This window comes from Gigantopelta aegis, chromosome 10 (genome assembly GCF_016097555.1).
Source record: "Gigantopelta aegis isolate Gae_Host chromosome 10, Gae_host_genome, whole genome shotgun sequence".
NCBI classification, from domain to species: Eukaryota; Metazoa; Mollusca; class Gastropoda; order Neomphalida; family Peltospiridae; genus Gigantopelta; species Gigantopelta aegis.
In genome coordinates this window covers 62,191,226-62,252,173 of record NC_054708.1, presented here as the reverse complement: position 1 = coordinate 62,252,173, position 60,948 = coordinate 62,191,226, and the positions used below count along the sequence as shown (strand labels likewise).

Sequence of the window (60,948 nt, the reverse complement as noted above, 5' to 3'; positions counted from 1 at the left end):
GAGAGATATTGCTCCCCCTAGATATCAAGGTCTGAGGATGGCTATATTTTATTATTGCTATTTTTTGTTGCCTGCATTCAACCGGTAAGGAAGGGCAACATCATGTGATAATTTTGCAATCTGTAAAAACAAAAGCATTTCATTATTTCAAGAAACTGTATTTTGTTTTAAGAATAAAAGAATGTATTCAGTGGAACATTATACTATTGCCAATACATCTATATAATAAGATATGACAATAATACTATTGTAATTTTGAAGTTGTAAAGTAACAACTTTGCCATTGTTTAATTATTACATATTATTTGGAAATATAAAAAACTTAATCATGCATACAAATTTTATTATAAATACTAATTATATATTTTGTAGCCCACATCATAATTATTATATTAATAATTATCTTATCATTTCAAAACTGTTAAAATTTATAATTAACATTACCTGAAAATTGCATCAACAAAAATTATATTCTGCCCAACCTGCACTGTCCCCTCGACATTCAAAGTACACGGAAACACATCGGTACTAAATATAGATTATACTAATTCAGATTCCCGTTGTTCGTTTCTCTTATATGGCAACCCAAGCTGTTATAATACACACAAGACGTATTGCAACTATGTGTTTGCTACAGAAAATAAATGACAATATGTAAGGCATGTAAAAAGTTAATATGATAACTTTATTCTATGTAAACCACTAAAGCTTTGCTTCACCCCCAAAGACCCGTATGATCGGTAACTAGGCCGTGTGACGTACTGAACCCGACGTACTTATTTCCCCTGACATAATCTTTTGATCAAAAGGTAATAATAAAATTGATAGCGACTTCCGGAATTCTTTTGCCGTTTGTGTTTTCCCGTATTTTGCAGTCTGTTTTTGAATTATGCAGTAGACAAAATGAAATCTACGACGTCTGAAAATGATGGTAAGTTGAGTTCATATCTATTATGTTATTTCACTGAAAATGTCAAATAAAATGCGTGTATTAAAAAAAAATATAGATAGTCTTTAGTGTGAGTTTTAACAGTGTTGACTTGATCACAAGTAATCATGATGAAGTATGGCGATCTCGCCCCGTGTCGATCTCGCCCCGTGTCGATCTCGCCCTGGCGAAGTCGCCCCGGGCGAGTTCGCCAGGACTTATTTTTATCGTTAGGCGAAGTTATCATACATATTAGACTTGCTAGAAGACATATATTACAACATATATTATAGTATATATCTACTGTCATTATCAGCATTTTTTTGTGCCAAAACTACAGGGTTATACCTCGTATACTACTAGTTTTGTTTTGGGACACGCTGTGGCGAGATCGCCATATTTACTTCCGTGTTGCATGTCTGTTTAGCGAAGTCGCCAGTACATTATAACTCAACAATATTCAAGTTACAAGCTGTTTTATGTTTACTTCATTAAGTAAATACATGTGCAGTAGTCATGTTTTGATTTCACTTGCAAGCCGGGGCGAGATCGCCAGGATTTTCCAACGGAGCCTGGCGATCTTGCCCCGTGTCGATCTTGTTTTTTCTTGTTTAAGTTTACAGTTTACAGTTTATTATAATAAATACACGTAAAGTACACATTTATGGTTTGTTTCATCATGTAATGTAACATTTTTTAAGTTTACATTTCTTATTATTTCACTTTTTCAGGCTGTGGCGAGATCGCCAGGATTTTCTCAGTGTAGCATTTTTATGTTGGTGAAGTTGTCACACGTTACTACGCAACTATTTGTCATAAGTGCACACTTTAACGATTATTTGATATATACTAAATACTAAAGTATGCACTGAAACGACCAGGTACATTTATGAAACATTATACCGGAGACACCAAGCGGGAGCAAGCACGGAGAAGTCTGGCTGCACTTCTCTCACCACGTTCGTACTCCTCCCAATACTTGAATGTCTTAGCCTGCATGTCGCGGTACTTCTTCTTCTGCATCCGCTTTAACTTTCCTTCTGACACCAGTCGAACCTAGTTGCTGATGTGGATGGCTTCTTTGTGCAGCAGGGACACAAGCAGGTAGAGCTGGACTTGGGGACGACCTCGGTTGTTAAGTCTGAAATGCCATGCTTCAATGTCGTTGTTGGTGCGTATACTCTGAAAGTATACGCTCCAGCTGTCTGGTGTCCATGTTGCATCCAGGATCCAGGTCGCTTCCAGGTATTCGACTAAAGTTGTCAGCTGGTCAGTTGATGCTTCTGCCTTCAACCCATCAAACACAGCTGGAATGTGTTGATGTGGAAGAAAAGGCAATGACATCAATTTCCTCAGATATCTGTGAGTGTCGTTGTCACTACGGTAGGCTTCACGAAGACCAAGGTCTTGAATCTGTAAAATATTAATGTTCTTTGGTTATAGATAGCATAATGATTATTTCAAAAATTAAACAAATTTTAAATTCAACAATCTGACCATCAATTTACACACACACACACACACACACACACACACACACACACACACACACACACACACAATATATATATACAATATATATACAATAATAATGATGATATATTTACCTTGCCCCGGCTTGCAAGTGAAATCGTCAGAAATGTAAACTACGAATGTATTACATTTTACAACAAGAAAATCAAAACATGACTACTGCACATGTATTTACTTGAAGTAAACATAAAACAGCTTGTAACTTGAATATTATCGAGTTATAATGTACTGGCGACTTCGCTAAACAGACATGCAACACGGAAGTAAATATGGCGATCTCGCCACAGCGTGTCCCAACACAAAACTAGTTGTATAAGTGGTATAACCCTGTAGTTTTGGCACAAAAACATGCTGATAATGACAGTAGATATATACTATAATATATGTTGTAATATATGTCTTCTAGCAAGTCTAATATGTATGATAACTTCGCCTAACGATGAAAATAAGTCCTGGCGAAGTCGCCCCGGGCGAGTTCGCCAGGGCGAGATCGACACGGGGCGAGATCGCCAGGCTCCATCATGATCATCATGATCAATCATCAGGCTGTCATTTAAAGGTTGTTTTGTTTAACGACACCACTAGAGCACATTGATTAATTAATCATCGGCTGTTGGATGTCAAACAGGCATGATTTTGACCCGTACCCCCTTTCTGTGGGAGCGGTACGTACTCCAGGACCAGTGGTACAGTGTTCGCTCGATGCGCGGTCGGTGTGGGATCGATCCCCGCCGGTCTATTTCTCATTCCAGCCAGTGCACCACGACTGGTATATCAAAGGCCATGGTATGTACTACCTTGTCTGTAGGATAGTGCATATAACAGATCCTTTGCTGCTAATCGGAAGGAGTAGCCCATGAAGTGGCGACGCTGGATTTCCTCTCTCAATATCTGTGTGGTCCTTAACCATATGTCTGACACCATATTACCATTAATAAAATGTACTGAGTGTGTCGTTAAATAAAACATGTGTTTCTTTCCCTTTCATGGGTTAGGGTTAGTTTTTAGAACCTTTGATATAGAGGGGTACGGGTCGAATTCTTTCCATATACCAGTCGTGATGCACTGGCTGGAACGAGAACAGGGGCCAGTGGAGTGGGCCCACAGACAGGGATCAATCCCAGACTGATGATGCAAAACAGAAAAGGTACATAAACTTGTACTCCTGAAACAAGTCAGCAAATTTGAACCCAATTTCACTAATTTTCATTGAAAATGGACAAAACGATCTTTCTCACAATTTTCTGAGGCCTAAACTAGCCTGGTCTGCTATATAAACATGAACACTACCATGTATTTGGCATTTAAGGTACCCACTTCATTCTGTTTAGTGTTATTACTGTTAAACTATATGTTACTTGTTAGGCCAAACAAAATAAATTTCTGGTTTCTTGTCAGCACGTTTGTCAATTTTGACACTCGTGTATCAATTTATTTTTTCTTAATATCCCGCAGTATGACGTTTATTTTTGCAAGACTTTTCTTGCTAGGACATAAACAGCATTTGGAGCCAAAATTCTCTCTATGCTGGCTTGGAACATTCACTTTCTTTAATTTCTCTCTAAAACGAGTCCTGTTCTGATGAGTAACATGGCTTGTTTAAAAACAAATTGCAGTCAAAGTAATAAAAATTGCCTTGGCTATATGGAAAAATTATGGAAAGGAAAATATTTAAGGTACCAAGGCAAGGGAGGGGGCACCATGGCCATTGAGGATGGACCATGGCAGATGAGTATGATGTAAAAAAACAACCCTAAATATACCAATCTTTTTTGTGCTGTCCATTGAAAAAAAAAAAAGCTGCATCGCGGCATCAATTCTGGAACTTTGGTCTGACCAGAGACCAACATTTCTTTTGTTTGTGCCTTAGAATTTTAATTATTATTGCTAAACTAAATGTTAGTTAATAATTTTAATTTGGCAGTTACATGTAATAACCGGTATTTGAAAACTGTTAAGTACTGTCAGCTGTTACTTTTACATTTTTGTAGCATTGTATTTGTAACTGTGTTTAGTGGCCTTAAAGCAGATTTGCATGTACACAATAAAAAGAAAAAAAATTGATCATAATTCTGATTGTTATATCATGTGACATGCAGTATTCTCTATTGTCAGATAAATCCAGTCAGATGTATGCTGGTCTTGGGATTGGCCTGATCTGTGTGATAGTCGGTGTTCCACTCTGGTGGAAGACGACAGAGGTCTACCGGGTTCAGCTTCCTTACTCGGACATCAACAGTCTGTCAGACACTCCAGTGAGTATTGAAGTTTGTTTTGTTTAATGACACCACTAGAGCACATTGAGTATTAGTAATCGGCTATTGGATGTCAAACATTTGGTAATTTTGACAAATTGTCTTAGACAGGAAACCCGCTATATTTTTTCCATTAGTAATAAGGTATCTTTTATATACACCATCCCACAGACAGGATAGCACATACCACTGCCTTTGATATACCAGTCAGGGTCTCGAATGAGAGTGAGTATTGAACGAAGACTCAATAAAAAGATATACATGTGTGGTTCCAGTCACCCGACCAACCTAAATTAATAGTTTTCCATTACAACTGACACTAAACTTTTTTATCACCTACTCGGGCTACTAAACAGTGAGAAGATGCAGCATTTTTTTTACATGTTACTTTATTGGTCTTTGTGAAGACCTGTTTGACCTGTTAGATGCAATACATATCTTCTTGTATTAATTATTAACTGTGTATTTTAACAGAAAATGTAACGTTTCATTATGTACTGTAATAGTATGTGTTTAAAGCTCCGAATAAAATACTGAAATAAAAACAAATCATAAAAAAGAAGACCTGTTTGACCAATTGTAGGAATTTAAAAAAAAGAGAGAAAAAGTCATAACCTACCTACATTGTACCTACACTAAAAAAAAATCCAGATGGAACCAGAACCACACATTTTTTTTCTTTGGTTTAGTCATGTGGTTTACAGTATCAATGGGTTCAGGACAAAGTTGTTACATTTAGTCAGGGTTTGACAAATCCACTAGTTCTCAGTCCTGGCCCATTCCTACTCGAGACAGCGCAGAATGCGGTTGTGTTTAGCAAACATCGAGGTTTCTCTCCCCCCTCACCCTTGGGGCTGTGCTGCACGAGCTTGGCCGCTTGGCCAAGTATCGTGTTGAACACAATGGGAGCACGGCTATTGTCACATTGTATTATGGTGACAATAAACAGAAGAGATCGGTAAGTAGGAGGAGACGTCGTCCCACGGCAACTCAGGGGGGACCAAACCGGGCGGCTCAACCGCCAGGGGCGGTCCCTCCTGCTTCACAGAAGAAGACGAGACCGGCAGGGGCGGTTCAGGGGGAGCCAAAACCGGCAGCTCAACTGCCGGCGGCGGCCCCTTCTGCGTCGCCGTCCCCCACTACTCGGAAGCAGCAGACGCCAGGAGCGGCAAAGGGGGAGCCAAATCTGTTGGCTAAACCGGCAGTGGTGGCCCCTCACCCTGCAGCACCAATGCCGATGGAAACAGAAAAAGTGTCGTCCGCACCAACCAATCCACCGGCGTCTCCACGAGTTGTTGCGACAGCGGTTGCAGAGCGTGAAGCCAAGAAGAGGAAGGTGTCGGTCCAGGACTTGTCCGACACACAGCCCACGACTTGGCAGATCGCACGCAACAAGCTTCCTGGACGGTACTGCAACTATGTGAAGGGGGAGTTCACTGCGACATCTCAGCTGCCAGGCCCCTTCATCACCAAGAGCTGGAGACCAACACCAACTGGTCAAGGGCGGTACCAGTTCCAGTACGTCGAGGGAAGTCGTACCTACTACCTGACGTCGGAGCGGAACGGGATGTACCGGCAAGGCTTACTGAAATCAGACATGGATAATCCAATCGTCCATCGGATTATCAAGCTGTTACTTCCGGAAGACTACTCAGCAATACTCACTTCTTCCCGAAGTTCCGAGCCGATCATCCCATCAACTCGCCATGAGTTCCGCTGCGTACCCTCTCCTAGGACAATTACTTCCTTTTTTAGGGCTCAGTTGGACTTTAAAAACATTTTTGGCCGCAGTTAAACATTTTATGTTTTTTTTCTTTTTTTCTTTGTAAACAGTCCGACGCAGTTTATTTTGGCAACCCGTCTAAATTGCTCAAATCACCTTAAAACCTTTTCGGTCGAGCACTCTAATTTTATTGTTTGGACTTAAATTTTTGTAGCACATTTTGGTCTTCGGTCTTTGACCTAACTACTAAATTCGTATTCCAAATTCCGCCCACCTCAAAATTACCCCCACCGGCCCGGACCATATAGATCGGACTTTAAACTTTTAGACCTTCGTTCAAAATTTTATGTCAAAAATATTATTAAATAGTCCGATCCTCTCTTCTTTCTCTTATTTATTTTTGGACTTTCCTTCTAAAATGCTCCAAATTATATAAATATACGGCCGACCAGTCAATTCCCACTATTTAATTTTTAGATGTAAATTTCAAAATTATCCCCTTAATTTTGTTCTGTCCCGGAGCAAGTCACTGGCTATCCAGAGACAGGCCCCGGTGGTATATGAGCATGTTAAAATTATTCGCACTCGCACTTACAGACCTGTCAACCTTTAGTCAAGAGAAAGCAGGAGGTGTGTGTTGAAAAAGCAGGAGATTTTGTCAAAAAGCAGGAGATTTTTTAAATTTAACCCAAAATCGCAAGATTTAAAAAAAGACATTATTACAATAAGTTATATGAATACTTTATAATGTCATATATACTTCCTAACCTTAGATCTTGGCTTTTTTTTTCTTTTTTTTAAGTTTAAATATTATGATTTAAAACATATTTTAAAAAAATTATTTTTTTATCCAAAAATGTTAAGAACATGAACAAGAAAAGAAAAAAATTATTAGTACATTTACGGTATTACACTTACAGCCTTACAGGTTGCGTTACATGGCCTCAGATTACAGTTATCTTCCCATTTGGTTGTCCAAAATCCGGAAGTTTCACCGCGCAAGTAGTCTGCTGTTTGACTGATTATTTCATGGCAGACAGCTATGAAGTGGCAACTGTTTGACTGAAGTGACAGGGGATAGCATGTAGTTTGTAAACATGTGTAACTTGTTGACATTGAAGACTTGTTTGTGGTAATTCCGGCCCATGCAAAAGTAGTGCTTTTTGTGTAAAATGGGTGTACTCCGGCCTGGTTTAGAGGGTGTGTCTGTTTAAACCAATATGCTGGGAGAAAGAGCTGGACAACAGGGGTTGTCCTTTTCAGGGTATGTGTCCCCCATGCAGGCAAAGGTACATACAAAACTTCACGGGCCTGCTGATATTAATAAAAATGTTATAGCCACTAAGGCTATATAGAAACATATAGCGAAATTAATTGTGGTCTGAGGCCTGATATAGTTCACACATTACACCGGTTAAATGCTTGATTCTGATGAAAGTATTATAACCAGAGAGGTGAAATTACACAGACTGATTGTGCATACCACAAGGAATATGAAAACTAATTTATTTATTTTCTAAATATTTTATTAAATTAAAAAACTTTTTTTTTGAATTTATTAAAAATTAAAATTAAAATTTTCAACTTTTAAATTTCAGTATCCTCCAAAATAGCATAAGATGACCTCTGATGTTACTACAGGTTGTTGCAATATTTTTTTACAGTTTTGAGCTAATAATTTGGTAAAAAAGAGCAAAAGTTGGATTTTGTTAGTCAATATTGAGATTTTAATTTTTTTTACATATTGAATTTTAATGAGTTTCTCAATTATTGCAATTGGACAGAAGATCTAAATATAATGAATATATCACTACTAAATGTAATTAAACACTTTAAATAAATAGTATACAGTTTTTAACAAGATTAAGTACTCTAATAATACATTTCACCTACATTTATGTAAATTACACACTTCAGTCATTTTTCAAAAATGGTCTTTTATCCTTAGAAAATCTAATAGGCTAATATTCTATGCTGTCTGAATGTATTTATTGTGTTCAGTAATCAGATGCTGGTATACTTGTCAAGTTTATTGCAGAAAATGTGCCAAAAAGGTTAACATTTGGCTTGTAATACATATGGCAGAATAATCCATAATGCATATTCAGTGCTCATTACTACAAACATCCTTCCAATCAAGAAATACTACACTGAGGTATCCCAGACACTGGCACATGACTACACTTGTTAACAGTTATCACTGGAAACTGAAAAATATGGTGCAAGTACCTCTTGGTAGGATTTATATCAGCATTTTGTGACAAAATCTTCATTTTCAAAGTTGTCGTCAACAAAAAAAATATTATGGTGTATACCTAAGTAATATCTGTAGGGCATATTCATATTAATATGCATTTATATGGACTGTTTTGCCTTTTACAAAGTGGCTACATGTCTAATACAGTAAATGAAGTAGATTAAGTAAATACAGCAGGTCAAAATTGAATATGAGGCCTATCATGTCTAATTTTCCCTGAAATTAGTGTGTAAACATTTGTTGCAAATGGCCCCAATTTTGTGACTTTCACCATCCCTCTGACACATTTCTAATAATGTATCATGAATTCAGTCACCATATCTTTACTAAGCCTCCACTTATCATATCTAAAATGCAAAATTTTACAGTTTTAGATTTTTTTGTTTCTCAAAAATTTAAATTTAAGTTTAATATTTAATTAAAAATGAAGTAAAATCTAATGATTGATTTTTTTTCCTATAAATATTTCAAAATCTTTCCAAGACAACACTGTGCAGATAGAACATATGTAGAAGAAAAAATAGCTGCTCATTGTATGAAGAAATTCCTAAATTTGATAAAGTTATTACATTTTGAAGTTGGTGTCCCTCAAGTTTCCATTGCTAAAATTGGCCATGGCAAGGCACTGTGGTAGGTGTTTTAACACAGCCTCTGTATACTCTCAGTTTAAAGGTGACATACCGATACTTACCGAGCATTGCTTTAATATGTATATCATTGGAATGCATTAGTGTGGGCCAGTTTTTAGGGGGAAAAATGGACTGATAGGCCTCAGATTACAGTTATCTTCCCATTTGGTTGTCCAAAATCCGGAAGTTTCACCGCGCAAGTAGTCTGCTGTTTGACTGTGATTATTTCATGGCAGACAGCTATGAAGTGGCAACTGTTTGACTGAAGTGACAGGGGATAGCATGTAGTTTGTAAACATGTGTAACTTGTTGACATTGAAGACTTGTTTGTGGTAATTCCGGCCCATGCAAAAGTAGTGCTTTTTGTGTAAAATGGGTGTACTCCGGCCTGGTTTAGAGGGTGTGTCTGTTTAAACCAATATGCTGGGAGAAAGAGCTGGACAACAGGGGTTGTCCTTTTCAGGGTATGTGTCCCCCATGCAGGCAAAGGTACATACAAAACTTCACGGGCCTGCTGATATTAATAAAAATGTTATAGCCACTAAGGCTATATAGAAACATATAGCGAAATTAATTGTGGTCTGAGGCCTGATATAGTTCACACATTACACCGGTTAAATGCTTGATTCTGATGAAAGTATTATAACCAGAGAGGTGAAATTACACAGACTGATTGTGCATACCACAAGGAATATGAAAACTAATTTATTTATTTTCTAAATATTTTATTAAATTAAAAAACTTTTTTTTTGAATTTATTAAAAATTAAAATTAAAATTTTCAACTTTTAAATTTCAGTATCCTCCAAAATAGCATAAGATGACCTCTGATGTTACTACAGGTTGTTGCAATATTTTTTTACAGTTTTGAGCTAATAATTTGGTAAAAAAGAGCAAAAGTTGGATTTTGTTAGTCAATATTGAGATTTTAATTTTTTTTTACATATTGAATTTTAATGAGTTTCTCAATTATTGCAATTGGACAGAAGATCTAAATATAATGAATATATCACTACTAAATGTAATTAAACACTTTAAATAAATAGTATACAGTTTTTAACAAGATTAAGTACTCTAATAATACATTTCACCTACATTTATGTAAATTACACACTTCAGTCATTTTTCAAAAATGGTCTTTTATCCTTAGAAAATCTAATAGGCTAATATTCTATGCTGTCTGAATGTATTTATTGTGTTCAGTAATCAGATGCTGGTATACTTGTCAAGTTTATTGCAGAAAATGTGCCAAAAAGGTTAACATTTGGCTTGTAATACATATGGCAGAATAATCCATAATGCATATTCAGTGCTCATTACTACAAACATCCTTCCAATCAAGAAATACTACACTGAGGTATCCCAGACACTGGCACATGACTACACTTGTTAACAGTTATCACTGGAAACTGAAAAATATGGTGCAAGTACCTCTTGGTAGGATTTATATCAGCATTTTGTGACAAAATCTTCATTTTCAAAGTTGTCGTCAACAAAAAAAATATTATGGTGTATACCTAAGTAATATCTGTAGGGCATATTCATATTAATATGCATTTATATGGACTGTTTTGCCTTTTACAAAGTGGCTACATGTCTAATACAGTAAATGAAGTAGATTAAGTAAATACAGCAGGTCAAAATTGAATATGAGGCCTATCATGTCTAATTTTCCCTGAAATTAGTGTGTAAACATTTGTTGCAAATGGCCCCAATTTTGTGACTTTCACCATCCCTCTGACACATTTCTAATAATGTATCATGAATTCAGTCACCATATCTTTACTAAGCCTCCACTTATCATATCTAAAATGCAAAATTTTACAGTTTTAGATTTTTTTGTTTCTCAAAAATTTAAATTTAAGTTTAATATTTAATTAAAAATGAAGTAAAATCTAATGATTGATTTTTTTTCCTATAAATATTTCAAAATCTTTCCAAGACAACACTGTGCAGATAGAACATATGTAGAAGAAAAAATAGCTGCTCATTGTATGAAGAAATTCCTAAATTTGATAAAGTTATTACATTTTGAAGTTGGTGTCCCTCAAGTTTCCATTGCTAAAATTGGCCATGGCAAGGCACTGTGGTAGGTGTTTTAACACAGCCTCTGTATACTCTCAGTTTAAAGGTGACATACCGATACTTACCGAGCATTGCTTTAATATGTATATCATTGGAATGCATTAGTGTGGGCCAGTTTTTAGGGGGAAAAATGGACTGATAGGCCTCAGATTACAGTTATCTTCCCATTTGGTTGTCCAAAATCCGGAAGTTTCACCGCGCAAGTAGTCTGCTGTTTGACTGTGATTATTTCATGGCAGACAGCTATGAAGTGGCAACTGTTTGACTGAAGTGACAGGGGATAGCATGTAGTTTGTAAACATGTGTAACTTGTTGACATTGAAGACTTGTTTGTGGTAATTCCGGCCCATGCAAAAGTAGTGCTTTTTGTGTAAAAATGGGTGTACTCCGGCCTGGTTTAGAGGGTGTGTCTGTTTAAACCAATATGCTGGGAGAAAGAGCTGGACAACAGGGGTTGTCCTTTTCAGGGTATGTGTCCCCCATGCAGGCAAAGGTACATACAAAACTTCACGGGCCTGCTGATATTAATAAAAATGTTATAGCCACTAAGGCTATATAGAAACATATAGCGAAATTAATTGTGGTCTGAGGCCTGATATTATCATTTGTGGTTAGTGTACCTAAGTACCAAAAACAAATTTATATAAATCTTATAAATTAATATTCAGTTTTTACTATAATTAGGAACGGTGGCGTGGTACTTATTTAAAATCATTATAATGATGCAATAAACATTGTATTTTCATTAATCATAAGTAAAACCTCATTACGGACATCGTGTGAAATATACCGGAATTATACCCATTTCCGTGAGTAACTTTATGTCAATGTCAAACACAACATTTTTTAATTGTACAAAATAATTTCTTGAAGTGTATCCTTATAACCAACATTTTACCGCACAAACATACAAAATTAACTGACACAAGTATGTTTATACAGCTAATTGGTCTTTTCGTTGTCTTGCTGCATGTGATTTTAACATGCATCGTGTGTATCGCTGTCAACTCGGGAGTCTGGCAGTTCAGATTCGTCATAGTTGCATTATGTAATCCATTGGGAAGACATTTTACAATTCAGAGGTGTTATTAGAACAAAATTGGATATTTTTTTTTTTTTTTTATATGGCAACACTGAATGTCAATACACAGCCTGTTGAATTAGCGGCAACACGCTTCGTAGCCATTACGATGACAACAAACATTATAATAACACGTCATTTTATAAACTCCATGTGCTTTTTTAACAGTATAAATAGGCTATCCCACAATTCTCACTTCGGCAAAGGTTAAACAGTCGGGACAATTCGGCCTGTTACATTCTCGGAAACCGAAAGTAGTCGACATTTTCCGAATGAGAAAAAAAAGGCAGAGTTACTTCCCTTCTGTTATTTTGACAAAAGAGGATCGATTTTTTTTTATGCTTACAAAAATGTCATTTAACAGGAGAAACTGTCTCCCGCACAGGTGAAAGGAGATTTTATCAAATACCGGGAGACTCCCGCGGAATCCGGGAGGGTTGACAGGTATGCCTCTGACCATTCAGGAGTTATACTGGAAATATGTGATTTCAGTGATCCATCAATTTGATTGGTGTTAGGTTTGCTTAATGTTTGCTATTTTCAGAACAGAATGTGACATATAATAGAAAATCACAACTAAAGTTAGGACATGGACATGAATCACTGGATTAAAAAAAATAATTGTACCATGAAGGTTCAGGACTTAGAGGGAGATAGAGCTTAACAACCCTTAGATTGGGGGTGGAAATAAGGGACAGGATATTTATATTTACAAACTAAGACTTAAATGCAGCATTTGACAAGTTTTTTTCACTAGCCATTGGGCTAGTTATAGTATTCATTTACAAGCCCAACACTGAATATCACTAGTCATGGGGATGGGGCTACCATAATCTAGAAGCCCTGAGCTTTTAATCACTTCTGTGTCAGAACGACATTAAAAAAAACCTTTGATGGGTTTGTTCTTCTTTTTTTTGTTTTGGGGGGTTATTTTTTTAAAACATCAGTAATGTGACTATGAAAAGACTAAACTTTGTGGCAGCCTTGCAAAAAAATTGCCAGTTGGACTGACAAGACCTACATATTTGTAAAACGTGTCATATATCATATTACAGTTTTTGCATTCTTGAGGCTTACTCAGGGTGATAGATATGAAATCAAACTAAACATTACTTTGTAAATGGTATATATCAAAGACCATCATATTTAACTGTTTATGTTTAACGGATACTTTAGGCATATACTGCATGCTTGTATCTTAATTGGATATTTTGTAATAAGTGAAAGTTAACTTACTATTTAATTAGATTTTGTTTTCAGCAATCAGTGAATATGCATGTATGTGTCTTTTTACTTATAAATGTTTGTCTAGCTGTATCTGCTGTTGAATTATTATTTTTTAATCCTTCCTATATATTTTTTCTCCATTTTTCAGATTGAGTATTTGGCGACTGTTGAAGTTGTTTGTCTTGACAGTTCTCTGTCTTCTAAACTGATTGACATATCAACTGGGCTACAGAGAAGTTTAGGTACTGGTACATGTAACTGTGTGTTAACTGGGGGAACATACATGTAGGTCCTGGGTTAATGTCTAACCACAAAACTAACATACCAATAGGTGGCATAATGTATTGTGCATTTATCAGGACATGTCTGTCGATATTTAAATATCATTAATATCTTATTTCATGGAAGGTTAAATTATCACTACAAGTATGTCAACAAATCTGATTGGATTTCTCTGCTAAAATTACAGGTGAACTTCGTCATAACAGAAGCAAAGAAAGGGGTGGTTTTTGTAATAACATGAGATAAAGAACTAAATTTACAACAATAAACCCACTGATATATATCGGTAAATAGAAAAAATACAGTATGGTTATCACCTACTTTAACAAATACAGTAAAACCCCTCAAAACCAGACCCTCTATAAACAGAAATGTCTTCAAAACTGCTATGGTCTCTTTTCAAATACATGTACCACTTCAGAATATAACCTTTCTAAACCATTTCATAGTTATTCATTCTGTGCATAATTATTCTATTTTCAGGCAGCACTGAGAAGAAATCTCTTCAATCTAAGTACCGAGTTGCAACCCGAGATGCTACTACAGAAGAATTAAGCCTATATCGGTCCGCTAAAAACATCGAAGGTAGAAGTTGTACCTCTTTTTTTTCTCTCTCTCTTTTTTTCTGGCTTTAAAAATACATTTCTCAGACCTGTTGAAGCTAATTTTGAACTGGGATGGGATATGGAGAATAGATGTAAAGATTATTTACAGTAATAACAAAAGGTTAAACATGACTTTAGAATTCAGGGTGGGTTGGGGTGCATGCTCACCTCTTGTCACAAGCCAATGGTGATGTTAGGTGTGAGACTGTATGAAGTAATTGCTGTGGAATAGTATGCTTGAACTATACAGATTATACTTCAGTTTTCACTTCTATGCTCTTATGACTTGCAGTGGTCATAATTATTATGGATTTCAGTTATATCAAAATGAGCTGATCATTTTAAAATACTTATTTCACGTTAGTATGTTTAAAGTACGTAAATATGCATGGTGTCTTTTAATGTATTTTATTTTAATGTTGGTGTTATTTTGCAGATTTTGATAAGACACTCAGTCGTCGGTTCGGTGCAGGGTTTAACTTGTATTATGTTGTACTTCTTCCTGAATCGAAGGGAACGGTTAAACTTGATAAAGCCTTTGTTGGGAAACATCGCAGTGTGTACATGCCCATCAAACAGAGCAGTAAGAATTTTTTGTTATAAATAGTTATTATATTAAACTTAAAACGTTATTTAGGATATTATGTTGATTCAGCATATATTTGTTTATTTTCTAAGTGTTTTCTGCTTTGAGAAGTGAGAGAACTAATGGATAAAATGTTGACTGTGTTAGGGAGAAATGCCAGATTTTAATATAATGATGAAATTTATTATAAAACTTGTGAATCCAAAGATGATTTTCTATGGAATTATTCACTTTTAAAAACAAATGTCTTGCTTACATATACCTTATTCTTTGTAATATATTTAATATTTTAATACTTTTTAAAACATATTTAAAAGGTAGTTAAATATTTTAGACTGATTATGCAGTAAATTAATTATACCAAATTTTAGCAATTAATTGGGGTGTGTGAGTGTTTTTTATGTTGTTTATATTTAAAAGTGTTTTACCTGGTCCCTTAAGTTTTAACACTTCTCTTTTTTTAATTCCCAGATATTTCTGAAACTGTGTCCTCCATTTCATCTCTGGTCACAGATGTTGTGGTGCGACAGTGGGCAGTCAGTAAAAGCCTGATGGGTGTGAAGGGCTCACGCTCATTAAAGGTATGTGTGTGGTAGAAACACTATCATAGTTTAATTAGTACTGCATAGTGAGTTTGTAGGTGAATTTTGGATCCAAAAAAAATAAATTATTATTTAAATTTGTTTGTCTACATATGACAAGCCTAGCATATAAGCCATTGGTCAGTGTCAAAATTATGAACACAAAATATCAGTAATTTGCATATTGTTTGTAACTTTCGCTAGTTGTCTTATTCAGGATTAGGTAATATACATGTAACAATAACAGAAAATAGGAATTGATATGTTACTATTAAGTTTGTTTTGATACAGTATATAATATTAAGCAATTAGCATTTATTTTAATGTTTTCCTAAGCAGCTGCCAAAGTACATGTAGGCTTTTACATCAGAGATTTATTCAGAATTTCAGATTTTTAATAATTTATACAGTGTTTCAGGGTTTTCTGCTGTTTGTCCAAAATTTTCCTCATTTTCCATCTAAAACGTTTGGGCTGATACTTTCCATACTCTCTGAATGGCAATCACCATTTTAGACAATTGTCCTACCCTAACCCTAGGTGTAATCTCAGTACCCCACCACCAATATAAAATTTTCCACATTTGATTTTGAAACCCACTTTCACATCTGTTACATGAATATGATTTGTTATATAAATGTTTTTGGATAGCAACACCATTTGATTAATTAATATTCAAGGTAAATAATTTGGGTTGGGTCCAGAATTTTGTAAAGGAAGGTCACAATATTCTAAAAAGAGCAATTTAAAATTATAGAAGATTAAGAACCGAGCTTCTTTTTGGAATGAGTTCTGTAGGGATGGGTTCCAGGGGATTGCCCCCTGGAATGGGGCAGAATTTAGCTCAGTCAGTTGAGTGCTCGCTTGAGGTGCTTGCATCACAGGATCGAACCACCTCGGTGGATCTATTTCAGCTCATTGGGGGTTTTCTCATTCCAACCAGTGTGCCACAACTGGACAAAGGCCTTAGTATGTGCTTTCCTGTCTGTCGGAAAGTGCATATAAAAGATCCCTTGCTGCATTATGAAAAATGTAGTGGGTTTTCTCTGATGACTATGAGTCAGAATGACCAAATGTTTGACATCCAATAGCCCATCCAATAATTAATCAATGTGCTCCAGTGGTGTCGTTAATCAAAAACAAACTTCAAACTTTGCTCCCTAAAAATATTTAAAATTACGATTCCCCGAGACACATTTTCATGGCATTTGAGTGTTTTATGTTGTAAATGATGACTACTGTACCCCTATGACCCCTCCCCCCCGAATCCGCCAGTGAGACTACTATTTTGGTGTTGTTGTTTTCCTCAGCTGGACAAGGAGAGTATGAGGTGTCTGAGATCGAGTCCTGGCTATGATATCACTTTCACTCTGGCCAGTCCACAGCCAGAGATCATCGACATACAATGGGACATAAAGCACGGCATCCAAGGTTAGTGACAGTTATCTCCAGTGTTTTGGTTTGTTTTTTGAAAATGGCTATGTTGGCTTTTTAATGATATATTGGTTTCCTTTTTTTCTCTCCCCCCACCCACCCATAGTTTAAGCTGTCATTCACCAAATAAGTACAATCATGGCTATTTTTGTTTTAGTTTGTGACATTGTTTGGTGATGAAAACTATTTGAATTTGTCTGGTCAAAACTGTGTATATATATGTCTCTATTGTAACTTTAAATAAAATATAATTTTGATATTAAAATGTAATACAACAGTGTCAATCAGTGCTTTATAAAAATAAAAATTATGTTTTTGTCCCGACCTGTGCTCCATAGTATGGTATGTGCTGTCCTGCCTACATACAGGTTTCCTCTCTCACTTTTGACCTAGTGTCACTATTATTGTTTGTTAGACAGCTAATAATTGTTTTTAAAAGTGTTACGGTGTATCATATAACAAATAAATATTATATATCTTTCCTGTGTTTTTGTTCCTGTGTTACATAAAACATTTTATTATATTTTTCTTGGTATCTTTCAGATTATTTAAAACCATTTTTGAGCAAACTGGACAAATATGCTAACATCTCTGTGACTTCTCAGGTAGGTTATGTGTGGAATAATAACTAAACTAATATAAGTTTTGTTCTATAATCATACTCTATTCATACAAGGCGGGATTTAGCTCAGTCGGTTGAGTGCCCGTTTGAGGCAGGATCATTGAATGAATGAATGAATGTTTAACGACACCCCAGCACGAAAAATACATCAGCTATTGGGCGTCAAACTATGGTAATGCAAACAAATAAAGTGATGTTCAACATCAATATAAGAATTCAAGATTTAAATAAAAACAGTGTAAAGAACTGTGCAAAAATACAAATATCACAGACAGATACTGAGTTTTACTCAAAATTTCAATGTGTGCTGTATTGGCCATTCTCAAAGAGAATGTTACACCCCTGCACCACAGTGAGGTTACAGCACGCGCAGGGGTCGCAGGATGAAACCACCTTGCTGGATCCATTCAACTGATTGGATTTTTTCTCGTTCCACAACTGGACAAAGGCTGTGGTATGTGCTTTTCTGTCTGTGGGAAAGTGCATTTAAAAAAAAAACCTTGCTGCATTAGGGAAAATGTAGCAGGTTTCCTCTGATGACTGCTTGTCAGAATTACCAAATGTTTGATATCCAATAGCCAATGATTAATTAATCAGTTGAACTCCAGCGGTGTCGTTCAATAAAACAAACTTAAACTATTCATACAAAACAAATTTTGGACTCATTCATATTTAAACATACATTTAATCAGACCACATAATTTCCCATAATAATGCAACTTCCAATGCAGCCAATCTACAAATTGTAAAAAAAAAAAAAAAGGTCTTATTTTTGAAGCTATGGATTTTCAAAAGTTCATGCCAGTCCATTTGGTAGAGAACTACTCATAAAGATGAATTTGTATTAGTGAGTGAAAAGCATGACTTCCATAGCTGCAACAGATTTATTCTCATATGCTTTACATGTGTGTCCCAAGTACTGTATATATTATCTGATATTAGTACTCACTGTACTGATTGTAACATTATGTCATTGTGTTGCAGGTGTTGTTTTTCACTGGACTAGTAGTGCGTCCACAGAAAGATGCTAAGACTGGAGAGTTTTTCTACACGGAACAAGATTTGCCTCACATGATAACACCATTAGAATCTAAACTTGGTGAGATTTGTTTTTTCTTTCACAGGTCGTATTATGGTATGAAATTGTCCATCCATGGTGCGGGACATAGGCCAGTTCTGCTTGATGCACGGTCGGTCTGGGATCGATTCCCGTCGGTGGGCCTATTGGGCTATTTCTCACACCAGCCAGTGCACTACGACTGGTATATCAAAGGCCATTGTATGTGTTATCCTGTCTGTGGGATGGTGCATATAAAAGATCTCTTGCTGCTAATCGAAAATAGTAGCCCATGAAGTGGCAACAGCGGATTTCTTATCTCAATATCTGTGTGGTCCTTAACCATATGTCCGACGCCTTATAACCGTAAATAAAATGTGTTGAGTGTGTCGTTATATAAAACATTTCCTTTGTTAGTTCATTGTTTGTCCATAAACTTTTCGTTTCCAGGCCATATGGTTCTTATCAATTCAAATAGGATCATCAAACCTTGCTTGCATGTACTCCTTGGGATGACAGTGTTGAGGTGTCATGAAGCAAATATTCCTTTCCTCTCTTAGAACTGCTGACTAAGCATCTTAAGTGGTGTTCTCATGATGCGATTAGTCACACCAACTTGTCGCATACGATTTGTCATAGCGACTCGAATCATGTGTGTGGGAAGACAAAGCTCATCAGTTTAAAAAATATTTTGCGGGAAATGTAAGTGCCTAAAATTTTCACTGAAATAAAGAATAAACATGAATGTAGACATTTTCCTGATGGCATTATGTAACAAAACAATTATTAACCACGTGGACAATAATAGGTTTTATGGACCCATGAAATCTAGACATTTTAACATGCTTATAAGTGACGAAACTAAACAGGTGTACTTTAATGTGATTTGATTGGCTGAGAGCTTATGATTTGTCGTAAGAAATAGAACATGTTCTAATCGGTACGATTTGTCATATAAGACTAAAGTCGTTCCGATTTGGGTGTTCTCACGGTACGATTCCATTGCATGCAACAAGTCGGCATCATGAGAATGCCCTGTTAATGAGGTATTACTAGTCCCTTACCGGTCCAACTGGAGGGGACTATAGCTTTCATCACCATCCTTGTCTGTCTTTCTGTCCCACTTACAGTTTTGAGGACTTTCTTTTCACAATGCCTCAAGATATTGAGCTGATTTTTTTTAGATAACTTTATGATGTATTGTTACAGATCAGGTTTGACTTTTATGGTGAGTTACCCATTTGTTTACAGAGTTATGGCCCTTGAACTTAGGAGATAAGAAAATATTATGTATTGCTTTAGCAGTACTCTCAGAATGCTTGTTCAACTAAATATTTTGTACTTAAGTTAAGTTATAAAATATTTTATTTTTATTTTGTACACTTTAGGCTCCCATGCTTCAAGTAATCCTGCTCTCAACTTTGTTGTCTATGTTCCAACCAGAGACCAGAGTCCTCTATACCTTAGAGATGCTGCAGGTTAGTTCACAAAGACTTACCATACGGAGTGTCGGTCTCAATCTGAACCAGTAATATTGCAGGGTTTCTAGAATTTTGTAAAAATCTACTAACCATGGGATCAGTGATTTTAAAAATGTATGATTAAAAATTCACTAGCCCTACTTTAAATAAATACAATTTTACTAATAGTAATAATCAGATATGTCACCTAAAGAGGGATATAGAGCTAAAAATCCTTAGATTGGGGGTGGAAAAATAGGGCAGAATATTCATATTTACAAAATATGTAACTAGCATTTGACAAGGGTTTTTTTTCCCACTAGCCGTTGGGCTAGTTTTAGTAGGTATTTACTAGCCCAACCCTGAATATCACTAGCCATGGGGGTATGGCTACCATAATCTAGAAGCCCTGTATTGTTTTGAGATAGCATTGCATCACATCATGTGCTTCTGGGTCATAGTTCAAGGCCAACCATCACAGAGTTTAGTGATTATAGAATGTTAGTATTTTTCTTACCTAAACATTGCTAGTATGTTTGAAAAAGTAGTTATATTGCAAAATACAAAGTATTACTTTCTAACTAAATCATGTGTCTATCTAATTGTAAAAGTATTTTATGATTAGTTTTTCATGATTGGGTGTAAAAAATTATGAAATTGGTTGCTGTGATTTTTTAAAATTATATTGGAATATGGAAATGTTCATTAAAATTACAATGAATGATTTAGTTATCAATATATTATTTACAAGATTGCTCGTTTTACATTCAGTATAAAAGAAATTATGAAATTGGTTGCTGTGATTTTTAAAAAATTATATTTGAATATAGAAATGTTCTTTAAAATTAAAATGCTTGATTTTCTTATCTCAATAAATTATTTGCCTGTCATACATTCAACATGAAACCCTGGTTTTTAACACTCGCATATGCTATGGTTTCTACAGCTACCTTTGTTTATCAGGTAACCGAGTTCCGAGCAATGCGTTTCTGAGTCCAAGGTGGGGCGGGATCCTCATTCTGAATGTGCCCTCCCCGCCAGCTGGGGCTGCCCTTCCACACAGAGCAGACGTAGACATGCGGCGGATGATGGAGGTTTTCATAACACAGCTCAGGTTTCTACTCAATCTCCACTCACAGGTCAGTGTTGTAGGTTACAGGTCAGTGTTGTAGGTCACAGGTTAGTGTTGTAGGTCACGGGTTAGTGTGGTAGGTCACGGGTTAGTGTGGTATGTCACGGGTTAGTGTTGTAGGTCACGGGTTAGTGTTGTAGGTCACGGGTTAGGGTTGTAGGTCTCGGGTTAGTGTTGTAGGTCACAGGTTAGTGTTGAAGGTCACCAGTCAGTGTTGTAGCTCATGAATTAGTGTTGTAGACCACAGGTCAGTCTTGTAGGTTACGGTTCAGTGTTGAAGGTCACAGGTCAGTGTTGAAGGTCACAGTTAAGTAGTGTAGGCCATGGGTCAGTGGTGTTGTAGAACACGGGTTAGTGTTATAGGTCACAGGTCAGTGTTGAAGGTCACAGGTCAGTTTGAAGGTAACAAATTAGTGTTGTAGGTCACAGGTTAGTGTTGTAGATAACTGGTTTAGTTGTGTAGGTCATGGGTTAGTGTTGTAGTTCATGCTGTGTGTAAAGGGATTCAATCCAGCTCACGGTTAGATCACTTGGATAGGTACAGTGGGTTATAGGAATGATTGCCCTCACTGGAAACATTGGGTCTTTCCCCATCTCATCTAGTGCCACAAGTGTGGTGCAGCAAAGGGATATGCTGTCCCGTCTATAAGAATGTCCATTAGGCCTCATCATGACAGTAAATTCATGTTGGCTTACACGAGCATAGCTTAGCAACAAAGATAATTTCATTTATTTGCATACACATGCTTGGATAATACAGCAGAATAACTTTCGTCAAATGAAAGCTTTTTGGTGTGTTAATGATAGTATATTATTACTCTTAGCCATGTCATGAAATAATTTTGTTGTCATCATTTGGTCTAATTTATCCTGTGTGTTTCATGTTCTGATTTCAGACACCACAAGAGGTAATTCTACCAGACGTTGGAAATGAAGGCATCACCGAGTGGGTGAGTCTTGGTTGATTGATTGATTGATTGAATGTTTGTTTAACGACACCCCAGCACAAAAATACATATCGGCTATTGGGTGTCAGGGTGAGTCTTGGTCTACTTATGTTTATCTAACCACAGTCAAATATTGTTACTGCACTAATGTGTTTATAATGAAAGATTATGTTTTACTAGTAATCAAAGAGCAGTCATTGACATTGATAATTTTTCCCAGTAACTTATATTATCGCCATCGCATTTTGACCATGTCACAATTTGGGAAGTCTCATTTCTTTGGCGTTATATTATATAATAAGTACAAGTTAAGTATAAACATGCACATATAATAAGTGAAATTATATAAACAGCAATTTAATATACAAATACAATTTGGGGATTGGTGAAAGTACAGCCTCTTTACTATATCTTTTATATGCCTGAGGTTTCATTCTTCAGGAACTGGACTCTTGGTTACGAATATTGTGTGTCGAGAATATCGCTACCTCCATTGTGAGTCTGCAGTCCCTATCACAGCTCCTGGGACAAATCAGCAACATGGTTATAAAAGATGACATAGCCTTAGAGGTATTTGGTTTTTCTCTGTAAACATGCTTGAATACTCGCAATCATTAACACATCTCACCTTATCTTTTGTATCCCAATACAAACTCAGCTACAGATATATTCAATGCAAGTGCTTTTTTATATGGTTTGTGTATATATGAAGAGTTTAGGTGCAAAATGCGATATATCCATTTTTCATTTTCAGTAAAAGTGACTTTTTTAATTGGCGTATATCGCGTTTTGATAAAAAATGGGATTTACTCAATACAATTTCATAAGGATCAATCGCGTTTTGCAGCAAATCAGCGGACCTATGATTAACCCTTACTGCCATACAATAATTGCTTTAACTAAAAAAAGAAAGCAAATGGTTTATATTGCGTTTTGCGCCTGAACTCTTCATATATATATATATATATATATATATATATATATATATATATATATATATATATATATATATTGTATACAACCATTAAAGGTTAACGTTATAATAAAATTATTAACTACATGTATAAGCTATATAGTTTAAATTTATTTGATTGAATACTTTTTATTTTCAGTATCCAGTGAAAAGTGTGATTCTTAATTTTGCTTTCACAAAGCATCTTACAAAATACTTACCCTAAGTATTCCACACATTATTTGTAAACAAGGATGACATCGTTATTTATATGTGACGTCATTCTTCATCATTTTCAGTATGTACACTACACAGCTGCAATTGAATTAAGTCACTATTCAAGGGAGTTAACTCATGGTCCCCCCCCCCCCCCCACCCGTTGAGCCCGAAATATATTTAATGCAGTATTTTCAATAACTTTTATAAAATTGAAATAACTTTTATTGGAAATAAAAATATTTTTGATGTCATATCCTGATATTTAAGTGAAATATAACAATACATGAAAGGAACGTTTGTTTAATGACACTCATAACATTGTAAACGCTCAAAATTGCTGTCGTTGGGCTGTTTCACGCACGGCAGGATTTTTTTTAATGCTGTGGCTGACAAATTTTTAAGTTAGATCACTGTATAAGCATTTTTCAATAGTCCGAACAGCACAGAGTTTCATGTACACGTTGTGAGGCATTGGTTGGGCCAGGAACACACACACACACACAAACACACACACACACGTACACCTCAAGTCCATCCTGAGCAGGTTCAGTAAATCCATTAGCCCTCGGTCCAGGCCAGTGAATCTGTGGTCAGGGCTGGTGGAAATTATCAACTGTATTACTATAAAATATATATGGGGCTCTAGCCAAAGCTTCTGTGAGGGCCAGTGAATCTGTGGTCAGGGCTGGTGGAAATTATCAACTGTATTACTATATAATATATATGGGGCTCTAGCCAAAGCTTCTGTGAGGGCCAGTGAATCTGTGGTCAGTGCTGGTGGAAATTATCAACTCTATTACTATATAATATATATGGGGCTCTAGCCAAAGCTTCTGTGAGTGCCAGTGAATCTGTGGTCATGGCTGGTGGAAATTATCAACTGTATTACTATATAATATATATGGGGCTCTAGCCAAAGCTTCTGTGAGGGCCAGTGAATCTGTGGTCATGGCTGGTGGAAATTATCAACTGTATTACTATATAATATATATGGGGCTCTAGCCAAAGCTTCTGTGAGGGCCAGTGAATCTGTGGTCATGGCTGGTGGAAATTATCAACTGTATTACTATATAATATATATGGGGCTCTAGCCAAAGCTTCTGTGAGGGCCAGTGAATCTGTGGTCGGGGCTGGTGGAAATTATCAACTGTATTACTATATAATATATATGGGGCTCTAGCCAAAGCTTCTGTGAGGGCCAGTGAATCTGTGGTCAGGGCTGGTGGAAATTATCAACTGTATTACTATATAATATATATGGGGCTCTAGCCAAAGCTTCTGTGAGGGCCAGTGAATCTGTGGTCAGGGCTGGTGGAAATTATCAACTGTATTACTATATAATATATATGGGGCTCTAGCCAAAGCTTCTGTGAGGGCCAGTGAATCTGTGGTCAGGACTGGTGGAAATTATCAACTGTATTACTATATAATATATATGGGGCTCTAGCCAAAGCTTCTGTGAGTGCCAGTGAATCTGTAGTCAGGGCTGGTGGAAATTATCAACTGTATTACTATATAATATATATGGGGCTCTAGCCAAAGCTTCTGTGAGTGCCAGTGAATCTGTGGTCAGGGCTGGTGTCAATTATCAACTGTATTACTATATAATATATATGGGGCTCTAGCCAAAGCTTCTGTGAGTGCCAGTGAAGCTGTGGTCAGGGCTGGTGGAAATTATCAACTGTATTACTATATAATATATATGGGGCTCTAGCCAAAGCTTCTGTGAGGGCCAGTGAATCTGTGGTCAGGGCTGGTGGAAATTATCAACTGTATTACTATATAATATATATGGGGTTCTAGCCAAAGCTTCTGTGAGGGCCAGTGAATCTGTGGTCGTGGCTGGTGGAAATTATCAACTGTATTACTATATAATATATATGGGGTTCTAGCCAAAGCTTCTGTGAGGGCCAGTGAATCTGTGGTCGGGGCTGGTGGAAATTATCAACTGTATTACTATATAATATATATGGGGCTCTAGCCAAAGCTTCTGTGAGTGCCAGTGAATCTGTGGTCAGGGCTGGTGTCAATTATCAACTGTATTACTATATAAGATATATGGGGCTCTAGCCAAAGCTTCTGTGAGGGCCAGTGAATCTGTGGTCAGGGCTGGTGGAAATTATCAACTGTATTACTATATAATATATATGGGGCTCTAGCCAAAGCTTCTGTGAGGGCCAGTGAATCTGTGGTCAGGGCTGGTGGAAATTATCAACTGTATTACTATATAATATATATGGGGCTCTAGCCAAAGCTTCTGTGAGGGCCAGTGAATCTGTGGTCAGTGCTGGTGGAAATTATCAACTGTATTACTATTTAATATATATGGGGCTCTAGCCAAAGCTTCTGTGAGGGCCAGTGAATCTGTGGTCAGGGCTGGTGGAAATTATCAACTGTATTACTATATAATATATATGGGGCTCTAGCCAAAGCTTCTGTGAGGGCCAGTGAATCTGTGGTCGGGGCTGGTGGAAATTATCAACTGTATTACTATATAATATATATGGGGCTCTAGCCAAAGCTTCTGTGAGGGCCAGTGAATCTGTGGTCGGGGCTGGTGGAAATTATCAACTGTATTACTATATAATATATATGGGGCTCTAGCCAAAGCTTCTGTGAGGGCCAGTGAATCTGTGGTCATGGCTGGTGGAAATTATCAACTGTATTACTATATAATATATATGGGGCTCTAGCCAAAGCTTCTGTGAGGGCCAGTGAATCTGTGGTCAGGGCTGGTGGAAATTATCAACTGTATTACTATATAATATATATGGGGCTCTAGCCAAAGCTTCTGTGAGGGCCAGTGAATCTATGGTCATGGCTGGTGGAAATTATCAACTGTATTACTATATAATATATATGGGGCTCTAGCCAAAGCTTCTGTGAGGGCCAGTGAATCTGTGGTCGGGGCTGGTGGAAATTATCAACTGTATTACTATATAATATATATGGGGCTCTAGCCAAAGCTTCTGTGAGGGCCAGTGAATCTGTGGTCATGGCTGGTGGAAATTATCAACTGTATTACTATATAATATATATGGGGCTCTAGCCAAAGCTTCTGTGAGGGCCAGTGAATCTGTGGTCAGGGCTGGTGGAAATTATCAACTGTATTACTATATAATATATATGGGGTTCTAGCCAAAGCTTCTGTCCAACACTGATCAAGGGTGATATATATTACATCTTGGGTTAGTGCTCTACAACTGGACTACATCCAACCCTGCATATGTATGAGGTATGAAGGAAGGAAACGTTTTATTTAACGACACGCTTGGCACATTTAATTACAGTTATATGGTGTCTGACATATGGTTTAAAGACCACACAGGTATTGAGAGAGGAAACCCACTGTCGCCACTTCATGGGCTACTCTTTTCGATTAGCAGCAAGAGATCTTTTATATGCACCATCCCAGACAGGATAGTACATACCACAGTCTTTGTTACACCAGTTGTGGAGCACTAATTGGAACGAGAAATAGCCCAATGGGTCCTTTGATGGGGATTGATCCCAGACCGACCGTACATCAAGCGAACGCTTTACCACTGGGCTACATCCCGCCCCTATTATGAGGTATGAAGTCAGGAAACGTTCCAAGTCCGGTTTGTTCTTGTAGGTGGAGTCTGCAGTTGCCAACATTAAACAGGCTAAGAAGTTATTAGCTGAAGGAACTTTAGAAGGAGCCTTTCTTGCTTCACGAAATGCAGTTAGGGAATCTGGTATGTAACAAGTTGTTTCCTGAATCTGGTATGTAACAAGTTGTTTCCTGAATCAAGAAGTTTAAATATTATCTGCAAAGGCACGAAAATGCATGCTCATGAATTTTGAATGTTTCTGAATGTTTCTCCCTCCTGTGCACCAAATTTGTTTTCCAAGAAACTAAGATCATTTGCTCTTGTACTTAATAAGTGAATAAATGGTTTGATATTGTATGCCTCAAGATTAAGTTAAATAAATGTACACCGTACATGATCCAGATTTTATTATTATAATATTTGTATCATTTTATGGGTTAAGAATGTTTGGCTACTTACACAATACACATGCATATTCCTTGTTAATTTTAAAATATTTGTAAATGTTGAATGACGTCATTGCATTATCTTGACCAAATGTGGTTATATTCTTGCTGTGCTAAACCAGACTGTGAGATATATTCCCAGGTTAAACATTTATTGAAGCAATAGTTCATGCATATTGCTTTGAATTGCTGTCAGCTGTCAGCTGTTTTCTTTCTTTTTTTCAGAAAAAGCATTCTTTGACCCATCTCTACTGGAATTACTTTACTTCCCAGAAGATCAGAAGTAAGTATTCTTCAAACATAAATGAAACCTTTTAACCAAAATAAAAGATTTAAATACCGTTTTATGCGTGACATTATACCTCTAGAATAAAACATTTAAATACCGTTTTATGCAGGACATTATACCTCTAGAATAACACATTTAAATACCGTTTTATGCAGGACATTATACCTCTAGAATAACACATTTAAATACCGTTTTATGCAGGACATTATACCTCTAGAATAAAACATTTAAATACCGTTTTATGCAGGACATTATACCTCTAGAATAAAACATTTAAATACCGTTTTATGCAGGACATTATACCTCTAGAATAACACATTTAAATACCGTTTTATGCAGGACATTATACCTCTAGAATAAAACATTTAAATACCGTTTTATGCAGGACATTATACCTCTAGAATAACACATTTAAATACCGTTTTATGCGTGACATTATACCTCTAGAATAACACATTTAAATACCGTTTTATGCGTGACATTATACCTCTAGAATAACACATTTAAATACCGTTTTATGCGTGACATTATACCTCTAGAATAACACATTTAAATACCGTTTTATGCATGACATTATACCTCTAGAATAAAATATTTAAATACTGTTTTATGCATGCATGACATTATACCTCCAGAATAAAACATTTAAATACCGTTTTATGCATGACATTATACCTCTAGAATAACACATTTAAATACCGTTTTATGCAGGACATTATACCTCTAGAATAAAACATTTAAATACCGTTTTATGCGTGACATTATACCTCTAGAATAAAACATTTAAATACCGTTTTATGCGTGACATTATACCTCTAGAATAACACATTTAAATACCGTTTTATGCAGGACATTATACCTCTAGAATAACACATTTAAATACCGTTTTATGCAGGACATTATACCTCTAGAATAAAACATTTAAATACCGTTTTATGCAGGACATTATACCTCTAGAATAAAACATTTAAATACCGTTTTATGCAGGACATTATACCTCTAGAATAACACATTTAAATACCGTTTTATGCAGGACATTATACCTCTAGAATAAAACAGTTAAATACCGTTTTATGCAGGACATTATACCTCTAGAATAACACATTTAAATACCGTTTTATGCGTGACATTATACCTCTAGAATAACACATTTAAATACCGTTTTATGCATGACATTATACCTCTAGAATAAAATATTTAAATACTGTTTTATGCATGCATGACATTATACCTCCAGAATAAAACATTTAAATACCGTTTTATGCATGACATTATACCTCTAGAATAACACATTTAAATACCGTTTTATGCAGGACATTATACCTCTAGAATAAAACATTTAAATACCGTTTTATGCGTGACATTATACCTCTAGAATAACACATTTAAATACCGTTTTATGCAGGACATTATACCTCTAGAATAACACATTTAAATACCGTTTTATGCAGGACATTATACCTCTAGAATAACACATTTAAATACCGTTTTATGCAGGACATTATACCTCTAGAATAAAACATTTAAATACCGTTTTATGCGTGACATTATACCTCTAGAATAACACATTTAAATACCGTTTTATGCGTGACATTATACCTCTAGAATAACACATTTAAATACCGTTTTATGCGTGACATTATACCTCTAGAATAACACATTTAAATACCGTTTTATGCATGACATTATACCTCTAGAATAAAATATTTAAATACTGTTTTATGCATGCATGACATTATACCTCCAGAATAAAACATTTAAATACCGTTTTATGCATGACATTATACCTCTAGAATAAAACATTTAAATACCGTTTTATGCAGGACATTATACCTCTAGAATAAAACATTTAAATACCGTTTTATGCGTGACATTATACCTCTAGAATAACACATTTAAATACCGTTTTATGCATGACATTATACCTCTAGAATAAAACATTTAAATACCGTTTTATGCATGCATGACATTATACCTCCAGAATAAAATATTTAAATACCGTTTTATGCATGACATTATACCTCTAGAATAAAACATTTATTCATCAATCAAATGTATTTATGCATTATCAAAATAATTTTTTAAGAAATGGATGCTCCAGTAGTCAAATTTGTCAATATCGAATTACCAATATAGTAACGTACTGAAATTTATGAACCATCATGACGGTTTTTACAGATCATTTGTGCAAGTTCCTTCTGCATAAAACTGTATGCATTTTAAAAAACGTTTCTCTGTAGATCATTTTCTTTAGACATTACCTGTCCTCAAACAAGGGCACCTCCCCCCCACACAAGTGGTCTGGTCCGAACATCCCAACAGCCAATGGGATGGCCTGAATTCTTCTACTGCATACTGCTCTCTAGTTCCGGTCACATGACTGTAACTTCCTTCTTTTTCTCTTCGCTAAAGGGTCTGGACGTCCTTTTGCTTGGCTCTGTTTGGATTATTATAAGACCTTTGGTTTTGTATTCGTGTTTGGGTGAAATGTTTTTCACCTTCGTTTTCGTTAGCTTTAATTAGCTTTCATATGTTTTTTCGCGTATTTCGCTTGACTTTCCAAGCGTTTAATTACATGAAATGTTGTTTATATTGCCGGTTGTCGTGTCGGACGCCATTTGCAAAATGGCGTCTTTGTTGACTGGCTTTGTGTTTGGGTGAAATGTTTTTCACCTTAATTTTCGTTAGCTTTCGTATGTCTTTCGCGTATTTCGCTTGACTTGCCAAGTGTTAATTACATGAAATGTTGTTATATCGCCGGTTGTCATGTCGGACGCCATTTGCCGGCTTTGTGTTTGTGTTATGGTTGGTTTTTCTTTCTTTTCACAGATTGAAAAATTACTATTATCATATCTGATAATGTTCAGCGACTAGTTCGAGCGTGTTTACGCTGCAAGAAGTTTACTGCCGGCGGCGACCCACACGACTTATGTCAGGTTGTCGTGTTCCGTGTGGCCTCACTTCAAGATGCGACCATTTGTTTGTCTGATGTCGAGTTCGCGGCTTACCTGAAGGTGGTGTCAGCGAGGACCAAGAAGGTGGAATCTTCGCCTTCGATTGCTGACTCCGTGGCGGAAGTGTTACGTTCAGTTCTACCGACCATGCTGAAAGAAACAATGGCGTCAATGGCCCTACGGGTTCCACAGATCGTCAGCGCCAACCTTCAGTTGATGTGGCTTCCAAGGCCTCCGAGGGATCTAGATGGGACCATCCACGGTCCGGTTTAATCGGCGGCTTCCATTACGGTACATCGATTGGCCTGTGCTCGAATTCTACGAGACTTTGGTGATGAAGCACCTGCGGCATCTGTCATTGAAGAGCCCGACTCTTCGGACCATATGACTATGAGGGATTGCTTGGCGGCCGTCTACGACATGTTGCCATCCTTGCCACATCCCAACGACGATGTAGTCATCCGTTCCTTGGTATCCACACGGGACCGCCCACGGTCTGGTTCTCCGGTATCTCCATCAGGCCATGACCAGAGCGACTGACCTGTTCACGGGTGCTACGTTACTTTTCTGATGATGTATCGGTTCTTGCGGTGCTGGAAGATCTGGATGCGGCGGACCACCTGTCACTGAGGGACTGTCTGGCTGTCATATCTGATATGCTACCGCCGCTGGCCCATCCACTGGTTTCAGCCAAGAAGGGTCCAGTTTCGATGATCGCCACGGAGGTTCCACCGGCAGATGTCGGCATTCGATCGTTGGCTGCCACAGGCCCCCGTCGGTTTACGCGGCTATCAGTAACCGGCCCGTGCGGATCGTTGTTCCAGCAAGCAGACGGAGCCCTGTAACGAACTGGAAGATTGCATCATCGGCTCACCATTCGGTACCGTCGTCCCATGATCGATCGAAGTGGTGCAGCGTCCAGGGTTCCACCAGCTCCTGCCGGTCCGTGTACATCGTACCGTCCACACCAGTCGGCAGCTGATTCGGCGTTCAGGGTTTACACCGGCTCCTGACGGGACCGTCCGATTGCAGCCAGTACATTGGATCGAAGTGCCTGTGCCAGGTTACTGACCGATTTTCCAGAAGATGCGTCGGCACCTTCTGTTATAGAAGATCCGGACGCATTGACCCACATGGCTGTGACTGATTGTCTCGCTGCGGTGTATATGCTTTCGTCATTGCACAGTCCACTGGCACCATTCTAGAAGGTTTCCGTTTGAGGACTGATCTGATGTCGAGGTTTACTTGAGTAGACTTCGTTTGTGCCGTTCCCCATTCGTCACAACGAAGGTATCCCATCTTCAACCTATCCTTCAACGGTGTGGCGCCGGCCTTGGATGACGCTGTTTTCGGTGGGACCATACGTCTTCCTAGAACTTACAGATTGGCACGTCCTGTCGATGGCTTCAGTTCAGCGTACATGTTTGTACATGCTGTCCTATTTGATGTTATCCTGGCGACCATAACTCCTCATGTGCAGGATGCCAGAGGATATGCCTTGTTCTAGCCGTCGACTTTGATGTTGGTCTACCTTATATCTTCATGACGTCGATGTGCACTACGATTGCACACTATCGTCAACCGACTTGCCTGAAGCGATCCATTCTTGACTTTCAGCACAAGCCGGTAATCTTGGCAGACCTGTGGTCTACATACGGCTGTTTGCCGTGAAGGTGTTCGACGTTACAAGCGTTCCGGGTTGGTGACGAAGACAGTCTACTGGTCCGGTCACTTGTGTTGAGATCCCGTGCACCGATATTCTCTTGTTCGAGGAAGGTTCAGCGACGACATTCGGCAGATCGTTCTCTATATCCGGTGGCGATGCAAGACAGTCGCTACTCTCGCTGGTTCCGGAAGTTATCCAGTTGCCATCACGTGGTACGGGGGTTTTACCGTCACTGTTTTCCTATGGTTCATTGCAGCTTATCAACTCACTGACGTTCACTGTTGTTACCGCCAGAGTTTGTGACCGATGCTGTCTAGATGGTCTCTGCTGCTGTTTCGCACCGGGTGGTGTGACGGCCGTGGATTTTAGCCGGTTGCTGTTTTGCGTTGCTTCACTTCCAGGTATATCGGGCATATAGCGTAGTGAGTTGCTACGCTGTCTTGGCTCTTGCCTGTATCACGGGGTTGCTGTTTCTGATGTCTTGATTCCTGAATCACTCTATTACTGTTTCATGAAGTTTCATTGCAAGAGTAATTTTGACGTCAGCGCAACATTTGACGCTTAGAGGTCGCGGTATCCAGTTTGTTTCTGAATCCATGCATTCAGTACAATAACGCAGATTTGCTGATCCGGTTACCAGTCGCCTTGCAGTCCAGTCCCTGTTGGTGGCTGTGGTTTCCAGATGAAGCCGATCTACACATCAACCTGTTGGAGATGTTGGCAGTTACAATGTCATCCTTCATTGGCGAGAGATGCTGTCAGGCGCCTCTCTCATGGTAGCCACAGACAGTACCACCGCGGTGGCTTATATCAACCGTCAGGGCGGAACCCACTCCAGCAGTCTGCTGCAGTTGACTTACCATCTCTACAAGCTGGTCGACAAGATTCCGTTGCAACTTCGGGCTCGCCATATTCCAGGGGTTTCCAATGTACTAGCCGACACACTGTCTCGGCCGTCGTCTCCACAGCCGACGGAATGGATGCTCCATCCCGAAGCGTTTCGATAGGTGTGCGACAGACTTTGGACACCAAACATCGATCTCTTTGCCACACGATTCAACCATCAGCTAAGGGTTTACGTGTCTCAGGTGCCAGATCCCAAAGCTTTGGATCTCGACGCCTTGGCCATCAGCTGGGAACAGATGGACGTGTACGCTTTTCCTCCACCAATCCTCCTTCCAAGGGTGCTTCAGAGGTTTCAGCTGTACCATTGTCGCCTGTTGCTCATTGCTCCGACGTGGCCATCCAGGATGTGGTATCCAAATCTAATACGTCTTGCCGATCCGCATCCTTTACCACTGCCAGACTGGGATCATCTGTTGCTTTATCCCACGTCAAGACTATACCATCCATGTCCGCAGTTGTTCCAACTGCACGCGTGGACGTCTACGGCGGCCATTTTGAAAGTGCACAGATCATCTACTACTGCGGCTTACAACGTCAGATGGCTTTGCTTTCACCGATGGTGTGTCTGGCAAAAACTCAAACCTCAGACGATCCAGATACCTCGTCTTGCTGATTTTTGCTGTATCGGCGGACCACTTTACGATTGAAAGGGTCTACCATCGCTGGGTACGTTTCGGCCATCGCTACTGTTCGTGATGTCGCTACTGGAACGAAGTTATCAGGTATTCCTGAGATCCATAAGATGATCAAAGGGTTTTGCCTTGATGATCAAGTACACCGGTTTCGGCCACCAAGATGGGACCTGAATCTGGTGTTACGAGCGTTAACGACCGCACCTTATGAGCCGATCGAATCCTCTTCCCTGCCAGACTTGACGCGGAAGGTGTTTTTACTCGGTTTTGCCACGGCTGCCCGTGTCTCAGAACTCCATGCTCTTGATGTAGACTTGGTACGTTTTCACTGAGCTTTAAGTCAACTTGGGGTTACTCATGAACTTTGTTGCAAAGAATCAGTTACCAGACCAAGCGCCTCATTCGTATGTTGTGCAGGCCCTCTCCTCTATCATTGGTCCAGCGGACGTTGAGGACTTGGCGTTGTGCCCTGTCAGAGCACTGCACCAGTACATCGACAGGACCAGATCTTTTCGACAACATCGCAAAAGACTTTTCCTTTCCTGTAACCAGAGTCGGTTGAGGGATATTACCAAAAACACGGTGGCCACCTGGATCCGGTCTTTTATCCTGACCGCCTATCAGGAGGAGGGTTTACCTGCTCCATCTGCTTCTAGTCCGCATGAACTCCGTGCCTTGGCTGCCACGATGTCCCTGCACTGCAACACACCCATTCAGCACATTATCACTGGTTGTTTCTAGGCTATGGACTCCATCTTTGCCAACTATTATCTGAGGGATATCTCCACAGAAGACGTTGAGGGGTTCCATCATCTGGGTCAGGTTGTTGCTGCACAGACTCTGTTGAATACAAGCCGTCCTCATCGCCATTGATGTCTGTCTGATTCTGGGCTGCATACCGAGATGTCCATCGAATCGACAGGTCAGGATTGCTTAGACTTTTGTTCTTTTGCACAGTTCACGTACTGGTGCCGGAACTTTTGTCTCGATAACCTTTACCCTGCACTGCATGTGGTTATTTGTTGTTGTTATTGAACTAACAGTTCTTTGGTGTACTAGACAGAAAACACTCGGGGGTCTTGTTCTGTTCAATGTTCTGACGGATGCACCTAATTAGGTTGTCGCTTGTTATTACAAAAAGAACACTTCAATACGTGAGGGTTATCTAACACCTGCATCCCTGGTGGCTACGACTTCCCACCCTGTCAGAACCAGCATGAGATGTGGCAGCCGCCTCCTGGTCCTTTGTTCTGGGAGCCATACCTGCTACTGCTGACGGATGCCACCATTCTGGTTGTTGTTACTAACATCACCTGCATTGGTCTGTGACGGGCATCCCTAGGAGGAGGGCTTACCAGGTTTGGCCTCGTTCTTCCACTAGTCAGCCTCTTTCCAGTTTGGGGAGTTATCACAAGCATCTATGGATCTCGGCACCCACCACCATCTGTTGAATGCTGCCCTTGTTTGAGGACAGGTAATGTCTAAAGAAATGGAGAAAACTTGGAGTGTTTTCTCTTTTATAGATACATTACCTGTCCTCAAGATTTCATCCCGCCCGGGCCTCCCCGCTTCCTGTTCTCCGTGCGATGCGCTCAGGGAAAAAGAAGTTACAGTCATGTGACCGGAACTAGAGAGCAGTATGCAGTAGAAGAATTTAGGCCATCCCATTGGCTGTTGGGATGTTCGGACCAGACCACTTGCATTGGGGGGAGGTTTGAGGACAGGTAATGTATCTATGAAAGAGAAAACACTCCAAGTTTTCTCCATTCGATTTAATTGTATATAAATTAAAAACTTACTTTCCTTTCTTTTTTTCTTTCTTTTTTTAGATTTGCCATTTACATTCCACTGTTCCTGCCAATTAGCATTCCCATAATGAGTACCATGATACAAGGCATCAAGTGGCTAAAAAGACGACACAAACAAAAACAGGAATGAATGCTGAGAATGGTCACAAAGGAGGCACACAGTCCCATTGGTTATCCTTGGAGACTATTTCGTTTTACTCGTGATGGAGATGTGTGAACAAATAAAAAATTCAAAATTGGTTTGGCACAACATGATGTAAACGAGGTTGCGAAGTTTGTACGAATTCGTGCTTTTGCCAATTCCAGATTATGAGATGGAATCCCAAAATACATCATTTTATGATGCTGGCGGAATTCTTAAAACAAATCCCCCGATTCTGTGCCTGTATAATGATGGAACGAAATAAGAGAACTCATTGTGTTGTTAATTTAATTTAATTCACTATTTAGAAATATCTATACTGGCATCCACAAGATACTTTACAAGGCTAGAAATTGTATTATACAAAACCAATGGAACGGTGGAAAGTATCATAAAGTTCAACATGTATATGTCACGGTGCACATGCAAAGTGTTTGTAAGGTGGTTTCTAAATTGGTTCTTTTCCATCAGCAAGAATATTTATAAAATTATTAATATTTTATGTAAGTTTCAAGGATTTTGGTTGCAGTAACTATTTGCTATTACTGTTTATGTGATCTCTTATTTCTTTCCATCAGTTTGTTTAAAGTATTTGTTATCACAATTCTACAACAAAAGATGATGATCTCATTTTGTGTGGTCTACATGTTTATGTGTGTTTGGCAATATGTTCATGGATTTCTGCCTGAGCACTGTGTTCCAGAGTACTTGTGACAAACATTTCAGAGGATGCATGTGTGTAGCACGCATGGATGGTTTTTGTATGGATGCTTGTTTCGTTTGTTTAGGTGCATATGTGCATTAAATCTGAATGTAATGTAACATCTATATTGTATTGGACAAAATGACATGACAATGGTTGTCTAACGAGAATATTAAAATCAAACATTGCTCATCATAATACAGTTAAACCACTCACAACCGGACGTTTACCAAACCAGAATTCTCTCGAATGTTGGATCTTTGCCTTGGTAAAACTCCTGAATGTCTGGTTAGTGGGGTTTCACTGTATCAACTCATTATTAGTATTCATTAGAAGACATCACAGGGTGGGACGTAGCTTGCTTGCTTGATGTGGTCATTCTTGAATAGATCACCATCGGTGGGCCCATTGAGCTTTTTCTCATTCCAACCAGTGCAACACGACTGGTATATCAAAGGCCGTGATATGTACTATCCTGTTTGGGATGGTGCATATAAAAGATCTCTTGCTACTAATGAAAAAATGTAGGGGTTTCCTCTCTTAAGACTATATGTCAGAACTACCAAATGTCTGACTTCCAATAGCTGATGATTAATAAATCAGTGTGCTCTAGTGGTGTTGTCAAACAAAAACAAACTTTACTTTAGAAGACGGGTGGTAATTTCTTGGGTTATTGCAGTCTCCACTGCTGCCTTTGTTTCATCCTGACATTTGTACACATCACTGCACTTCATAGCACCCTACATTACCAGTTTTTTATCATTAATAATTAATTAAATATTTGTCCATTCTTCTAGTTTGATTCAGTGAACTGGGGGGGGGGGGGGGATTGTGTAAATATAAATTATTTGTCGTTTGCATCCATCCAAGTTAAAGTGTGCTTATGGTGATGTCATTCGTTCTCGAAATTTTCACATCAAAAACATGTGCTACGGTATTCATTCTAAGAATTGACAGCAAGAATGTTGCCAATTTACAAATATGAATAGAAAGAACTTAATCATGTGCACACTTGTTGCATGAAGATTTTTGCAGAGTTCCACATCGATCACCTGATTGGAGGTCATGACCTTTCAAAAGACGTGAAGACGATAAATATCACATGGGCATCTCTTCCACCGCGGTGTAATAAATACATGGTCAATATTGTCATTTTTGAAAGGCAGTACAAACCTAATTAACAATTTAATATGACTGGTTCCATTTTTACAATGATCTGGTCAGAAAAATGTATACTTGTGTATTTATTACTACATGTACCATTTCATAAAACATAAAGGGTCGAATTTGCAAGGCATGTTTTTGACTTGCATATGTCACTACATGTATATTCTATGCTTATGGTAAACACCTCTGTATTTATGAAAAACCATATTGTTGTGCAGTCTTTCTATTATGGAAGCTAAAAAAAAAAATGCATTTTGAGATATGCACCATTACATATCAATATCATTCTATACATTTTAATAATTTAAACATGTTTCAAAATTAAGTCGATGGTTCATTTTAAATCAGTGTAAATCTACATGTATAGCAAAGAACTCATTACAACTTAAGGGCAGGATGTATCCCAGTGGTAAAGTGCTCACTTGATGCGCGGTCGATCTAGGATTGATCCCTGTTGGTGGGCCCACTGGGCTATTTCTCGTTCTAGCCAATACCATGACTGGTATATCAAAGGCCATGGTATCCTGTCTGTGGGATGGTGCATATAACAGATTCCTTGCTACTAATGAAAAAATGTAGTGGCATTACAATTTGTTTGACATCCAATAGCTGATGATTAATAAATCAATGTGCTCTAGTGGTGTTGTAAAACAAAACTAATTACAACTTGAGGCTACACATATTTTCTTCACAAAATAGATCACAATTTTAGTGATGTTTTTTATTCTTTCTTTTTTTGGGTGGGTGGGGACAAAGAAAAAACCCAATTTCCACGTACCAATATTATTGTTTAACAAAATCCTTCTAGTTTTTTGTTTTCTTCTACACATATGTATTAATTACTTTAATGTTTAGGACTGTGACAACTGTTATATGTATTTAACAGAACTCTGTTTATCGTAGATTTTTAATTGTGATTATTAATAAATTTCTATTTTGTTGATCTTTCAATCAAGTTTTTGTTTTGTTATAACTACCAAGTATTGTTTCTTTATTAGACTGGTCTCGGTGCTGTAATGTTTTAAGTCATTGGTTTGAACTGTTCATTGCAAGGCCATTACACCAACATCTTGCTTGTATTCACTGCACCCATGTCGTCTGACCCACGGTACTAAAGCCTGCCGGTAGTAGGGGAGCATAGTAGGTGGTTACAAGTGCTTCTTAACAATGCCAGAAGTAACTACTGAACACACTCAAATGTGGTCAGACTAAACCCACAGCTAAAAGCTGATGGGGAATGACAGGTGTGTGGGGAAGCTAAAAGAGAACAGCACCCGTCGCAGTTTGAGGGACAAGGACTGGAATGTGGAGATGGACAGCAAAAGAAGTTGAAAGATAGGAGTTGCCAGATCAGCAAGAAATGAGATGGAATTCACAGGAGTAAAAAAGGAAAGGGATATATAAAAAAAAAAAACCCATAAAAATCCACCTTGCTAGGTTATAATAACTAATGCATGTCCTGAAATGACCTTGATTTGATACAAGTATAAGCATAACAATAAACTATAAATATTTATTGACACTTATCTGTCATTCACAATGCACTTAAAATACAGAATGGAATATATTCATATACACCTACATGTATGATAAGCAAATATATCCTTTTTTATTCCGATTTTATGTACGATTTATAGAGAATTTCACATGGTATAGATATTAATATATAATAAATATACAGATAATACATGTAATTGGATATGTATGGAATGATATAAAATATTAACATGCTCAAATAACAGGGTACTAATTACATACAGGTGGCTCTGTATATATGTAAAAAAAACATACACGTCATATCAAGATACCAACACCTGATTTAATATATAAATAACAAAATATCATGTGAATATTTTGCAATGGTTGCAAAACCCTTCTGATGCCTTATTTACATTGAACCACAGAACGAGAGGAGTGAAATCTTTATGGCATGTTATATACAATATTTACAATAGACTGTTTACTACTAATTACATAAATATTAAATTTGTTAAATAATAATTCTGTACAAATTCTGTGTCTTACAAGCATCCATCTCCTGCTAGCTATCAGACATGTTAGGTCTTTCAAGAGACATTTCTAGCAAGGAATCTGTTTGATATTTCCTCCACTTTCTGCCTGAGCACTGTGTTCCAGTCACAACCCTTCTGGAAGTCTTCACACTTGGTTGGCAATGACTCTATTTTCAACACTGCATCATTTGGTGGCAACTCCAGACCTGCGGCAATGACTGCTTCTTGGAACTTAGCTGGAGAGGCTGTGGCTATGCAGATCTGTGGCAATTTGTCCTGTAAGCTGAAGTATACATTACTTAAGTAAACACCTTAAACAATGATATCACTTTTCCTTTCTATAATGGATTGTTCAGTTTTCCACATTTTCCCAAACATTGTACACTGTGGAGGGAGGGTATTAATTTTATGCCAAAATACACTTTTCAAATGAGAAAAAAAGAAATTGTTGATAAAATATCACTTACAATGTACGTTTTAGGAGTTAAGTGGAGTATTAAAAGAAACAAATAGTGTGCTTTGCAAAAAACCCCAAAATACTGCAAGTTGAATAAACGTTTTTACTGTCAAAAGATATTTTTAACGAAACATCTCGTCACCATTTTTTATTTACAGATACATCCCACGCTTTAAGTGATAATACATTTTATGATGGCAACTAAAAATCACATAAAATTTAACTTGGTTTATTCTAACAAACTTAATTATTACAAAAAAAAGAAAAGATATTCAACTTTAATAAATGATTTTGGAAGCGTATACAAAATACTACTACTAACAGGCTGGCAAAATGAGTGGTTTTTCCGGCAGAAAGTCAGCTCAAGTCACCAAGTTATTAGCAATAGTGAGAAATTGAAGTCAGCGTAATATTCTGGACCTAATCCAATTTTGTTTTAAATGTCACACAAGAGACATCAAGAACCCAACTTGTTTATTGTGTAGCTCACTTGACACCTTGTTGCCATGTCTGACAGTGTTTTTACTTTGGCACCCTATTGTATCCTCGAGTTATCGTGAACCAGCATAATAACGGGAAATGGTTTCTGTGCATGTGCACTGTAATGTATGGTGGATTTGAAGAAATAATGTTTTACCTTGTTCGATTTATTATCAAAATCAACCACCAAATGTTAATACTCAAGCCAGTTTCTGTTGTGAAGAGATTAAATACATGTTAAATACATGTTGCAGTCTAATGTTGACATTCTTCAGATACACCAGTAAACTGGGCTGTTGTTTTTATGTTATTTGCATGTTGCACCATGTGCTGTGACCAGTCAAGCATTGTTAATCCTCGGCCACATTCATTTCAGTAATGCAAAAAAATAGTACTTAATATTTTTATTTTTATTTTAACATAACATACAACTTTTTTGTTTAAATTTGATTACCGGAGTAGTATTTGTATCTAAATATTATGATTAGAACCAAGTGTAAAATTCACAATTTTTCTGACTGAACACGAAAACTGGCGAAACATTACAAAAATATACCCATAAATGTTCACTTCGCCTATTTTTATCAAACTTCTCTCCTTTCTCCTGGGAAGGGAGAAGTCACTTCTACTTTTTTCAATTCTAGATTAAGGCCTGTACTAATGGGGTAATAAAGTTATAGATGTAGGTTCACTGTAGGAGTACTGAAAAAAATATTTGAAATACAAATGATACAAGCTACCACCTAATGTTCCATTCTGTAGTTAATATAACAAATGCATCACTGATAATTTATGCTGAAATTGTGTAGCCAATGACTATGTTAGTGTCTGAATGTCTTGCATCAAATTATTTTATCACATTTGCTACATGTTTTGCAAGTAAACAATAATTTTATTACACATCATTTATTATCACATGCAATAAAACGATTTAAAGATACACTATTAGCTGCTCCCAGGTGATGACCCGATTACCACAGCCAAACCATCAAGTGAAATTAGCACAATCTAAACTGATTGCTCTGTAATATATAAGTTAACCTAAAATTTACTGATCTGTATTGCACAAATCAAAAGCCAGTGCAAGTTTGAAAAGATGTTTATATTTATTTTATATCTTTTATTTGAGAATATGTAACAAATTGAATACTACATTCATGCCCGTTAGATACAATACAATATCTCTTACAACTCGTTTAAAAATTTATCCAACTTGGTTTTGTTTATTAGATATATTTTGAAACAACTCTTTTATAGTATTCTGTTCAATATATTACATTACAACGTACCTGGGCTGCTCTAGTTTGTGATAGTGGTATGCTACAGCTGTGGCAGTATGTGGACAAACCAGATAGTTGTTTTCATCCCAGCATTTTCTCATCGTCTTCTTTATCATGTCGTCACTGACAACAAACGTGCTCACAGCTAATTGAATCTACTCGAACAAAAATACAATAAATTCAATCACAGTGCCACCTTCACTATTAGTGAACTTTAAATTGGTAATACCAGAATGCATGTAGGTACAGAAACATTCAAAAAGAGACTTAAAATCTTATTTTTGTTAAATGGTTCAAGCATGCTGTTCTAGACACACCTGTTATCTGGGTTGTCTGTCTTAAGACAGTAGGCTAATAGTGGTTACTGAGAGAGAAGTTAGTTTAGTGATCTTACACCTGTACCATACACAAACTATGGAATACAAACTCAGTACCATACAAACTATGGAATACAAACTCAGTACCATACAAACTATGGAATACAAACTCAGTACCATACAAACTATGGAATACAAACTCAGTACCATACAAACTATGGCATACAAACTCAGTACCATACAAACTATGGAATACAAACTCAGTACCATACAAACTATGGAAACAAACTCAGTACCATACAAACTATGGAATACAAACTCAGTACCATACAAACTATGGAATACAAACTCAGTACCATACAAACTCAGTACCATACAAACTATGGAATACAAACTCAGTACCATACAAACTATGGAATACAAACTCAGTACCATACAAACTATGGCATACAAACTCAATACCATACAAACTATGGCATACAAACTCAGTACCATACAAACTATGGCATACAAACTCAGTACCATACAAACTCAGTACCATACAAACTATGGCATACAAACTCAGTACCATACAAACTCAATACCATACAAACTCAGTACCATACAAACTATGGCATACAAACTCAGTACCATACAAACTCAGTACCATACAAACTATGGCATACAAACTCAGTACCATACAAACTCAGTACCATACAAACTCAGTACCATACAAACTATGGAATACAAACTCAGTACCATACAAACTATGGCATACAAACTCAGTACCATACAAACTATGGCATACAAACTCAGTACCATACAAACTATGGAATACAAACTCAGTACCATACAAACTCAGTACCATACAAACTATGGCATACAAACTCAATACCATACAAACTATGGAATACAAACTCAGTACCTACCAGTCTTGATTATTCTTAACATTATTCTTTTTTAAAAATTCATAACGTATATGTTTAAACTTAGGTTTTTATTTAACCAAAAATAGCAGACAAGATTACAAAATTTTTATAAAATTAAAATTGTGAAATGATAAACTATGACATTTCATTTGTATGCTATATTTTTGTCAGTATTCAATGTTACATATGATGGTATTTGTATAAATAAAGTTGTTTTAACTCCAGGTCAATGGCTTACATGTAACCACTATCCCACTAAGGTCAGTGACAGAGTCATTTCTCCCAAATGTTTTTAAACACAATGGCAGATGTTTTAAAGAGCTATATGATGTTTAGACTCCCATTTAGCATCACAATTTACTTGCATTTGATTTGACGGATAACCTAAAGACTATATAATATCAACCAGCCTCTCATTAAATATAAAGTCTATGAAACAAGAAAAGATAAAGAATTACAAAAATGTTTCACTAGGTTTTTTTTCACTACGATAAACATTGATGTGTTACCTTTTGTTTCAGTGATTCTGGGACTTGTGTTTTGCCTGTTTTTTCAAATTGGGTCATGAGCTGATTGACAAGCTGATAGTCTCCATCAGAAAACAGATACCACACCCTCTCCATGTTGAGAATCATCTGTTAAAACAGTTTTATTATACAATAAATTAAACATGGTAATTCTGTTTGACATAAAATAAACAAGCACACATACAGAGAGAGAGAGAGAGAGAGAGAGAGAGAGAGAGAGAGAGAGAGAGAGAGAGAGAGAGAGAGAGACAGACAGAGAGGAGGAAGACAGAGAGACAAACAGAGAGAGAGGCAGACAGACTGAGAGAAAGAGGCAGACAGACTGAGAGAAAGAGGCACAGAGAGAGAGAGAGAGAGAGAGAGAGAGAGAGAGAGAGAGAGAGAGAGAGAGAGAGAGAGAGAGAGAGAAACTGACAGAAAGACAAGCAGACAATATAAAGAGAGAGACAGACAAAGAGAGAGAGACGAACAGACAAGAAACAAAATCAAACAGACAATATATATAAGAAAGAAGTGTTTTATTTAACGACGCACTCAACACATTTTATTTACGGTTATATGGCGTCAGACATATAGTTAAGGACCACACAAATGTTTTTAGAGGAAACCCGCTGTCGCCACATAGGCTACTCTTTTTACGACAGGCAGCAAGGGATCTTTTATTTGCGCTTCCCACATGCAGGATAGCACAAACCATGGCCTTTGTTGAACCAGTTATGGATCACTGGTCGGTGCAAGTGGTTTACACCTACCCAATGAGCCTTGCGGAGCACTCACTCAGGGTTTGGAGTCGGTATCTGGATTAAAAATCCCATGCCTCGACTGGGATCCGAACCCAGTACCTACCAGCCTGTAGATCGATGGCCTAACCACTACGCCACCGAGGCCAGTATATATATAAGAGAGAGACTGATAGACAGACGGAAGGCACCGATTGATCTTTGAATTTATCAACTTGATAGTAAAAAATGCCTAATCTTTAAAAATGAACCTTACAAAATAACAACAACATTTTCTGTCATTTTTATTTCAATCTATGCTAAGGGCTTAAAACAAATTAGATCATGAACTTAACTTTTAATTGGGAATGTGAAGGTTAGCCTCAAATACTATGGTGAATTGCATAGACTGCAAATAAATAAATAAGGAATATAAAACTATACCAATAACCTGTATATCCATGGCAGGGGCCAGAGACATCTGTGCTCGTTCTGGAGAGAAGTCTCCCTTGTCGATAATTCTTGCAACAATGTCATTTTTGTTAACCGCACAAACTATTTTGATTGGTAATCCCATTTTTCTGGCTATGCATCCGGCTGTGATAAAAAGAAACAAAAACACACTTATTTTTATGAGGTCATTTAATTTGAAAAACATGTATAACAGTATAAACATTTTCCAAATTTGTGACAGCAGCTCTCTACATTGTGACTGATTTTGTGACTGATTTGGTCACATATGCGACCATTTTATTCAATTTATGATTAAAACATTTCATACTATCTAAATAAAAAATAAAAGTAGGTGCCATCTGGCTCTTAGATATAAAACTTAACGTAGAGGGCTGGGGCCTAATTCTCAAAGGTCTCTCGCAGTGCAAGTCTTATAGCACTGCACTGCGAGATCACAAAGTTGTGAGAGTTTAGTGAATTAGCCCCCTGGACAGCAAAATTCAGAATAGTTAATTACAAAGGCATTGTGTCAAGTTTAATGTTATTCATAAACACTGATGTTACAAAATATTATACTATTAAGGTCTCACTACACAGATCACTTCCGGGTGACAGTTCATTCATCACGGTCCACTATAGTTCCTAATTGGGACACATGTTATGGGTCACATATTCACTTCTAGGAAATGGTGAAGAATTAAAACAATATGTATGTTTAATGGTAAGCCTTCTGGCTGTATTTTGCCCATGTTATTTTGTAATATTGTGCATCGACCTTTTGGGACATGGGTACATAGCGCAAGTGACAGCCGGAGTGAATCGGTTAATGAACCACCTGTTCGGACCGGTACTACAGCCAGATGTGGTCATATAGCAAAAAACTGAGACGGAAATGTTCTCAATTTTGGAGTGAAAATAAATGCTTATATAATGTATGTTTGCAATGGTGTATGTTGTTAGTGCCAACGAGAACCCGTTCTATGGGCAATCTTTGCTTGAAGTTTGGCAGTTTAACATGGGTTTCAATGGCAGATGACATCTGTGTAGTGAGACCATAATGTAAAACAAAATTACTGTTTATCCCAAAATATATAAGTTTGGCAAGCCAAAATGAAAATGTACTAGTGTAGCATCCTTATAAAAGTTAATTACATCAATGTGGATTTGAGCCAAGTGTATGGGGGCTCTATTTGGGTAAATATTGCAAACATGTCAATTTTATTTATTTTTAGTATTTTTATTTTTATTTTCCTTTTCTTTTTTAGGGGTGTGTGTGTGTCAAAATGTATATTCTAGTATTCTTACATGTAATAAATAAATTGATCTGAGTGTCTAACACTGAGTTTCTCATTGTAAAAGGTCAAAATTCAAGGTCACAAGGTCAATACCCAAATTCACCCTAATTTCTGTGATTTTGTGCATAATGAATTTTTTCGAATGTACAGTCATAATGACACACAGTTTTGATGGTATTGTGAATATATAACATAGTATTCTACTATGAAAGTAGAATTTGTATCTGCCATTAACAATATGTGGATCTTCATGCTGAAATATACAGAAAAACCCAGGATTTCAACACTTCATTATGAAACAATTGTTGCCCATAGCAACAATTGATGGAAACTATTTTTAATGAACTAACTAGATAATTAGCTTCTTTGTATGTTCCCAATATCAGAACTACCAACAAGGTCATACATTACCATATAGTGGCTGCTTGTTCTATGGCCATCTATTGTGTGGATGACCAAGGAGTAACAATGTGATATGAAGTTTTATTGGATGGTATGGTGCATCTATCTTTTGGTGTATTGGTTAGAGTTCATAAGTTACACGGCTCTAGTATAGCTTTTCATGGTGTAAATGACCCAAATTATCAAACTGACTTCAAACCAAGTTTGACAAAATCGGTCACTAGACTTTAAGCATGTAATTTAAAAGTGCTGTGAGGCCATTAATATTTTAAACCATCCGAGTTTGATGCCACTGTAAGACGTTTATGGCCAATAAAGCCTTTTTTTGCCAATAAAATTCCATATGCAATACTTTTTCTTCTTTAAAATATCAGTAAACAGTATATAAGAGGTTTGTTTTTGGTCATCCTAATGTATGCAGTTGCCCCAACAACATTTTACCTCCCGATTTATTTTATTTTTCCTGCAACAACTGTTTCTACCAACAGATTATGATGATGGATAAAGCAAAGTGATAAATGTATAGTAGCAGAATATGACATTTGACGTCACTCATGTGACGTCACATGCATAGCTACATTATGGTCTGCAGGTTAAAGGTAATGACTAAGGTAATGACATAGTATATCAGCTTTATCCTGTTCAGGCCAAATGAGAAATTCCCATTCTTACCTTTACAGGATAAAGCCAATATCCTATGTCATTAACTAATTATTCTCTATATACCAGGTTTGTATGACAAAAATTAATATTTAGCTGCTACAAATATTAGAAACAGCACTCACCAGAAAGCCATTTAAAAACAAACATAAATAAGAAAATACCCTTTATTTCAAAAAAGAAAAGAAAGAAAACAAATTTAACAAATTTAGTAGTCGAAAACACCTTATTGAGGCATCAAATACAGGACAATCTCTTTAAAACAACTGTCTGTTAATATACAAGCAATTGTTTATTAAAACAACAAGACTGTTGTTAGTACTTACTACATTAGTACTTAGTACAAAAACATTATCTTTACCTACTAAATTTCCACATCCTCCTGTTGGAATAACAATTTCAACTTCCTCTCCACAAACATGACAAACCTGGAAATCATTGTTATAGAGAAATCACAATGTTATATTCAGTTACATTCAACATCGTTTCAATAATAATGTCTTGGTTCATGTATTCTTAAATACCTTTGTTACGGTGGGAACTCTGTACTAAACATTTACTCTTGATTTGGCAGGAAAAGGTATAGGCTCAGGACAGCAGATAGACAATACTAAATTGACGAAAAAAAGATCACTGGATAAAAATATTTTATCAAATTAAATATATATTATTATTATATATATTTAATTTGATAAAAAAGTACTTTATTCAACTTTTGTTAAATCATAAGGAGATTATTCTACAAGTATACAACATAATGTCTAAAAATGGTTTATCTCAAATTAAGAGATGAAAACTAAAGGACAGGAAATCAAGAAAACCTGTTTACGGTCTTCAAAAGAAGGGATAATGAAGAATAGAACAGTTTTTAGGTGACATTAAAAAAAAAAAAATCTGGAAAACCCAAAGAAGTTATTAATCTTCCACGTATGAAATGTGATATTTACCTTATGACATATTCTGAATAAAAGACGAGTACATGTACATATATAAGAGGTCCTACCTGTAAATATGCATGAAAGTAGTGAACAATCTGCATCATGATTCGTGCCCAGTTGAATGAATTGATGGTACCAAGGTTGTGTTTGCGTGCAAACTCCACATCCTTAAAACAAGCTTTCATCAGCATGTCGAAATCATCGGATGTACCTTCACCTGAAATATGCAACATATTTGTGTCTTACAGCACATGAACAGAACATGAACATAATACATATTTGACTGTTATCCTTCAGAATAAAACAAGAGATGGAACGAAGAAATCTGCTACCTCAATAATAACTCATCCTACCAGTGGAATCAAACAGCAACAAAGGATCTCTTATGTTAATTTTGCCACAGATCAGCACATACCACAGCCTTTGATTTACCAGATGTGGGGCACACCAGGACATAACCCAAGGCAGATAAAATATTAGCAAATTGTCAAAAACTTTTTTATATGTATACTAGTTTTGTCAATGAAACCCTTTAAATAAATGACATCAACACATTCTTAACAATTTGCACATTTTTAGTAAATATTTGAAGTCAACAGTGCAATATTATGAAAGTATTGTATGCCTAAGTATACTCTTTACACCAAGGATTTTGCTCCCACTTTTTACTATTGATTTTACACAGATGTTACATAAATATTATTGTATGTTACCAGTAATTTCAAAAACCACATTATATTAAGCTCTCATCAATTTATTTCATTGGATGGGCAATGAACACTGCATACGATCAAATATGGCTAGAATAAAACCGTTTAAAAAAAAAAAAATGTATATGTGCATATATATATATTGATATATTAGGTTACATTTGTGCTCCAGAAAAAAAGAACAATTATAATTTTTGCACTGCATGAGATCTTTTGTTTAAGAGCTTCAAAACTGACACCCAGGTGACCACACAGTTAATAAGTCCATACATGCCTCTGTAGACATGCACATTGTCATCAATAACAGTGGTCATCTGTAACTCCTGTATCCTGGAACACCGACCGAGCGGAAACATGCAGATGATGTCAATCCACTCTTGACCACGTACAGACTCGATCGCAGCACTGCCCGTGTCACCAGACGTAGCTGAAACACAAATATAATATAAAATATCTCAGCCCAGTCATTCTAAACATGGTTAAGCTAATCACGAACCAGTGAAATATTTCAAACTTAAATGCATTTGCAGTAAATTAATACAAAAACTTTCGCTAAAATTTATCCATAAAGGTATAATATTATGCAAATAAAAAGTGTTTTCTCTTTGTTTAGACTATACGCAAGAGTTTGTTGGGAAGATTTAAAAAGAAATTATACAAATGAATAAAACAAAATTAAGAAGAAGGAAAGGAAGCATATTCATAACAGATAGTTAAAGATACTTTAAAACACTGAAACGAGCAGGGAAATGTCCATTAGACTAGTTTATATGCTTCATCTTAAACCTAATGATCATTATTGAAGCACCCCCAAAAAATACTTCACGAATATTGTCATTGCTCACTGTTACAGACCTGGCTGTATTAATCAGTAATTATAACGTGCCTGTTAGAAGAGTCAGATGTTTCTTTCTCTTGGCCAGGAAGTAGGAGAGGAACAGGCCCACGAAGGACAGAGGGAGATCCTTGAAGGCCCACGTGATGCCATGGAACAGTTCAAGAATGTTCAGTCCACTGGGTAGTCGGGCCACAGGAGCAGTCTCCGGGTGGTTGATCTTCATCACTGCAGCATCAATCAGACCTGCATAAATCATTGATTGATTGGATGGATGGATGGATGGATGGATGGATGGATGGATGGGTGGGTGGATGGATGAATGAATGAATGCTTGATTGCTTGATTTATTTATTGATTGAAGGAATGTTTAAGACTCCCCAGCACGAAAAATACATCGAGTATTTTATGTCAGAAAATTATAAATATATAAATGAATTGATGATCAATTGATGATCAACATCAATATAAAAGAATTCTAAAATTAAGTTAAAAACACAGTGTAAAGAGCTGTGCAAAAGTATAAGTATTGAATATATACTGAACCCCTTTAGAAACGCACCACACAATTAATCACCTAAACAAATTATTTATTGAAATTGTATCTCTGGGAAAATGTGTTCCTGTGAACTTCATTCAATGGTGAACATTATCATCAACAAATATATGGACAGAGATGAGATTGTATTCCGTGATACCAGATTGAACACCATAGGGGACAAAATAAAAAATGTATGGTTGAACATGCGATTGTCAAATGGATATCAGTAGCGGGCGTGTCCTCCATTGGATGCAATACGACCATCAGTGTGATGCAGATAAAAGCGATTTTCGTCACTGAATAGGACCTCCTAAAATGTAGTTGAACCATCAGTGTACACTGACAGTCAGTAATAGGTGGCTGCCAGCAATGTTTTACCTTTGTCACTTCTTTAATACGTGTGCACCAGGTATAGAGTTACAAAGAATAAATGCTTCCCAGGCAACTGAATGTTGGTATTTTTTACATCATTTTTGCATATCAGTAAGCTTGTGCTAAGCATTTGAAAGCTCATCCCACGATTGAGTTGCTATCAGCTGGCAGTTAATGTATGGTGTTAATGAATAAGATAAATCATTGAAAATGTGTAATTTTTAGGTTTCAGCATCAACAGACTCAGTTTAGGTTGCATATAACATGACATTCATAGTGGATGCATCTGGCAGTTCTATTCTCAATGATATCAGTGCTAAATTACTACCACAAGATAAGTCTCAATACCAAGGACTGGCCCTAAATAATTCCATTCAAGATAATGTTATTTTCTGATGACCAAAAAACCAGTATATCTAATGTATACACTGTACCAAAAAGATCTTCTCTTGGAATTTCATCTTCAGCTACAAACTTTGGAGTGATCTTCTTTGCCAGATCTCTGTAAGAAAGACCACTCCATGACTTCAGCTTGTCTTCTGAAATGACTGGTACTTCTTCAGGCAGCAGCATGCCGCCATCTTGTACAAAGCCTGAACACAGCGCCTCCTCAAACGTGAGACCAGTCACTTCACCTCGAGTACTGAGATATTTCATTTTTCACAACTCAAACTGAAAACAAAATAGGAGACCAGTCACTTCCCTCAGAGTACTAAGATACTTCATCTTTCACAACTCAAACTGAAAACAAAATATGAGACCAGTCACTTCCCACAGAGTACTAAGATACTTCATCTTTCACAACTCAAACTGAAAACAATATGTCTATGCTATACCAGGGGCGGATCAAGGATTTTGAGGAGGGGTGTTTATCATCTATGCGTGCTTGCATATCCATATATCTCACCGAGTGGTGTGTGTGCCTGTGCATGTGTGTGTGGTGTGTGTTTGTGTGTCTGTGTATGTGTTTGCACAAGCACATGCGATTGTGTGTGTGTGTCTGTATGTGTGTGTGTGTGTGTGTGTGTTTTCAGTAGGGGAAAAAAAGCAAAAACCTGAAGGTGCAGGTTTTTTTTAACTTATCAGCTTAAGTGGGCTTTATACCCATAAATCCCCCATTGGATTCACCACTATACTTCATGTACATCAAAACAATCTGTGTCATGTTCTGTACGCTGGCTGAAAATGATGAATTAAAATGCACATCATTTACATGTGGAAAGCTCTTTTATGTGTTTATGATAATAACTTAATTACTAACACTTAGAATACAACCTTGGTTTGAGTATATACATGTGTAGGTAGGTTAAAATGTATATGTTGCTGTTAAGTGGTAGTATTTACATGCATATGCATATACAGTAAAACTTGTCTAAACCAGACCTTGAAGAAACCAGAATCTTGTCAAAACCAGGCAAGATTTATGGTCCCCGATTTTTAAAATTCTAAATCATGATCCTTTAAACACCGGATCCTGTCTAATTTGGATAACTGTATCACTTTTCCATTTAAGTATGTCATGTTTGACAGTCTATTGCAAATTAGGGCAGGCTAATATCAGGCTATTAACACAGTTTTTGCTGTGGACATTTTTTTAATTGGAGGAGTTGTTTGTCTTAATCATTATTGTAGGTCACACTGTTTCCCACCCATCCCTTATAATCTAATTACATTAAAAATTTTAAGTTTTACTCCCATCTTTATCTTGGACAATAGTAATAATACATACACGTACATATAGTTTCCGTATCGGAGGGTTGTATGCTAGATAGAACTGTATTTAACATGGTTTTGGTATACATCTGCTATCAAACTACTGAGAGCGCAGGATGTAGCCCAGTGGTAAAGCGCTCGCTCAATGCGCAGTCAGTCTGGGATCAATCCCCGTCGGTGGGCCCATTGGGCTATTTCTCGCTCCAGCCAGTGCACCACAACTGGTACATCAAAGGTCATGGTATGTGTTACCCTGTCTGTGATATGGTGCATATAAAAGATCCCTTGCTGCTAATCGGAACGAGTAGCCCACTGCGTGGCAGCAGCGGGTTTCTTCTCTCAGTAATGTCTTCAACACGTTTATGGTCACAAATATATAATGTTCAATTTTGTTTTGTTGTGTTTCTTATTTCAGGCCCATAGGAACGGCTTTGGGAGTTGGGGGACCACTGACAGATCGGGTACAAACTCTATAACATTAATATGTAAAAAAAAGAAAAAGGCTCACAAGTGTGTGTGTGTGGGGGGGGTGCATGCCCCCCCCCCCCCAGCCCCTGGTTCCTACGGGCCTGTATTTTAATTAGTTTTAAAAACCACAGGAACATCAATAATCACAAAATGTAGAGCATGGGAAATTATTCTTATAAATTGAAACTCAGTGTGAAATTCAGTATCTTTTTATTAACACTGATTATGTAGAAATGACAATCATACGCCTACTTAATGTTTGTTAAAAATTACAGTTTACATTTAGGCCCCTAATAAATAAATTATCACATTTGTGCAAGTCCCACAGAAAATATATGCAAAATGTTTGGGAATTGTTGCATACCTCTCACTCAGAGTTCAACAATGCAAAAAGAAAGGAAATGTTTTATTTAACGACGCACTCAACACATTTTATTTACGGTTATATGGCGTCGGACATATGGTTAAGGACCACACAGATATTGAGGGAGGAAACCCGCTGTCGCCACTTCATGGGCTACTCTTTTCGATTAGCAGCAAGGAATCAAGCACCATCCCATAGACAGGATAGCACATACCACGACCTTTGATGTACCAGTCGTGATGCACTGGCTGGAGTGAGAAATAGCCCAATTGGCCCACAGGGATCGATCCCAGATGGCGCATCAAGCGAGTGCTTTACCACTGGGCTACGTCTCGCCCCCAACAATGCAAAAAGAGCACTTTTAAACTAAAAAGGGCACTATGTCATAATTCCCTGAGGTCCGTCAATGGGGGTGGGGGGGGGGGGGTGACCTCTGCAACTGCCCAGGGCAATTGGCAATGCCATGGAGTTTTTAATTTTGCACTGCACTTTTTTTGCCTTGGACTATATTCTGGGTTTTTTCAATGGCATGTTTTTTTGCTGTGGAAAGTTTTTTAATTGCTGGGGGAGGAGGTGGGGATAGGCAGAGACTCCTTTCTGAAAGGACCAGGGTGAAATTGCAGTGACAACAAGCCGAACATAATATATTTTTCTTTCGCCTCAGACAATGTGCCCCCCCCCCCCCATCCCCACCCCTACCCCCACACACACACTGGGTAGTCCCCCAATAATATGACTACCCAATGAGTCAATTTCACAATGACACCCCAGCCCTAGTTCACCAAGGTAAACATCTACGGTCCGTTTTTTAACATTTTGACATTTATTGGCACAGCAATAAACATCACAATAAATTGAATCATAAATATCGTGCCGGAGACGTTTATCTTGATGAACTACCCACGCCCCCACCCCTCAGATATTCCCTAGCCGAAGGGCGTCCACTTAATTTAATTTGCGTCATGCACTAATGGACAGCAACCCACTTGCATATTATGTGAATTACTAAAGATTTGTTTTGTTCGTTTTCTTCACTTACCAAGTAAAATAGGCCTACGGTAACAGACGTAATGTCAGGAAACGTAAAACCGCAAATTGTAGAGAAACATGCGCATTAAGGACTTCGCTTTCAGTCGATTTTAAAGGAGCACGAGCGCTACGATTCTGATCACATAACGCAGTAAATTGTTTACCAACCTATAGCTTCGTGAGTCTGTAATCAATAAAGTACTGAACCAGAGTAAATAAGAGTGGACGAATGCAAAGGTATTAATGAAGAAAGGAATGTTTTGTTTAACGACGCACTCGGCATATTTTAATTACCATTATAAATATGGCGTCAGACATAATATTATGGTTAAGGACCACTCAGATAATGAGAGAAGAAACCCGCTGCTGCCACGCAGTGGGCTACTCGTTCCGATTAGCAGCAAGGGATCTTTTATATGCAACACGACTTTTTTAAAAGTGCATTTGAGCTTGTATTTCACATTTGTACATGATGTTATAATATGATATCCAGATAATGTAACTTTAAACCTTGTGTTGTGATCCAATGGTCTTTTATTTGAATAGATCCCTTGCTACTAATAGAAAATTGTAGCGGGTTTCCTGTCTAAGACTGTAGGGGGCGGGATGTAGCCCAGTGGTAAAGCGCTCGCTTGATGCAAGGTCGGTCTGGGATTGATCCCCGTCGGTTGGCCCATTGGGCTATTTCTCGTTCCAGCCAGTGCACCATGACTTGTACATCAAAGGCCGTGGTATGTACTACCCTGTCTATGGGATGGTGCATATAAAAGTTCCCTTGCTGCTAATCTGTGTGGTCCTTAACCATATGTCTGATGCCATATAACCGTAAATAAAATGTGTTGAGTGCATCGTTAAATAAAACATTTTTTTTTCTTTTCTGTAAGACTGTCAAAATTAACAAATGTTTCATTTCCAATAGCCGATGATTAATTAATAAATCAATGTTCTCTAGTGGTGTTGTTAACCAAAACAAACTTTTTATTCGAATACTGTTCATTGCTTTTTTCTTTCTTTTAAACGTTTATTTGATTGCCCTTTTCACGAGTTGATCCATATGTCCTTTTCCCATTATTCCCCCTCCAAAAAACATCCTGGATCCGTCCCTGGGCATGACTCAACAAGGGTTGTTTGGAAAGCCTTTGCCATTGCACGGGCTAGCAAAACAACACATACCACAGCATGCCATCTCAGTTGCAGAGCACCAACGATGTTTACAACCACCACCACCACCACCACCACCACCACAGCAGCAGCATCCCCTAAGATTGCTACATCCCTTCACCATGATCGTGTCGGGACCCACGTCGTGTGGAAAGACAATTTTGTTGTACAAACTGCTAAGGGATGGTAAAATCCAGCCGCCTCCTCAGCGCATCATCTGGCTCTACAAACGATGGCAACCTCTCTATGATACGATCAAAATGGTTGCTCGAGTGAAATTTGTTCAAGGCATACCCGAGAATTTGGAAAAGGATCATTATTTGGATCCCAGAGTCAGAAATCTCATCGTGTTGGACGACCTGATGTCTACAGCTGGAAAAGATTCTCGTATCACCGACCTGTTCACAGAAGGAAGTCATCACAGAAACCTCTCGGTGATTGCCATCAACCAGAACCTCTATAACAGCAAAGACCCGACACAGAGAAGAAACTGTCATTACCTGGCACTGTTCAACAACCCCATCGACAAGCAGCAAGTCCTAACCTTGGCACGGCAGATGTATCCGGAAAATACTGGTCATTTCATGCAACGGTTTGAGGAAGCTACCCACAGGCCCTACGGACATCTCTTGGTGGACTTGAAACCGACCATGCCCGAACATTGGCGCCTTCAACCTAATGGTTTAGAGACGGGGCCGTCCGAATGGTATAAAAGCACGAGCGTAACGACGAATGTCTCAGAAGAGTTTCAACCACCGTCGAAAAAAGAGCTCTACGTGCAAATCATGCAAAGAAACGCATTCAAGAGAAAACTACCAGGCATACCCGCCTACGAAAGTGACGACGAAGAAGAAGATGAGGTAGAGCCCTATCTGAAAAAGGTCAAGAGGATGCAGTCTTGCGATACGTGTGGTCTGGTCTTTAAAGACGGGAGTGACTTGCAGCGACACGTGAAAACGTGCGAGGAGGGAAATGAAGAGCCGTCGTCCGATCTGAAAAACGAAGGCATTTGTCTCATAGTGGAACGTGAATTCGACATCAATCGTGATTATCTCCAAAGCAAGAGGAAACGCTACGAAGAAAAAAACATGTCCCAAGATGCCATCGAAAGAAACATGAAGACATTGCAATGGAAGTTATTTAAAGACACGTACTCTCGCTTTCTGACCTATATGCATTATTTTGACAAAGGCCCCAACACCAGGAAAATTCTTCAGTTTGTGAATCCAGACAGAGATCTCAGACCTCAGATTCGTTCTAAATTAAATCAGTATCATTCATGGATTGGCGAATATTTGGACGAACAAGACGACGACGATACTGACGATGAGGAGGACGACGAAGATGAAGAGAAATGAACACTCATATTATTCACATGTCGCCCTTAAGGCCTCTCGATGTAACCCAATGTGTGTCCATTGCATGTATAGTTGTCTATAGTGAGTTTAGTTTAGAAAAAAAAAAATTAAAAACCAAACCATTGCGGTTTTTTGTGTTTTTTACTCTATGACTAGATTTGTGATTGGATATGTCTACCCCGCTACTTTATAGTAGCAAGAGTTGTATGTACAGGACAGCACATACCACGGCCTTTGATATACCAGACATAATGCACTGGTTGGCTATAGCCTATTTGGCCATCGACGGGGATCGATCCTAGATCGATCACTGTATTTACCCATTTGGTAATTAAAAAGCCCTGTACGAAGGCTAGTACTCTAGAGAAATTTTCTGTTTAAAAATGCAGCTATTTCCCTTTGGTTAACACGTACTACTTGTTAAACCCATGGCGGCGCGCGTGTCGCCGACTTACACTAATGGATTAATCACGTGTGACATCTCTCTCTCTCTCTCTCTCTCTCTCTCTCTCTCTCTCTCTCCCTCTCTCCTTTCTCTCCCTCTCTCTCTCTCTCCCCCCCCCTCCCTCCCTTTCTCTCCCTCCCTCTCCCTCCCTTTCTCTCTCTCCCTCTCTCTCTCCCCTCTCTCTCTCTCTCTCTCAACCATTGCGTTTGTTTTTTGTGTATTCTACTCTATAACTAGATTTGTGATTTAATATTTCTGCCGCTACTTTATAGTATCAAGAGTTGTGTGTACAGGACAGCACATACCACTGCCTTTGATATACCAGACATAATACACTGGTTATCTATAAAGGCTTGTACTCTTGGGAAATACTCGTGTTTAAAATGTAGTTAAAAGAGCATAGGTTATGTTGGAGCGTAGAGTTGCAGTCACGCGTTCTTTCTTCATAGGAATGGGCTGTAGTGTTTCACACACACACACGCACGCACGCACGCTCGCACGCATGCATGCACCAAACGTTTGTGTTTAATTATGAAATACTGGCCCCATAAGGGGTATGAGATTGTGTATATAAAAGATCACTTGCTACTCATGGAAAAAATGTAGCGGGTTTCCTCTCTAAAACTGTCAAAATTATGTTTTTCATCCAATAACCGATGATTCATAAACCAATGTCCTCTAGTGATGTCGTTAAACACAAACAAACTTTGACGGTCAGTGGGCATACCATAACAAATTTATTCTGCTACTTAAGACGGGCACGCGTCGGTATGTCTTTTGCAGTTCACCTGGTTTCATAAACACTCGGAGAGGTAATAAAATGCCTTTGTATGAGGGCTGATGAAGAGGTCTCATAAAGTACTCCTCTATTATAAAGCGAATGAATGAATGGCTGAATGACGGCAACAAAGAAAACGTCGACAATGTGCTAAAGAAATACAAATGAATGAAAATCATCACACACGCATTTTGTCTGGCGACACGAAAGCCTCACTTTAGACCAAACAGTCAGCAAACAGTTACAGTCCTTCCCCGCGAGACATATTTTAACGGCTATTATTTTGGGTGCCTAGAATAAAACACTGTGAAAAAACATCCACGTGTATGTCCACTGTGAATACAAAAAAAACAACACAATAGACGTTATACAATGAAGCCAAATCCAACGTCACTTACACCTGGCCTGTACATAGTGTTATTATTAATTGTTGTTGTTAATGGTGCTGTATGTTTTTCTTTTGCTTTTATTTGTTTGCTGACACCAGTTTGTTTGGTAATATGCAATACATTGAATTGAATACACCATGATCGCACACTTGCACCCAGACCATTGTTTCCTACACAAAGGCCATTGTTTTCCTACCCAGGTCAGACACCTGCACCTCCCTATACAAATGACATTGTTTCCTACACAAAAGCCATTGTGTCATTGTTTCCTATACAAAGGCCATTGTGCATTTGTCTTCTACACAAAGGCCATTGTTTCCTACCGAGGCCATACACCTGCACCCCACCTATACAAAGGACATTGTTTCCTATACAAAGACCATTGTTTCCTACCGAGGCCATACACCTGCACCCCACCTATACCAAGGCCATTGTTTCCTACACAAAGGCCATTGTCTCCTACCAAGGTCACGTGATCACGGGAAAGTAGGTCATGACTCTATACAGGCCTCTATACTACTAACGATGCATACAGTTTGCACAAGCCGATCAGTCGATCATTCAAGCGTCTCCGTGTTCGTGTTAACAAAAAAGATGAGATGTTTGATATGGATTTGATGGACGTTAGTCGTCATTCAAAAGTTAACAATGGAGTTAGGTACCTGCTTATAGCTATTGATATTTTATCAAGATATGCGTGGGTCAAACCACTAGTTAACAAAAGGCCGGAGACGGTATTAGACGGATTCAAACCTGTTTTAAAAGACGGTCGAATACCCAAGAAAGTTCGGGTGGACAAAGGTACAGAGTTCGCTGGAGTATTCAAACAGTTTCTGTCAAAAGAAAACATTAAACTGATTGTCACGCAGAATGAAGATATCAAAGAAAAACCAATTTGAATACATTAGATCACTATCTGGATGACTTTATCTTTGCAGGTAATAGCTCTTCTCAACATTGCCAACAATTAATGTCCTCTTTCCAATGTATTTGTCAGGAGCTTGGGGTTCCAATTGCGAATGAAAAAACTGTTGGCCCGGTAACAACTCTAACATTTTTGGGTCTGGAAATAGATACCATAAATAGAATTGTTCGTATACCGGCAAATAAAATAGTTGCATTGGTTTCTTTGCTTCAGAAACTCATAACACTAAAAAAGGTGACATTAAAAGACCTTCAGTCATTGGTCGGGGCTTTGAGTTTTTTCTGTAAAGCGATCAGGGCAGGCAGGGCATTTATTAGGCGGTTCTATGATGCGATGATTGGAGTTAAGCAGTCACACCATTTTATTCGGATAAATGCCTCCCTTAGAGCTGATTTGTTGATGTGGTTAACATTTCTTAGGAATTTTAACGGGCAGACATATTTTACAGAAAGTACCTGGACAGGGAATTCAGTTTTAAATCTATTCACTGATAGTACAGGATCTGTCGAGTTAGGTTGTGGTGCTTATTTTAACGGGCAGTGGGTATACTTTCAATGGCCAAGTCACTGGCGTGGATCCAAGATAATGAAGGACATAACATTCCTAGAACTGGTGCCAGTGGTACTTTCAATGGCGATATGGGGCGAAAGGTTGGCAAACTGTAAGATCCTCTTCCATGTTGACAATATGGCACTGGTTTCCATTCTTAACAAACAAACATCAAAGGATAAGCATGTTATGAACCTTATCAGACCTTTTGTTTATTATGCAATGCGAAACAATATTATTTTTCGTGCGGTACATGTAGCTGGCTCATACAATTGTATAGCGGATGCTATTTCTCGTAAGCAGTGGCAACGATTCCGGCTGTTAGCACCCAATGCACATCATCAGCCACAGAGCATCCCAGACCACTTCTGGGAGTCGATCTACAATCTGAAGTTGACAGACTGCTGAGAGCCTCGGTATCAACAAATACTCATAAAGCCCATGACACAGGGTTAGCTTCATTTACTCGATTCTTGGGGAGGTATCAGTTGAGGGAGGTCTGGCCCCCTCCAGTTGATAACATTGTTAATTTTATTGCATTTTTGTCCATCTCAGGTTTGTCAGATGCTACGGCCAGAGCATATACAGCAGCCATAAGCTTTAAGTGTAAAATGTTAGGCCTTCAAGATCCAACAAAAAACTTTATCGTTGTTAAGGTATTGGAAGGTATGAAGAGGGTAAAACACAGACCAGACACCAGATTGCCAATCACATCAAATTTGTTAGCTCGACTTATTACAGCATTGCCGCACATATGTAGCAACTCTTATGAAGAAAAACTGTTCACATCAGCATATACTTTAGCATTTTTCGGTTTTCTAAGAGTTGGGGAACTGGCTGTATCAACTGGAATGGCCCATAACAGGGTTATTGCCAGCAGTGACATTACAGTTGATGGAACAGTGCAAGGGGTGGTCCTCAGGCTAAGGTATTCAAAAACTGATCAGTTGGGTAGGGGGGTGTCGGTGCATATTTCAAAAATC

The 60,948-nt window shown here is 37.8% G+C and overlaps 3 protein-coding genes across 5 annotated transcripts in view; 2 read left to right on the top strand and 1 right to left on the bottom strand.

Annotated features, from left to right (window-relative positions):
• Window positions 1-833: 833 nt before the first annotated feature.
• LOC121383094 (GPI transamidase component PIG-S-like) lies at window positions 834-36,107 on the top strand. Of its 2 annotated transcripts, none has more exons than XM_041512871.1 (16): window positions 834-931; window positions 4,577-4,716; window positions 13,866-13,959; window positions 14,483-14,584; window positions 15,041-15,187; window positions 15,662-15,771; window positions 17,080-17,200; window positions 17,747-17,808; window positions 18,810-18,924; window positions 20,271-20,360; window positions 21,306-21,481; window positions 22,371-22,424; window positions 22,863-22,991; window positions 27,209-27,311; window positions 27,839-27,896; window positions 35,890-36,107. In XM_041512871.1, the coding sequence occupies exons 1-16, from the start codon at window positions 904-906 to the stop codon at window positions 35,996-35,998; spliced, it is 1,638 nt and encodes a 545-aa protein (XP_041368805.1). In that variant the 5' UTR covers window positions 834-903; the 3' UTR covers window positions 35,999-36,107. The 2 variants fall into 2 exon arrangements, with proteins under 2 accessions (XP_041368805.1, XP_041368806.1); XM_041512872.1 differs by lacking the exon at window positions 834-931 and adding an exon at window positions 3,502-3,608.
• Window positions 36,108-39,379: 3,272 nt separating this feature from the next.
• Window positions 39,380-54,535, bottom strand: LOC121384533 (threonine synthase-like 2). Of its 2 annotated transcripts, none has more exons than XM_041514963.1 (10): window positions 54,371-54,528; window positions 51,221-51,458; window positions 49,925-50,119; window positions 49,313-49,465; window positions 48,394-48,545; window positions 47,752-47,818; window positions 45,032-45,177; window positions 43,844-43,969; window positions 42,119-42,264; window positions 39,380-40,175 (listed from the first exon to the last, which is right to left on the bottom strand). In XM_041514963.1, exons 2-10 carry the CDS (start codon window positions 51,441-51,443, stop codon window positions 39,947-39,949), a joined length of 1,437 nt encoding a protein of 478 aa, XP_041370897.1. In that variant the 5' UTR covers window positions 51,444-51,458; window positions 54,371-54,528; the 3' UTR covers window positions 39,380-39,946. The 2 variants fall into 2 exon arrangements, with proteins under 2 accessions (XP_041370897.1, XP_041370898.1); XM_041514964.1 differs by having other exon boundaries at window positions 40,001-40,168; window positions 54,371-54,535.
• Window positions 54,536-59,383: 4,848 nt separating this feature from the next.
• Window positions 59,384-60,948, top strand: part of LOC121382952 — a 3,835-nt gene continuing 2,270 nt past the window's right edge. The window contains exon 1 of the mRNA XM_041512640.1: window positions 59,384-60,416. Coding sequence (XP_041368574.1) covers window positions 59,462-60,373 — 912 coding nt within the window. The 5' untranslated portion in view covers window positions 59,384-59,461 and the 3' untranslated portion in view covers window positions 60,374-60,416. The remainder of the gene's footprint in view (window positions 60,417-60,948) is intronic.

Bases quoted from the DNA above. Each gene is read 5' to 3' on its own strand.
- LOC121383094 (XM_041512871.1), top strand. From the start codon at position 904: ATGAAATCTACGACGTCTGAAAATGATG. The intron at 20,361-21,305 runs GTTAGTTCACAA...TTTGTTTATCAG, and splicing joins ATACCTTAGAGATGCTGCAG to GTAACCGAGTTCCGAGCAAT. The intron at 21,482-22,370 runs GTCAGTGTTGTA...TTCTGATTTCAG, and splicing joins TACTCAATCTCCACTCACAG to ACACCACAAGAGGTAATTCT.
- LOC121384533 (XM_041514963.1), bottom strand. From the start codon at position 51,443: ATGAAATATCTCAGTACTCGAGGTGAAGTGACTGGTCTCACGTTTGAG. The intron at 49,466-49,924 runs GCACGTTATAAT...TTTGTGTTTCAG, and splicing joins ACATCTGACTCTTCTAACAG to CTACGTCTGGTGACACGGGC. The intron at 48,546-49,312 runs GCATGTATGGAC...TGCATATTTCAG, and splicing joins CAATGTGCATGTCTACAGAG to GTGAAGGTACATCCGATGAT.